The following is a 72,089-nucleotide window of genomic DNA, read 5'->3' as shown; positions in this document are numbered from 1 at the left end:
ACTAACCATAAGATTAGCAAATATCAAGTTCAGTGTTCAAAGTCTTAAGTTCAGAGTAAATGTAGCGGAAGCATAAACAAACAATTTTAAGTAATGTTCATAAAGCAAGCATAATAAATGCCCAACACACGGGCAGACGACCACTACACATCCCAAGTAGCTGCTCCAGTCACTGGCCACCTGCAAAGCATGCAGTAAAGGGGTCAACAATAATGCTGAGTGAGTTCACTAATTGTCCAGTTTTAATTACCAAAAACTTGTTTCACCAGTTAATTTATCCGTTTATACATGCCATGGGGAGCTACCCCAAAAGTTAGCGACTAAACTGTTTTTCCAATACCGAACACTAGGTAACCGTTTGCGTTTCCGCAGGATGCCCCGATGTCAATGTTCTATCATCATTGACGGATGCCTGAGTACATTAGTTCACGACCGATCCCATACCATGGCACGGTGTGAGGCTGGTAAGACCTAAATAGCGCTATCAACTAATAACCCGTTCGCCTGGCACCGGCGACTAATCGGTATTATGTAGTAGGGACTTGAGTGATAGAGTTGCGTTTAGTGCCGTTAGTTGCATTCCGTATAAACAGTAATTAACTAAAAAGGGTTTCCCAATACAAGGGAAGATAAAGTAAGTTTGTTTCCCACTAACTAGGGAAGGAATGTAGACGGTATCCCCTTTACAAGGGGATAGGGTTGTTTTAGTCTCGTGTCCCAAACCACCGGGACGCATGCTTTTAAGTTGTGAACTCACCTTGGGTTGCTCGGTATGATACGTTACTTGGTTAAGTATGTTGGTCACCACGTCCTAGCATGGTTACCAAGTATGGGTCAAGTTGGGTACAAGTAAACACGTATAAGACACACTTAACATAAATGCAAATAACCACAGTAGCAGGTATAAACGCAGCCCAGTCAACAGAAGGTCCAACACACAACAGTGGGGTTATTGGGCCTAAACAGTTACACAAGCAATCCAGTTAGCAGACAATCCAACAAGTACATTGGCCCAATAACAGCCCAGTCGAGACGGGGGTGACTCGCAACCAAGGTTGCGACTCGCAACCGAGGTCTCGGTTCATCATGCTTTGGTTACGACTCGTAACCGGAGATTGCGACTTAGCAGGTGTGGTTGCGACTCGCAACCAGGTTTGATGGTGCTGATTGCGACTCGCAACTGGGAGGTTTCGACTGGTCATGCGTGGTTTCGAGTAGCAACCAAGGGTTGCGACTCGCAATCGTGATAACGTGCATGGCAATCCCTTCTAGAACCTGCAGTGTACGACCCAATGGAATTGCTATTTCATGTAAATGTTGTACTATGCCACTAAACATGTTTCTTGGTCGGTTTTGTGCACATTTTAGATCAAAATCAGCAGATTCAAAACTTTTTAGCAACATTCAAGCTGTTCATCATATATTCATCAGCCATAATCAAATTTCATTCATAAACAACCCAAAATCCTGTTTAAAACTCCTACTTATTTCTCGGACAAAACAATAACAAGATTAAACCCAAACATGCATTTTAATAGCCACAATCATGAACATTAACTAACAATCAAGCATAAATCTCTTAACATCATCGGATAGCAAAACCCATCAACTTAAACAATATAATACTTCCTATCATGGTCCGAAACGTTTAGCCAAAACCATAACAAACCACAAACCGGATATCATAACAACAAACATCATAAACATTCACAACAAACATCATCAAGTAGCCACCTTCCTTAGCATATTTATGAACATACAAGCCTAATATTCATACTAAAACCTCTAATCACATCAACAAGCATAAAACCATAGCAATCATCAACAATCATGAACATACAAAACACTAACCGGTTACTCGGGGTTGAGAGAAAAGGGGTGTTCGGGTGGTCTCTTGGTTCGGCCGATCTTCCTTGTTGATAGCTCACTTGATCCGAGAGATATGAAGGAATGGGGAGATGATTTTGGTTGCTAGAAATTTAGGGTTTTAGGGTTTAGTGAAGAAGATGAGAGGAGAGTGTGAGAAGAGAGTGTGTAAAATGGTTAAGGGAGGTGGGGTTGGGTTTATATAATGTACCGAGTTGGGCTAGGAGGGGGTTTCCGGGTTGGGTTTTTCGGCTACAAGGCCTTAACCGGCCCAATTGCTATTGTTCACTCGAGACCATTCCGGGTCTCGAGTCGAGTCGAGGTTTCGGTTCACATATATAACACTTATATATATATACATACACATAAGTAAATCGGCATATAACACCTAATGACAAATAGTTTTTCATACATTTTTACTGTTAGTCGATTACGTACACGTTTGTTACATCGAAAGGTTATCCGGAAAGATCTGAGGTGTCACAAGAATCAAGACAAGGATAATTTTAAAATCTTTTATGCTTTTTAGCTTTGCACCTTGAAGAATTTTTTCAATGTTCTTTGTGAACGTTTCTATCATTTTTTCTTCATTTTCAGATTCTTCCTTATCACTCGATGTTAAAGCCTGCATAACATTAAACAAATTAACATATTATTGCATTTTATGAAGGTAATAAAGAATACAATTGCGTTTTATAAAACTTCATTCAAACAAAGTATACATTGCGTTTTATGAAAGAAATAAAACTGGCAATTGCGTTTTATATAAGTTTATTCAATCAAACTTCAAAAAACTTCATTAAACATATATTATTTCTATATAACAGACAAATTGCGTTTTATAGATCTTACCAGCATTCGAATAGTACAAAAAAATCTTGGAGTTTTGTTGTCTTTTGATCTTCTTTTTTTTCTTCTTCATTCAAAATATATGCCCAACAATTGATTACTTCTCCGGTGATTTCCAATCCTGACCTTATTGTTTTTGCACCATATCTCGACAGAAATACATGATTTCTAATTTCAAAGAGAGTGTCCCTGCAAAAAAAAAAAAATTAAATTATAATATTTTGATTTTTGTTTTGTGTTAGTCTATGTAAATGATTTTTTACATTATTTCTCCTTCTGCATGGAAAGCATATCCCGATATGTTGTTTTCGTGTGCCGTTCTTGCTTCATTCATTGCTATTTGTCTTTGATAGTATGGTGAACAAAATACTTCTGGTACATTTTTCTGTCGATCTGGTTGTACCATCTTTGTGATTATTTGTTTTGTTTTGGTTATATCACTTGTTGGTTGTTCTTGCTGAACTGATTTTGCAGGTGTTTTATACGGATCTTCTTGTGGGTTGAGGAATGATGTGTTTTGAATTAGATCACTGATTTCCTTTTCAGTTTTCTGTTCTTCAATTCTATCAAACATTGTTTGTATTCCAGTAATTTGAACTTCTTTTTCGATTGTTTTATTTTCAGATTCCGTTTGAATTTCGGTTTGTGCAGCGTGGCGAGTAGTATCATCTTCCACTTCATTTTCATCCACATTTGAAGACAATTGAGAAATTTTCAAATCAAAGGATTCATCATTTTGATTTTTTTTATTTGATTTTTTTTTCTTCTTCATCTGTCTTTTTGACAATCTCCAACATTAATGATGGAGTTTCTTCGCTAAATGATGATTGTACCAATGAAGGGTTTTCAATGTGTGTTTGCAGACTCAATGTAGGTTGATTCTCAATGATTTTTTTTTTGGATTGGAGGACTGGACTACAGCTGTGTTATCTTCATTGCGTTTTGTAGCATCATCATTACGTTTTACAATCAATGGAGTTGAAATGATTTGATTTTCGGTGTCTTCATTTTGGCTCAAATTTAGAAATCTTGATGGTGTTTCGATCAGAGTTGAATCAATATTAACTTTCTTGTGCTTTTTAGCTTGATCGTTGAATTTTTCAATCAATGACGCCCATTCTTTTACTTTGTTATGAACAATTTCACTGTTTGGATATTCTTCAATGATCTCATCTATGCGTGATTGGATGCTTTCGAAAACATCTTCAAATCCTTTAAAATGATGATCCAAGGCAGTCACATCATATTCTTCATTTGATTTTTTACCTTCAATGTTCTTCATATTTTCATCGCCACTTTTTGTTGAATGAATGTCAGAAAGACCTTCACTTTGAATTTATAATGGCAAGAAATTACGCAATCGGCATTGACTGTCTACCCACAATTTATCTTTATTTCCTTCTGATGGTTTTATGAAGAATTCCCCCCATGATCCTCCACTTTCTGTTTGTGTTTTCTCAGTTTCATTGGTTTTAAGTTGGCTGTTTTGAACATCCTCTTGATTCTCTTGTTCAATCCAGTCTGTTGCAGCTTTAAGTAAGGTGTTTCCATCTTCTATCTCTTCTGAGTTGATATTGATGTTTGGTTGTTCTTCAGCATCGTCTTCATCTTTTTCTTCAGATTCATCTTGAAAAATTTCTTCGTTTTCATTCTATCATTCAGATGGATAAACATAAAATTCATCCTCCCCATCTTTCTTTTTTTGTTTATTCTTTCTGACATTTTTCTCTTTTTTCTTTTTATCCATTACAAGACCTCTCCCCTCATTTAGCGCAACAATTTCCAATTCATCTTCAAATTCTTGTAATGTTGTAGAGTCAATTTTATCTAGAGAGAACTCTTCAGTGTTTTCAGCATCGTCAAGTCCTTGTTTTTTATAAGCATATAGAATCTGTACGAATCATTGCGTTTTAAAAAAAAATACTCAATACTAATTTTGTTGCATTTTATAATATAAATCATTGTAAACAACTTACATAACTATTTTTTTGTAACTTTAAATACATTGCGTTTTACACAAACATTGCGTTTTAATAAAGCATAGTTTGAAAAAAAGCATATAAACAAGTTATTGCGTTTTGCACCTTTATAAACGTTGCGTTTTAAAGAAACAAACAAATAATATAAACAAATCATTGCGTTTTGTAACTTTATATACATTGCGTTTTAATCAAACATATTTTAAAAAAGAATATAAACAAGCAGGCTAAACAAGCATTCATCATAATATGTAGCAATAATGAAAGATCCGATTTCATACCGCTAACAATCCAATAGGTCCATTGAAGAGCTTGTCATTTCCAGGTCATTGTCTTCTTGTACGCCTTAAAACATTCAGAATATATTCACACCAATTAAAATCCTGGGTTTTTTTGTCACTTTTCATCGATGGCAAGAATCTTTGATTAACGTTACTACTTTGCATTGCCTCTGCCATGACCGTAAAAAATATAACCAGGAAGTTTAGTTTGAACAGTCTTCCAAGCTCATTTCTTGATTTTAAATACTTAATCAAGTTGGCAACATACATTCTCTTCAAAATATCTTTGCTGAATTGACCGCACCAGAATTTAATTATAAGATTAGTTTCTTTTGGTCTCAATTTTTCCTCAATCTCTGTTTTTCCATTTGGTATTTGAAATACCTTTTGGATCAATTCAGCTATGATCTTAATCTTTTCAACTCCAGTATTTATCTCATCATTTTCAGCATCAAAGTTTTTTACCAGCCAATATCCGAATTTGCGTGGAACTGAATGCAGCTTGAATGATGGTATGCTGCCAAACCCTATTTCTCTAACAACTTTCTTTTGCTCTTTCGACAAATTTTCAATATAATCTTTTAGATTATTGACTGCACATCTTATGTTGATTTTTTTTTCCGTCGTAATCATAATATGGTTGTTGTTCTGGTTGTTCTTCTGTTTTATCTTTCCTCAATGATCTCTTTGGTTTTGATTCTGGCTTTTCCTTCTTTTGATATTTTGTCTGTTTCACTCTTGGTGGTGGATCAACAAAATCATCATCTGATACATTGAAGTGTGTTAGAAACATATATTTTTTTCATGAAATTTGTTTAATGCGTTTTATGTTACCTGAATTTACTTGTTGTTGTTCAGAACTATGCAGAACTACAGCTCCCCTAGTATTTTCATCTGTATCTTCTGAAGATTCAATCACCACTTTCTTTATTTTCTTTTTTTGTTTTTCCTCTTGTTTTTTTATCTTTAAACAGAATAATGAAACAATGTCAATTAACAAATTTAAGATAAAAGCATTAGCTAACACTATAAAGATAAAAAAGAAGTAATTCACAGTTTTAAGATAAAACGCAATACTTTACATCATATTAAATTAACACAGCAAATTAACATTACATAATCTCATTTTGTTTTTTATGATATTTTAAAATAAAACGCAATAGTTAACAACACATGTATCTCATCTAATTCAAAGATAAGATAAAACGCAATACTTTTCATCATATTAATTAACACAGCAAATTAACATTACATAATCTCATTTTGTTTTTTATGATATTTTAAAATAAAACGCATTAGTCATGATAAAAAAAACATTTGATACAGTATTATGATAAAACACAATAGTTAACAACACATGTATCACAGCAAATTCAAATATAAGATAAAACACAATGTTTTAAAATTCGATTACAATTATCATAATAACAATCTCTTTGTTTTAGCAAATTTATTAAGATAAAACGCATTAGTTCACAATATATAAATCCCATAAAAAACATTAGCACCCCAAGTCATAGTTTTAACATAAAACGCAATGGAGTCTCTAACAAACCCTAATTAAGCAATTCAATGATAAGATAGGGATAAGATATCACTCATTAACAATTTTTGGGAAGGGATATGATATATTAGGTCTATGGCACTTCATAAAACGTAACTTGAATACAGTTAAAAAGCAAAAATATACCATTATCAGAAGTCTCTTTGCGTTTTCTACTAGTTTGTTGTTTCATTGTTGATTTTCAGCTAATATTTGCTTGTTGATCGATGTTTTCTTCAACTGATGATGTTTTTGGCTTCTTTGATGATTTAGGGTTTTGAGATACAGATTTCTTTTCAGAAAGTCGAAGGTAAACCTTCAAATTATCTCTCGATGATGCCATGAACTTCAATGGAGTTTGATTTTCTCAAATATCTGTATGTGTCTGTTCGTTCATTGGAAGTGTAAAACGTAATGAACTTGTTTTCGAACCGTCTCTGTGTATAATGAACAGCGGTTATATTTGGAATTTGACGATAATACCCTTGAAAGCCCGGAGAGCGTGTTTAAATGACAGTTTTTAATTTGATTTTAATCTAGACCGTTGATTGTGCAATTGGACGATCATTATTGCTTCCTATGCTTCCTAGCGAAATAAACTTCCTATTGTATCTCCACCCTTAAAATGAATAGTGATTTTAATATTATAATAATATATAGTTTTCTAATACTTTTATTATTATAATATTATAATAATACTTACTATATATTAATAAAGGAATTGAAATGAATAGTGATTTTAATATTATAATCATATATAATTTTTTAATACTTTTATTATTTTAATATTATAATAATAGTTATTTTCTTTACTTTTTATCTTTAATCATTTTTTTAATATCACAGGTTGGGATAAGCTGGGTGTCAACCGGTATCAAACCAGTACTGGTATCAAAAATACCGGTACGGTTCTTTTCGGTATCAGTACATGAAGGTAAAAACCGGCATTAATACAGAAAACCCCAAAAGTTGGTGCCAAATTGATGTTGGAAATCTTTTGGTTCGGGAAATTCAGTGCTGCTACCCGGTACCATTTGCTCATCCCTGATCACGGTTACCGTACGAACAACGGTATCGTACAACTTTTTTTTTGTTGATTTTCTTCAACTTTTATTCTTTTCTTTTTTTTAGTTTCAGGGTTAGGGATGCGCTCGGTGCCAACCGATACAGAATCGGTACTGATACCGAAAATACCGGTTACGGTACCGGTATATGAAGGTAAAAAACGGTAGTGAACCGGTACCAGGAACGCCAAAAGTCGGTACCGAATTGGTACTTAAGATCTTTCGGTTCGGCAAATTTGGTACCGGTACCCAGAATAATTTGCTCATCTCTGACAACGGGTTTCATACGAACAACATCGTTACCATACAACTTTTTTGGTTGATTTTCTTTCGGTTATCTTTTAGTGTTTTTTTCTACATTTTTTTATTCTTGTCAGCAGTTCCGTTCGAAACACGCTCATAGTGATTTCAAAACACATGTAAACACAGACTAAATAACAAATGAAATTCGCCGCAACACGGCGAACTTTTTTAAACCTAGTTATAAATTAAAGTCAAAGTGGACCAAATAAATATTAACTACTGTTTACAATCGGTTTTGTTTGTATATAGAATATGTTTGAAGAAACCATTCTATTAAAATTTGAGTTAAAATGGTTTTGTTCATGTGAAAACACTTGATTCATTAAACAAACACAAATGACAAATATGTATCCATATCTAATACATGTTAAGAAATTAAGAAAGACTCAGATTAAATGAAATGACATACAAACCAAACCCAACTAGTGATTTAGCCACACGTATCCATGGTGATGATGATGGAGGGGGGGGGGGGGGGGATTTGCAACAGATTTTATGTAAGAACATTTTGTCATTAAAATTTTATTATCTTCCTTCTTCTGAGCTTCTCTTGTGTTTGAACGTCTCATTTTTCTCAAATATTCTTTTTGAATGTCTAAAAGTGTACATAATTGTCCAAAAGTGTTGGAGGGGCGTATAATACATCAGATAGCTTTGAAATGTTATACACCCACTTTTTCTGTTTGCGCCTCGCCATACACAATTTTTGTGTTTTGAGGCAATGCATAATACACTAATCATCCTATTATAGATTGAGGATCTCTTTTGGTCTCTTCCTTGCTTTAATTTGTTTGGCCCAACTACATTTACATGTCTTATCTCGTGTGCTATGATCATGAATCTTAGCAAAAACTCCCAACACCATCATGTGTTATAACATACCAACGTGACCGGTTTCGAGACACTAAGTATTGATAAAAAACATGTATTAACGGGCAATTCATGCAATCTAAAATCCAAGCATCACCCACCCCACCTGGTTTATTCTTCACAAACCAAGTCCACTACCTCCACTCTAAGGGTGTTCATCGGATCATATAACAACTTATTTGATTTAATTAAATAAGATTGTTTGGATTTGAAAATTTTAGAATCATTTCTGAAACCCTACCCAACCCGAATCTATTGGAATTCAATTCGGACCGTATTCAGATAAATCTGAATAATCCAAACTGAACCAAATAACAGTTTTTCCCAATTTTTGGTTTCTGATTATTTAACTTTGGTTCTTAACATTTTAGTAGTTTAGAATCACAACAAACGAAAATGATAAAAAAAAAACATACAACAATTAAGTGTAAAAGAAATTGATGAGAATATCTTCAATCGATATTGTAATTAATCGATAACAAAAGGGTGAATGAGAAACATCAAAATTAATTGACAAGGATACCTTCTTGGAGTCTTGAATCACTGGAATCGTTGAGGAAACTCAACAAATTATCCGAATAATCATATTGATCGATAGTTTGATGATGATACCTTTTTGGAGTCTTTAATCATTGTAAAAAATCAACAAATATTGGAATTAATCGATAAAAAAGGGAAAAGTAAAAAACCTGCTATAATGTCGGAGTGTCGAACGACGCTGGTTGTGTCAAGGTGTAATGGCACTGCTAGGAATGAGTAGCGAGCAGTTGAACGTTTAGACTTTAGACGTTTAGTGAATTAAGTTAATATACTGGGCTAGTCGACCATTCTTGTACTAGCAATTAAAACAAACATGTAAAAGCTCATTCGGATTGTTGAGTTGTAATTTTAATAAAGTAATTTGTGATAGTATAAAATATGTTATATGATGATTGCTTGTTCTCATACCCCTCATGAGATTAGTGTTGTTTATTACAAACTATTATATATTATAAAATCAACAAAAATATTTGTTGATATATATTTACTATTGTTCACATTTACCTTCACTCGTTGTAATTGTTATAATAGATAAATATATTAAGTTTTACATATTGTCTCTTTAAACTTGGTTATCATAAATTATGTTTATTTAAGCATTAAAAATGTACACTAGATGATTGAAAATTGGTAGTAAATTTTAATAAATAGAATGCAATTTAACTACATGACATGTAGCTTAATTAGAATAATGTAGCTTAAATTAAAATAGATAGAGAGATGAATCTATAGATAGTATATAATGTTCAGACGTTAATACAAACAATTAGTCCCCATGACCCCAACTCAAATCCTCATAATTAAACTTCATAACTTAGTAAAAAGTAGAGTTAATTACATAGTTAGTCCCTGTGGTTTAATTAAAGTAACAATCTAAGGTACTAATAGTTTAAAATCACGTTTCAGGGTATTAACTTTTGATTTTTTAACAATCTAAGGTATTAACGTTAATGGTCTGTTAAAAACTAACTTTGACACCCTCATGTGCAAAAAATGTGAGGGTATTTTCATCATTCACTATTAAATAAATAACTTAAATTAAATAGAGAGAAATAAAAACATTGAAGCAAGGAAAGACAGACTAACATTTGACCTCCCTTTGAGCACCCATAAAACATCAGACAAAATGTGCCTGGAACACAAGCCTTCATAAATTTCCATATAGTTTAAGTACCAATAACATTGAATCAGGATGCCCAATGTTCCATTTAGATCAAAAGAATCACCACCCATGTTCATCTCTTTCGCCACCAAGAACAAAAGAACCACCAGGTTCTTCATTTTGACATTAATCAATCAAGGATTAAATAATAATTCAAATATCCTAGAGAAATTATCAAAGATGTTAATGTTCTTCACTTATGTCAAAAATCAATTTTTTGACTTAATAACCAGATATCTACTATGTAAAAGATCGAATAACAATTCAATATTCAATAACATAACTATACTCGACTTGCCTCTGTTTCTAGCGGCATAATAGACAGCAGGGGATTGTGTCTCACAGCCGATTTCGATCTTGTCAAGCACCCAAGACCCTTAATTTGAACTGTACTTGACTTACCACTTAATTTGATGTTGGGGGTTGTTGACAACGCGAATTTCGAATACAAATCAGAACCCGAACCTTCACCATGGCCTGCCTCTTCATCTTCTATATCAATACTTTTCTTATTTCCACCAAAATCAGACACAAGATGGTCTGATTTACTTGATTAGAGGTCGTATTCAAGGTTTCTTGCACCAGATTTGATTTGAGGGGAGAGACGAAGGAACAATCAGAACCCATTATTCTATCTTGTATTTGCCCAACTTCCTTGCATACATGATCCAAAATGCCTAAAAATCCCTTACAATCATAAAAACTCTCAAAGGCTACACACCCTCTTTCACTGTATCGCCATGAAAATACCTTGTTACATCTTTAACCGATGACAACGCCTTCTGTTCATCCATCTTGATCCTTTGAAGCTCTGTTTCAGTTTCCTTAACGAACAATCTCATCGACCCCTAAAAGTTTCCTCGTGTACTTTCCGTATCGTGTAATTCATCACCTTCGGATCGGATTTTCTGCAACCCGAGTTCAAATTTCGACACGTAACCACGAAGAACATATGCATCCATCCCTGCTGACTTAATTCCCGACTTAGCTGAACCAAACAAACCATCGTTGCACCCACTTAAGTCTTGGTTAGGGTTAGGGTTTGAATTGGGGATCTTGAAAAGGTTTGAAAGATGATGAAGAGGGGAATGAAGTCTGATCCACTGTATTATTATTTAAACAAATGGACTAAATGACGAAAATACCCTCACATATTTTGCACATGAGGGTGTCAGAGTTAGTTTTTAACAGACCATTAACGTTAATACCTTAGATTGTTAAAAAATCAAAAGTTAATACCCTGAAACGTGATTTTAAACTATTAGTACCTTAGATTGTTACTTTAAGTAAACCACAGGGACTAACTATGTAATTAACTCTAAAAAGTATAAAACGTACATTTTCCATTATAATCAACAAAAACACAATGTACAACAATGTTATAAATTGGTTAGACCATCTTATGAATTTTAATCAATATCATAACATTGGGTAAAAACCAAAACATATCTTATGAATATTCATCAACATCATAATATATTGGATAAAAACCAAACCAAAACATATGATCAACCTAACTAGTAACCGAGAAAGAGAAATTATCATCATCCATAGCTCTTGAAGAGTAACCATCTCCTTCACTTGCATAAGATGAAAACTCTTCATCATCTTCTCTTTCCTTCAACCCTTGTATCTTTTCAACAACCTCTCTTATATCATACCTCCTCGCGACATCCCATTCGCAACAACCCATCCCGATCTTCAACAGTTTCAACATCTCACCCTCACCATTCTTTGTCCCTTTCATCTCCTTATCAAACACCTCACCCGTCCACTCTTCGCGCACTACAGAGTTAACCCATGTCCCCAAATCCGGTTTCCCACCCTTACCTTGTTCTAGATAGTTTGCTGGATACTTACCGGTTAGCATTTCTAGTATCAAGATCCCAAGGCACCAAACGTCTGTCTTTTTTGTCGTGTGTCTGTGTTGTGTGAATTCTGGTGACTTGTAGGCCACCATGAGGTGTTGTGCATGATCCTTGTTTATCACGGGGACTAGAGCATAGTCTGAAAGAAGGGGGTTGAAATCCTCATCAAGAAGCACATTTGATGACTTCAAGTGACCATGAGGTAATGATAGACGAGGAAACTCTTCGTAAAGATGATCAAGCCCGCGGGCTACACCCTTGATTATCTTTAACCGCGTTGCCCAATCCAATCCTGGCTCGTCGGGTTTCCGTTTACCTATATACATAACAAGATAATTTAGAGAAATTTTGTAGCCCTTAGGAGTGTGAATGTATAGTGTAGTATAGTATAGTATGACACAAAAATAATACGAAATTCATTTTATTTTATACCCCGTTTATTTTATTTTATTTTTATAATTTTTATAAGTGTGCTTTTATGTCACTACTTAAACAGTTTTGGTATTTTATGTGGAAACTTAAAAATTAAAAAAGAATCAAATAAATTTTTATAATTTAAACATAATAATGGTTATAAATGCATTATATGCATTTGTATTCTACTTTTTTTAATCAACTTATAACTTAAAGTATTAACAAGGAAAAAAATAGGGGAAAACGAGTCATGTTCATGTCAATCTACGAATATTCATTTCATGTTTGTGTTTACCGTTTACGTGTTTGACACGATTTTCGAGTTCGTATCGTGTTCAGGTTTAGGTTTGTCTCGGTTTGACCCGTCAACCCACATACACAAAGACCCTATCAATGGGTGTAGCTACATTGACATATGGTGTTTAGTTCAATCCATTGATATTATCAAAATAAACTTATTTAATTACATTTATTTGAACCACTTGAATATTTTCTTTCATTTAAAGTAAGTATATAATTTCTGAATATGAAACAACTTACCATGAAGATGGCTAGCCAAGCTACCATTAGCAGCAAAATCAGTGACCAACAGTTTCTCATCTTTCTTGTAATAAAAAGCCACAAGAGGTAGTAAATTTGGGTGTGACAAGCCTCCTAGCAATCTCATATGAGCATGGAATTCTTCTTTTCCCACATTGCCCATCTCCTTGAACCTCTTGACCACCATTGGATTTCGTCCCGCAAGCATCGCCTTATACGAAGACCCGAAGCTCCCACTTCCCAACACATCAGCCGAGGCTCGTAGAAGGTCTTCCAACTCGAACCTTTCCCTATCAGTCCTCACGAAGTGTAGCTTTCCGCCATTGTCAGATCTTTTGTATGTCTGATCTTGTTTAGTGTGCATTTGAACCTGATTGTTTGCATTCGCCTTGTAAGTAGTCGTTCTGTCCATCTTTGTTATTTGATGGTTTTTGTACTCGTTTTTTCGCTTACTTTGGGTTCGAAAAATTTTTAAGACCAATATGATGGCAGTTAAGACTGCTAAACTGGACACAACAGCGATGATGATAATCATTTTTTTGTTTAGTGTCTCCTTACAATCCTTAAGAGGTTTACCACATAAGTTGTTTCCTGCATGGCCCAAATGACAAATTTCCTTGTTAAATGCGTTCTATAATTTTTTGATTAATAATCCAACTTGATGTAAAGCAATATGTCAAGTTACAATATTTTTGTATTATTTTATAACAAAAAAATTACATTATACTACTTGCCATACAATTGTAAGGATTTAAAGGTATCTTAGTTAAAGGATCAAATAGTTTATATAGATCAAATAGTAATATGTTTCAAGGTTCATCGTTGATATTTCTTCTTTATTCGATGTCACCTTCACTACAGAAAATTTTTATGTATTATATATTATATTTTTCTTTTTAAAATCGAGCCAAACCAAGCCGAGCCGAGCCAGCTCGGTTTAAAACCAAGCCGGGCCCGAGCTTAGATTTTCAAATTGGTTTCAAATCCGAGCCGAGCCGAGCCAGCTCGGTTTATAATCGAGCGGAGCCTGAGCTTACCCTGGCTCAGCTCGGCTCATGAACAACCCTATATGTATCCGATATTTAGATGAAGTTTTATAAAAGTTACACCATGAAGTTTTATAAAAGTTACACCCTCCAACCGTGGTGGTTTGTGTTGACTTGAAAAATTATTTTGCTTTAATTGCTAAAATCATAGGATTGGGATTAATGGTAAATATTTCCTTCAAGAGTAATATTTTGTAAATAGATTTTTTTTTTCTTTTGGTGTAGAAAAGTAAATTACTAATCCTTCATTCCAAAATATGCCATACTAACTAAGTTTATATAAAGAAATGATATGTAAAATAATAATGATAAGAATAAAAGGGATGCAACATGTTACATGCATGCATATATATATATATATATATTCAGGAGGGTTACCTGCAAATGAGCTTGGAGCCTGGTTTCTAAGCCCCTTAGGTATGTGCCCATCAAGTTTATTATTTGCAAAGTTCACTTTCAAATCCTTCTGCTCAAAATCCGGTATCTTACCCTCAAACCCGTTGTTTTGAAGCTGCAAATCTACAAGAATCGGCAACTGCGAAAGAGATATGGGAATCTTACCCACAAAATTATTATTTCCCAGTTCAACTTTCCTAAGTGAACCCATCCCTTTAAACGCATCACCACCTATCCCCCCAGAAAACTTGTTATTCGACAGAAAAATCCCATGCAAAGACCCGATTTTCGACACGTTAGGCATCAAGCCCTCGAAGTTGTTGTTCATGAAACTTAACGTTCGAATACTCGCTATTTCAGCCAATGTGTCCATATCTATTGTCCCACTTAAACCCATGTTCTCGAGTTGTAACCCGTACACATTTCCATCTTTGTTGCACATTATTCCCTTCCAGTTTGGTACTTCACCATCACATGGTGGCTTGTCATCTGGGTTCCAATTGCTTAGCGCCTCGGCGTTGTTGAGAGAGGCTCTGAACGTTCTTAGTCTCGCAGGGTCCTGTTCATCGGATAGAACCGGTGAAGTTGTTGTTAGTAAAATGTGGATTATTAGGAGGGGGAGCCAATATGGTGGCGAAAAACGAGTCATGTTAGGTTAGGTTATGGTCGATGTGAAATGCGGTGAAGGTTGTAGCAAAACAGGCTGTTTTAAGCAGTTTTTGGTGGCGATACAACTTAGATACTGTCGATGTCAAGGAAACAAATGGAGTGAATTTTAAGGGCTGAATTAATGAGGTTTTAAGGGGAGAAAAAGACAATTGTATAATGTGGTGAAATTTACAATGTCATGGGATGATTGTGATTAGGCTGTCTTCTTAAGGCCGGCTGAGATATACTTGCCATATGGATTAATTATTTGATCTATATACCTTAGCTTACCTGGTTGGTGTGTGTGTGTGGGGGGGGGGGGGGGTTTCCAACATGATTTTAGGCGTTGCCCCTTTGGGGCGAGTTTCTCACGGGTATGGGGCTCGGGCTCTTTGATCGTGTATTGACCGAGCAATTTGTGGTGAGTTTTCAAATAATAGTCGATGAAAAAAGATTTAATAATAAACATAAAACGCCCCCACCACCCCATGGTTTTGGGGTTTTGGAGAGCAAAGCTCCCTTTGCCTGCGTGGTATGCATGTGTTGGAAAACGTCCTCTTGCGCTTGCCCACCACACTGAGTAGCTGTAGACTAATGTTATTCTAGATGGTTTAAATTTACTTTACCGGAAAGATTATGTAGCGGATTTCCTGTCTGACCGGCTGCTCCAATTCTCAGATTCACCATACCGAGCGTGAGTTTACTAGGTTAGTTAATTGGTTCGAGTTTAAGTGTTTTTTTTTGTATGTAAGATAAGGTAATTAATTACCTATCGATTAATAAGATATCATTCATGTCCATAATCGTATCTTAAACATTTTGTAGTCTATTATTTCATGATATACACATATTTGGTGTTCGAATTAAAGACCATGTTATTATTTGATTTTGTCGTTTGATGTTTGTGTTAGTTGGTCTCATCGCCATAAAGTGATTTTAGTTTCTAGGGTATGTATTTGTAACTTAAAAAACAAGAAAGTTGGTTTGGAAGATACTTGTTGTCTTGTTGACCTAGTGTTGTGTATGTTTTTGTTTGACACAATGTTTAAACCAATGTTTTAAAAACCGGTAAATACCGGCCGGTTATACCGGTATTACCGTTTTTGGATTTAAATGCGGTCCGAAACACCCCGGTAAGTAGGAGAAACGGCATCGACTTTGTATCGCCGGTAAAATCCGGTATACCGGTTTGAACCATTATACCGATACCGGCTCAGGTCTGTTTTTGGGTTAGGATTTTACTTTTTATCGGCTCATCTTCATGTTTACTCTCAACTTTAACATAACGACTTTTATTATTTTATCTCTATCGATAAAAATTCAAAACTTGCTTCATTAATCCATCATTCATTCGTGACTTGTTCCAGACTTCCATCACTCCATCATTCGTTCCAGATTTACATCTACATCTAATTTTGAATTATTTTTTGAGTTGATGTTGTAACTTATGGAATTATACAGTTAACTAGTCAACCCGATTGAACCGCCCGATACAACCCGGTTCAACCGGTTAAACCGTTTTTATGCCTAATCCGGTATGATTAAAAAACCGGATTTTAAAACATTGGTTTAAACTGTTGCTAGTTATCAGCAATATTCTATGGAATATTTGTCTTTCCAACTATCTATTTACTATAAGCCGGAGTTTACATACTCTGATTCGATGAATTCAATAAAATGAAACATAATGTACTTTTAACAACATAATATTTTATTGGGAAGGCTAAGAGAAGTGTCCCACTTATATTAAACTAAATAAGTACCCAAAATTGAAACATTAAGAAGAGTTAATAAACTCGTATGTAGAATAACTGCCTATAGGTTAAAAGACTAAAACCGAAACTGTCACGGCCCCTGACCCGGTTTTACCCGTTTCAGGAGCCGCAGGACAGAAATCCCGTGATATTTATTTATGTGATTTTAGCAGCGGAATTTTAACATCAGAATCGTTTTAAAGCTAAAAACTTTTCCCGATTATTTTATTTTACAATTCGGGATAAAATCCCGATAATTTACAATAATAAGATTTTTCTGATAAATCTTTATTTCAAAACATATTTCTTTATTTTATACTGAGCCACTATCGTAAGCTTGAAATGCTCTCCGGCACTTTTCCTGAATTACAGTAGATCACCTGAAACATGTTTGAAAAAGGTTTTGTCAGCGGGGAAATACTGAGTGAATCATTCTATTTACTAAAAAAAATGACACATTTGTTATAATTCACAGTATTAAGATCTTTTACATGTGTTTCTGATATCAACCAACTACCCACAGTATTTGTCACTCGACCGAATCTGTGACAGTGGTCATATCACCATTGGCTGCCCCAATGAATGACGTATCACTAAATTTTAGGTTCGCCCACCTAAAGTGATAAAAACAGTAGTAATGTGCACAATACCCCACATACTGGCTGTAATTTGGTGATTACATCAACTTAATCACTGTAATTATAATTCTGAAAATAATTTGGAGTATTGTAAAACATTTTGATAAAAAGAGAATGACTCACATTGCAGATTTAACACGGACAGAATATGATTTAGCCTTGTTAACCTAATTTCAATAATAATGCACACAAAACCGGGTTAGTGATCAATACAGCAGTCACGATAACTCACGAAATCAAATTCTCACAATGAACGACAAAGTGCAATACTTAAACATTCATCGATTTAACGACGAACGACAAAGTATAACCCAATGTGGGCGGCACTTAAACATTCTTTGGATATATTGATCTCGGAAAATGAATCGTAATAGCGATCGAATGATTACCCTGTTTTGCGGCAGCAATTCGAAAGCAGTGTGTGTTTTATTGTAGTATAACGACTGTAACTCAACGTACAGACAGCAACTTTACGTTGTTTTCATTTCCAATTTCAAGTCCCAAGATCGGCTATTTATAGTGAATTTTGGGACTCCCTTACGGACCGTATGGCTTTTATAGTGAATTTTGGGACTCCCTTACGGACCGTATGGCTTTTCCCTTTACGGTCCGTAAAGGGTGCAGTCTATATACCTAAGCTAGCTGAGTTCGGGACTAGCTTTGCTGATTCATTAAAAATTTGAATTTCAATCTGTACAGCAAACTTTAGGGATAATTATCACTAGGGTTTAACCCCCCCCCCCCCCCTTGAGTTTTAGGGGCCCTGATCCTGATTCCGATTGTTTCAAAAATTTTAGGTTTAGTGCGGAATTACTTGGGTGTCTCAATTAGGGTTTCCTTATTGACTAATTATCATTCTAATTATTGATTTTAATGAGAGTTGTTACATCCTCCCCACCTTAAGAAAAATCTCGTCCTCGAGATTCATTGAAATAGATGAGGGTATTTTCGCTTCATTTCTGACTCCAGTTCCCAAGTATATTCTGGTCCTCTCTTTGAATTCCATTTGATTTTCACCAGTACTAGTCGCTTGTGTTTGAGAAACTTGATTTTCTTATCTTCTATTTGTAAGGGTTTCTCTATGAATTTCAGCTTTTCATTTACCTCTATGTCTTGAAGAGGTACTACCAGGGATTCGTCTGATAGACATTTCTTAAGATTGGATACATGAAATACATCATGTACTCCAACTAATTCTTCTGGTAGTTGTAAGCGATAAGCAACTGGTCCGATTCGTTGAATCACTAGGAATGGTCCAACATATCTTGGACTCAGTTTTCCTTTCTTACCAAATCGTGCTACTCCTTTCCAAGGAGATACTTTCAAAAGTACTTTGTCTCCTATCTGGAATTCGAGTGGCTTGCGGCGATTGTCTGCATAGCTCTTCTGGCGATCTCGAGCCGTCTTTAGTCTTTCCTTGATTTGTGTTATCTTGTCAGTGGTTTCTTGCACGATTTCTGGACCTGATAATTGACTTTCTCCTATTTCCGCCCAACATACGGGAGTTCTGCACTTGCGTCCATACAGTGCTTCGAATGGAGCAGTTTCAAAGCTTGAATGATAACTATTATTATAGGAGAATTCGATTAATGGTAAATGGTTATCCCAATTACCACCAAAGTCAATTACACATGCTCGGAGCATGTCTTCTAGAGTTTGGATCGTCCTTTCACTTTGTCCGTCTGTTTGTGGATGATATGCAGTACTTAGATTGAGTCGGGTTCCCATTGCTTCTTGGAAACTGGTCCAGAAACGGGAAGTGAAACGACTATCTCTATCTGATACAATGGAGAGTGGAACTCCATGTAAGGATACTATTTCATCTACGTACAACTTGGCTAATCTTTCCATGTTAAAGGTTTCCTTTATTGGTAGAAAATGAGCGGATTTGGTTAATCGGTCTACGATCACCCAAATGGCATCATTACCTTTTCTGGTTTTAGGTAACTTAGTAACAAAGTCCATTGTTATGAGTTCCCATTTCCATACAGGCATTTCTAGCTGTTGTAGTAGACCTGAAGGTTTCTGATGTTCGGCTTTAACTTGTGAACAGGTTAAACACTTAGATACGTATTCGGCTATATCCTTCTTCATTCCTATCCACCAGAAATTCTTTCTTAAATCTTGGTACATCTTATTGTTTCCTGGATGTACAGTATACCTAGATTTATGAGCTTCTTCTAAAATCTTTGATCTTAAATTTCCCTGTTTTGGTACCCAAATTCTGCTTTTGTGGAATTTCCAAATTCCATCATTTCCTTGTTCCAATTCTTTTAAGTAACCTTTCATTCCTTCGGCATCGTCCTTGATTGTCGTTTCCTGAATTTCTTTCAATTGTTCCATTAAATCTACTTGTAGATTTATTCTAAGAGCACGGACTCGCCTTTGCTTCTCATGATACTTACGACTTAAGGCGTCTGCGACCACGTTTGCCTTTCCTTCGTGATATTGAATATCACAGTCGTAATCACTCAGGATTTCCATCCATCTTCTTTGCCTCATGTTTAACTCTTTTTGCCCAAATATATACCTTAAACTCTTATGATCTGTATAAACAGTAAACTTACTTCCATACAGATAATGTCTCCATATCTTAAGGGCAAAAACTATAGCTCCTAATTCTAAATCATGAGTCATATAGTTTTCTTCGTGCTTTTTCAATTGTCTGGAAGCATACGCAATTACCTTCTTGCGTTGCATCAACACACATCCGTATCCTAATTTTGAAGCATCACAATATATCTCAAAATCTTCTGTTCCTTCTGGTAAGGCTAAGATTGGAGCATTGGTTAATTTCTGCTTTAAGATTCTGAAGGCTTCTTCTTGTTTAGATCCCCACTCAAACTTAGTGGCTTTACAGGTTAGCTTAGTTAATGGTACAGCTATCTTAGAAAAATCCTTAATAAACCGTGTATAATATCCAGCTAATCCTATAAAACTTCTAATTTCCATTGCAGTTTGCGGAACCTTCCAATTGGTAATTGCTTCTATCTTAGCAGGATCTACGTGAATACCTTCGTGATTCACCATGTGTCCTAAAAATTGCACTTCTTGTAGCCAAAATTCACACTTCGAGAATTTAGCGTACAACTTTTCTTTTCTTAACAAAGTTAAGAGTGCATGCAAGTGCTGACAATGTTCGACCTGACTTTTTGAATAAATAAGTATGTCGTCTATGAAAACAATTACAAATTTATCCAAATATGGTTTACATATCCTGTTCATCATGTCCATAAATGCTGCAGGTGCATTAGTTAACCCAAAGGGCATGACTGTAAACTCATAATGTCCATACCTAGCTCTAAAAGCAGTTTTAGGTATGTCTTCTTCTTGAACCTTTAATTGATGATACCCGGAGCGCAAGTCTATCTTAGAAAAGAATTTAGCGCCTTGTAATTGATCAAAAAGATCATCAATTCTTGGTAATGGGTATCGATTCTTAATTGTAACCTTATTCAGCTCTCTATAATCGATACACATTCTCATTGATCCATCTTTCTTTTTCACAAACAATACTGGTGCACCCCAAGGGGATGAACTAGGTTGTATAAATCCTTTGCTTAGTAATTCATCTAATTGCTTCTTTAATTCTAGCATTTCGGTAGGAGCTAATCGATAGGGTGCCTTGGCTATCGGTGTAGTTCCTGGAATTAGATGAATCCTAAATTCTACCTCCCTATCTGGTGGTAACCCAGGTAAATCTTCCGGAAATACATTTGGGTATTCTGAGACTACAGGAATTTCCTTAAGTTCTTTTCCTTTAGTACAAATGATTACTGAAATCATATATACTATTCCTTGTTTCCGTTCATAATTAGCAACTTTCATTACTGATATGAACTTCAGCGGCTTTCGAGGTTTATCTCCTGTAATCATGATTACTTTCCCAGTAGGTGATTGAATTTTTATAGAGTTTCTATCACAAATGATTTGAGCATGGTTGGCTATTAACCAATCCATTCCTAACACAACATCAAATTCAGCTAATTTCATAGGCAATAGGTTTGCAGCAAATTTATGACCTGAGAGTTCTATTTCTACTTTTTGCAAAACCTGCTTGATTTTTACTGAATTCCCATCTGCAGTTTCGACTGTAAAAATCTGCCTAACGGTAGTTAAGGGTAACTTAAGAGCTTGACAGAATGAAGTATTTATAAAACTTTGGTTTGCACCAGAGTCAAATAATACTTTTGCATAAACGTTGTGAACTAAAAACGTACCGGCTATCACATCCGGAATGAGCTCTGCTTCTTGCGTAGTTAGCTGGAATGCTCTGGCATTCTTCTTAGTAGCTCCTTCGGTCGCTTTGGGTTTATTGTCTACTGGGTTGGCTAACTTAGGACATTCTGTTTTGAAGTGTCCGGCTTCTCCACAATTGTAACAAATTATGGATTTCTTCCTGCAGTTTTCTTCACGATGTCCTATCGTTTTGCAAAAATTGCAAAGTTTATTACATCTTCCAAAATGATTCTTTTTGCAAAATGGCAAAGTTGAGGATTGCCCTGTTCCTCTTTTCTTGAAATTTCTACTATTACCCACCCTAAATCCTTGGGTAATTTTCTGAGCTAGTTCCTTCTTCCTATCTTCATCTCTTGTGCGTATCAGTTCATCAGTTAGGGTGTTAGCTAATTCTACTGCATCGTCAATAGTGCGAGGTCTCGCAGCCTTAACGATATTTCGAATTTCGCTAATTAATCCCCAAATATAGCGAGAAATGAGTACCGGTTCTGGCGAAGCCAGGTTAGGTACTACTCTAGCATATTCAAAGAATGTCGAAGTGTAACCACGACAATCCACACCTAACATCCGATGAGTTAAGAACTTATTTGCCATTTGTTCCTTTTCATACTCAGGACAGAATTTTCTTTCTACCAGACTCTTAAATTCTTCCCAAGTCATAGCATAAGCCCTATCTCTTCCTTTAGCTTGTAACACAGTGTTCCACCATTCAAGTGCTCCTTCTTTAAACAGATTTGATGCGTACATGACCTGATCATCTTTGGCACACTTACTTATTGCAATTACTGCTTCGGTTTTCTCTAACCAACGCAGTGATGCAGTTGCCCCTTCATTGCCTGCAGATTCAGTGGGTTTACAAGCAAGGAATTCTTTGAAAGTGCAACCAGGTGTTGCAGCCTTCCGTTTCTTAGGGAGCGGCGTGTGCTGGGATTCATTATCATGATTAACATGATTATGGCCATCGTTTATACTATTACTGAAGTTATCTTCAGTAGTACGTTTACTAGGAATGATATGTTGCGGTTCGATTGGACTTTTTACAGCAGCAACAAATGCTGGAATAGCATTGGCTATCCCTTGAGCAACAATATTTTCAATATCTTGTCTAGTCATATATTGATCCCCTGGATGTTGCTCCGACTGATTAACCTCATTTACTGGTTCATTACCACTATTTGCCATCTGATAATATATAATAATTTTTATTAGTATTTGATAAATAGTATAAACAATCAGACAATTTATAATACATGTATAGTCAAAACTATCGATTTCTCGATTCCATTTCATATCTGTTATAGTATGCATCACTACACACAGATATTTTACAAGGTTTTATTCGGGGTTATGTTACAGACTGATTTCACTATTTACTATACTATTACACAACTATAGTTTTACCACCTTCCTATCCCTCCCCATTTGTTGTTCTAAAAACGCATTTCCCTTTCATCATATTTCCAGGCAATCTGTCCCCCTATCTCCCTGATTCTATTCCCTGCATCCATCAACTCTTCACCGAAATGGCGAAGTTCAGCCATATTCTCAGTGCTCATTGGTGGATTAGGTAGGGGTTCTGGATCGAATTGCGGAAGGAAGGAATAAGGGTCGTTGACAATATTTTGAAATTGCCAATCATTCGTCCACCATTCTTCCATTTCTACAGGTTGAGCGTGGACTATTGGTTCTGGGATTGCTGGTGCAAAATTCATAGGGATTGGATTTTCGATAGGATAGGTAAAAATATTCGTATTGACAGGCTGAATAGTTTCACAGTTTGCCAATAGAAAATCTGTTTCATCCTGAAAAGTTATTCCCTGGCTTTGATTGGAACTCTTTCCAATTTCTACCCGAGTTGGTCTAGAACCTTGCCCTACTTCCATTTCTATTTCTTGAGAATATTCCTCAAACTGTATCTCCATTTGCCTAGAATCTTTCTTAACTTCAATTTCCATCTCCGGCTGTTTACCAGTTTCTTTTGCTATTTCTAAAGGATTATTTATTTTAGGAAGTTTTGGAGCTGGCTTTTTCCTACGTATACGATGTCCCCACACGTAATTCTTCTTTTTCTTTCGTTTTGGCTTTGTCAAAGGTGGAGCATGGAATTCTACAGGTTGGTCCACATCAGCAAAGTATCCAGTAAACTCTTGGGAAACTTCTATATTCACCGGGTAAAGATTGAGGTTCTGAAAAGCTTCAGATATCTCGCTCATGCTGTGTAGCATATATGCAAAATGCACAAAAATGCTAAGTTAAAACTTTGGAACAAAGTTTAACAAATAAACATCAAAGTTTTATTGAACACTATTTGTACAAAATAACAGGAAAGAACACACTCAGATTTATTTATTTATTTATTTACTGAGAAGTGCTATTCCTAAACTTAGGGTATTTAAAGATTTGCATGTTCTGCTACTGTAGCTAGCATATACAAATTTGCCCATTTCTCATCTAACTTATCTTCCCAAGGTGATTTATTGATTAACTCCTGGGTTTCCTTTTTAATCCTCTTTTCTCGGATTTGCTCTTTACTTTTCTTAATAATCATACTCCTTTTTCTAGGAGAAAGCGGATTCTCATATTGTGCTTTTCGCACAAATATTCCTTCTTCAGGAATTGTAGGGAGCTTTGAAAATTTAGTTTTGGATGAACTTCCCTCTTCGTAGACTGACCTATCTAATTTAAGATAGATATCTTGCAACTTTTGCTTACCCATACTGTAACTAACAAATAGTCAATTTAATAAAACACATAATCACATAATAGTAATCAGGAAAAATTAAGTATCTTTTAAATACTTAATTAGCTTAACTCAGTGGCTCTGATACCACCTTATTTCTGTCACGGCCCCCGACCCGGTTATACCCGTTTCAGGAGCCGCGGGACAGAAATCCCGTGATATTTATTTATGTGATTTTAGCAGCGGAATTTTAACATCAAGATCGTTTTAAAGCTAAAAACTTTTCCCGATTATTTTATTTCACAATTCGGGATAAAATCCCGATAATTTACAATAATAAGATTTTTCTGATAAATCTTTATTTCAAAACATATTTCTTTATTTTATACTGAGCCACTATCGTAAGCTTGAAATGCTCTCCGGCACTTTTCCTGAATTACAGTAGATCACCTGAAACATGTTTGAAAAAGGTTTTGTCAGCGGGGAAATACTGAGTGAATCATTCTATTTACTAAAAAAAATGACACATTTGTTATAATTCACAGTATTAAGATCTTTTACATATGTTTCTGATATCAACCAACTACCCACAGTATTTGTCACTCGACCGGATCTGTGACAGTGGTCATATCACCATTGGCTGCCCCAATGAATGACGTATCACTAAATTTTAGATTCGCCCACCTAAAGTGATAAAAACAGTAGTAATGTGCACAATACCCCACATACTGGCTGTAATTTGGTGATTACATCAACTTAATCACTGTAATTATAATTCTGAAAATAATTTGGAGTATTGTAAAACATTTTGATAAAAAGAGAATGACTCACATTGCAGATTTAACACGGACAGAATATGATTTAGCCTTGTTAACCTAATTTCAATAATAATGCACACAAAACCGGGTTAGTGATCAATACAGCAGTCACGATAACTCACGAAATCAAATTCTCACAATGAACGACAAAGTGCAATACTTAAACATTCATCGATTTAACGACGAACGACAAAGTATAACCCAATGTGGGCGGCACTTAAACATTCTTTGGATATATTGATCTCGGAAAATGAATCGTAATAGCGATCGAATGATTACCCTGTTTTGCGGCAGCAATTCGAAAGCAGTGTGTGTTTTATTGTAGTATAACGACTGTAACTCAACGTACAGACAGCAACTTTACGTCGTTTTCATTTCCAATTTCAAGTCCCAAGGTCGGCTATTTATAGTGAATTTTGGGACTCCCTTACGGACCGTATGGCTTTTCCCTTTACGGTCCGTAAAGGGTGCAGTCTATATACCTAAGCTAGCTGAGTTCGGGACTAGCTTTGCTGATTCATTAAAAATTTGAATTTCAATCTGTACAGCAAACTTTAGGGATAATTATCACTAGGGTTTAACCCCCCCCCCTGAGTTTTAGGGGTCCTGATCCTGATTCCGATTGTTTCAAAAATTTTAGGTTTAGTGCGGAATTACTTGGGTGTCTCAATTAGGGTTTCTTTATTGACTAATTATCATTCTAATTATTGATTTTAATGAGAGTTGTTACAGAAACCAAATCAAAACCGCTTAATCCTATGAACTTATGAGGGGGGGGGGGGGGGTATTCCACGGTCCTCCCAACCGCCGAGGTGATCCCACCTCGCAGACCGCCACCCAGCAAGCCTGAGTCTGGGAGTAAATCCGCTACCGTAGGGGCATTGGGAACGAGCAAGACTCGAACCCGCCACCTCCGGGTTAGAATGCGGGCTGGTGGCCATTGGGCTGACATGGTTATGAACTTATGAGGCTCATACTTAGTTTTGATTTTTAATGTCCGTTAATCTATGGATGTAAACGACATTCGAACTTAAACTCCATTATCTGGAGTCTCAGTTTTGATTTTGAATGTCCCTTAATTATTCCATATTTATGTGATTTCGTTTTTAGCTGTAAAATACATAAATTGTGGTTTTTATTAATTCACACAACAACCATATAATCACAAATATAACCCCTAATTATAATTATTCATTTAAAACAATTAATTCACACAACAACCATATAATCACGAACATAACCCGTAGTTGTAATCTATATATATTCTAAAGTTTAGTTATATGTTCTATTTTAAAACCAAAATTTATGGTTGTTTTAAATGCATCATCCTATAAAAATCCTATTAATTGCATTTAATTTATATTAAATAAATAAGAGATAAGATAAAAAATAATATAAAATAATTATATATCAATAATCATTAAAATTAATATCATCAATAACACATTATACTAAATAATATATTATAGATAAAGGTAGATTAGTTTAAAGTTAACTTTGATCTTAATTTGTTTTAATAATTGGTTTAAAGATAATTATTCCAAACTTATGATTATTCTATAAAATGATCTTTGACAAGGTAACCATAAATTTAAATTTCGAAGTAACTAATATATTAAAAGTAGCTCAAATATAATTCGTAATAAAAACACAACAATATATTTTCAAAGAAAACATATAATAAAAAAATAGGTAAAAGGATCCAAATGATATCAAATATTAAGAACTTATCCATGATATTAGTATCAGAATTTAATAGATTAAGATAAAATTTAAACCGAAAGATCATAAGTATCATAAAAATATCATTAAATTAAAGTTAAAAAGTAAAGAAAAGAATTATTATTATAATATTAAAATAATAAAAATATATAAAAAACTATATATATTATTAAAATATTAAAATTACTATTTGTACCGATACCAAACAAGACCGTACCGGTATTTTCGATACCAGTACCGGTTGACACCAAGCTTATCCCACCCCGTGATACTAAAAAATCATTAAATTAAAGTTAAACAGTAAAAAAAAAGGAATTATTATTATAATATTAAAATAATAAAAGTATTAAAATACTATATATATATATATATATATATATATATATATATATATAGAGTAAGGTTAACATACAAAAAGCCTTATCATACATCACGTAGGAGACAATGGTAACCGTTGGATCGGGGGTATAATCACGCATGGGACCACATAATCACCCATGGGACCACATAATCACGCATGGGACCACATAATCACGCATGAGACTATAATCACGCACGTTCTATGATAATAATGCACGTTATATTTTTTGTCATGTATGTTAATGTAGGTTAAGCCTTGAAGTACATTATACTTTCTATATATATATATATATTCTAATATATTATTAACAAGATTTTGGCTAAATTAATTAGATTATTATAAATAATAATAATAATAATTTACAAATAAAACAACACAATTTGCAACAAAGCAATGCATGAAACACCATATTAACATATAGTACAGTACATTAATGCTAGAACCTAATCTATACTATATTATAAAGCATTTCATAAGGATACCAACCAAATTTAAGTAATTACAATCTTTTATACTTATGGTACAACAACTTAATGATGTTAGTAAGGGGTGAAATGGTCTTTCTACATTAATATTAAAAAATAAAAAAAATAATTATCTATATCTATATCTATATCTATCTATCTATACTATATTATAAAGCATTTCATAAGGATACCAACCAAATTTAAGTAATTACAATCTTTTATACTTATGGTACAACAACTTAATGATGTTAGTAAGGGGTGAAATGGTCTTTCTACATTAATATTAAAAAATAAAAAAAATAATTAAATGAGAATATAATCACAATTAATTATAATAATACAATAATAAGTTCGGTTCTTAAATGCAATTAATAAACGAAACCTATTGGGATAAACCGCAAAAGCACTCCAAAGGTCCAATTTCAATCAATATGTAATAAATTTGACCGATTAAGGAATCTCCTATCATTGCTATAAATTCACCATTTCACTCAACATCAACTCCTTTGTCTACTATTGTGCGAGTTAGAGTCGAAAAGAAAGAGATAAGAAAGAGATAAGTTGATATGAAATTTATTTATCTTGGTGGAAAGGTGTGTTCTTTTATACCCATTTCAACATTTATTCGAAAAAACTTTGGTTTGTTTCTTAAAATATTCAAATGGGATAACAGTTTTCTTTTACATAATCTATGAGTTTATATTGATGTTTTATTATGTTTTTGGTGATTTAGTGGTTTTTTTTTCAAATTATGATTTTATATTACATATAAAGTATACACACAGGTTATTAGATACAAAAAGACAGACACTTCATACTTCATCAAGGTACCCTTGCATGACTATAGTATCTGGAACCATTTACCAATGTATTGTTTAATTGTTCATAAATTTATAGTCTTTTTCCTTTTTGCAGCTTCATGTATATGGAGGTGTAAAAGGGTGGGTACGAGAAAAGTTATTCATTTGGAGATAGACATTTATTTGGCCTATTGGTATTTCCTTTTTTAATTTCTACTTTACTATTTTTTTAAACATATGATGCTTTTGTGTGATTTAATTGATACTATATATAGGCAATATAGATGCAGAGGAAATATTTGAGAAGGTATTGTTTGACAGGATTGGGCAGCAAACTTTAAGGGCTCGGATGTTTTCAACCTGCGCAAAAGATTTAAATTGATTGCGTTTATCTATACTATCGTATAAAGCATTTCACAAGGGTTCCAACCAAATTTAAATAATTGCAACATATTATGCTTATAGTACAACAACTCAATGAAGTTAGTAAAGGGAATTAGTCTTTCTACATGAGTATAAATTGATAAATACAATTAAATTGATAACTTTATAAATTAAGTATTGTTAAATACTTGATAAAGAATTAAATCATTTGACTTAGTTGAACATCATCACCTTCCTCATATTTACATTGCTTTTCCATTTCAAGTTCTCCGTAACCGATTACTTGATTGGATTTTATAATTAAGTCACTATTATTTGGTTTAGTAATTGCTAAACATCATACAAATAAGGTTACAACCTTTTTTGCAATTTTATCAGATAGTTGATGAACATCATATGAAATAAAAATAAAAATAAATAATAATAATAATAATAATAATAATAATAATTAAATATAAAAAAACTTAATCAACGTTATTATGAATTTAATTATAACTATAAATGGTTTTAAAACTTAAAAGATGCTAACCAATTAGAAACGAAAATTACTAAAAGGTAATTTCATGGGGTATTATTATCTATAATACCTAATAATTGCAACAATAATAATTAAATAATGAACTTAATTACAGATGGTTTAAAACTCAAAAGAATGCTCTTTGCATCTTACCTCAAGTCTCATGGAATAAGGTTCAAATGATAACCATTGTATAATTAGGAACCACTTTTTAGCCCTTGGATCGTATTTTGATGGTTGAGACCTTTAAGTGCAATATCTATATCTCTAAGATGAAGATAATGTATGGTAATGAAGATTTGGAGCAGCAAGAGGTAAAAACAGCCCGAATTTTTCCTTTTACAAATTCGATTCGATTCGTGAGTGTTAGTGTGTGTGTTTATATTGATTAGGGTTTCATCAAATGCAATGTGAGGGTTTCCAATCGGTGTTTATACAAATAATATAGAACCCAATTTTTATGTATGTGTATGTAGTGTGTAGTATGGGGTCTTGCTTACCTCATTCAAGGAATAACAATGAAAGACAGGGGTCATTGATTTCGAAAAACTCCGCCCCTTTGTTCGCCTTCTTCCTGATTTTAAGTTACGGTGAGTCAATTTCCTTTTTTCTGATTCTAATCGATTAAGAACTATACGTGATTAACCAACGAATTGTGGTAGATTTTATGTTTCTATTGCAGTATTTGGATTGAATTGACTGTTGCAATTTAATAATCGTCAGTTATAGTTCGTTTTTTGAATATAGAGAAACACTGACTTATTTAAGGTGCTTGATTTGGGTGAATAGTAGCAATATAAACTGCTATTGTAATTTGGTGTGATATTCAATTCAATATCAGCAACCTAATCAAATTGTTCCCTAAACATAGAGTAAATGTGTTCACCAGCAAGGTAATAATATGTACTAATTTTCAATTATAAGAGACTTCTAATAAGGAAATATAGCTATTAGGTTATGTCAAGGTAAGCATAGTTTATAAAGAATATGTTGCAGAATAAAGTTAATACAACATTTTAGTAATAAATAATAAACTGCTTTCTTATCTATAAAAGGGAACAAAACCTGCAATTTGACTTTTAGATGTCAAAACTGAATTTATATGTATATGTGTATGTAGTATAATATATATATTTAACATCTATTTTACACCATCTAAAACAATGAAAAAGAAAAAATAAAAATAAAAAAATTTGAAAACTGTGACGTCTTTTGAAGAGGGTTGAGAAAGCACACGTCCATAGAATTGAAGTTTTGTGAGACCACATGTGGTGGGGCGCAAACCTCTCTCAAAGCATCTTAAAAACGCGGGGGAACACTGTACCCTCAGGCGTTTTGGGCCTTTTTTTGACTGGTAGTGCTACCACAAAGCGCCGAACGAGGAGTGGACTTTGGTCAAAATAACCATGGTCAAACGGCTAACTTTAAAAAAAACCGGTTTTTGTTTTAAAAATCTATACTATATTCGCACTTTCGTACCGTGTCACGCACTATCTATATTAGTCGTCGTTCCAGGAAAAAACAATAACTATTATGCATGTCGTGTATCGCACGGGTGTTCCCCCTAGTTATTCATTAAAAACATAAGGGTCTATCACCTTAAAATGATGGACAATTTAGATAAAAAGATGGTTATATTACTCTAAAAGGGTGTGTGATGGTATTTTCAAAGCTTAGGGTACCTAGGACGTTCACTCGGGTTCACGGGAAACACGGTTTAATTTAGATGAAAGTTTTCTTGTTGCAAATTAAACCAACTGTACAAGGTAACGAAAGACAACATTTATTGTGTTTGACTCTCTTTTGTGTCTCGAACCTTTCTGTCGAATTCTTATTTAATCAAAATAATTCAATTTCTTGTACCTCTTGAAGATTCAACATTCTCCTATAAAGGTTGTAGGTTTAACATCTTATGTATGTTTCAGTTCCATGTCCTTGGTGGGTTATTTCGAAAATGGTTGCACGTTTATGCTTCTCTTGTCGATTTTTTATGTCTCGTATCCAGATATTTAAAATTTATTATTATATTAAGATAGATAAAATATATATATATACAATATGAAAAACAATGGAGATGCGGGGGATCGAACCCCGTGCCTCTCGCATGCAAAGCGAGCGCTCTACCATTTGAGCTACATCCCCATCTGTCACTTGATACATCTTTCATTTACATAACCCTTCATCGTCACTTGAATACGCACGTCAATTTAACCCACTCTTTCACAATCACCATAACCAACCAACGATGGATGACGACGGCGTGGGAACCCTACGCACCCGCTCCAAGGTAGCCCCAGACTGGACCGTAGAAGAATCACTAATTCTAGTCAACGAGGTCTCCGCCGTTGAATCCGACTGCGGCGACACTCTCGCGTCCTTCCAGAAATGGAAAATCATCGTCGAAAACTGCAACGCCTTGGGCGTCAACCGCAACCTCAACCAGTGCCGGAGAAAGTGGGACACCTTACTCTCCGATTACAAGAAAATCAAACAGTCAGCTTCAAAGAAAGCGACCTTCAATTCCGAATTGTTCAATGTCATTGAACGCTATGTTGGGGATTACGAAGGTGGATGTGGTACGGATCCGGATTCTGAATCGGAGCCTGTGCTTGCTTCTTTTTTGCAATCTGGTATGCGACTTTATATAATGTTGATAATTATAATCTGAAAACTTAATATCAGTTCTAGAATTAGGAAACCCTAGGTTTGTTTGAGATGAGAATAGAATTTTCAGGGGTTTTAGGCATGCTCTAGGCTTCTTTAGGGCTATTTTAGGTTGATTCGAGGCTTGTTTAGGCCTTAGGGTTGTTATAATTGTTTCAGACCTGTATAGGCAATTTTTACCGGAATTTCATCGGAAGTTGGCTTGAAAAAATGCGCCTAAGGGCCTGAAAGTGTGGCGTTTGAAGCGAAGCGAGAAGGCTGCGCTAGGCCTGAAAAGTGTGCTTTTGGCGCGCATGCATAGGTGAAGACTTTTCTAGCTTTCCATCCTAGATGACCATCACATTTTTAGCTTTATGATCAAGCTTAACTAGGAATCGGGCATGCATTTAGTTGGCTTTGAATGTTCTATAGTTTTTGATTTCCTTTTCTTTTTCTGTTACTTAGCGACATTCTAGTGTTCAGCATAATTTCCAAAATCAATGCTTTGAATGTACTAATCGGCCTTTTTGCCGAGAGTTATGCGCCTTATGTCCAAGGCTTGATGCAAAACTATTGTGGAGCCAGGGGTCTCATTGGAAGCAACCTCTCTATTCTTATGGGGTAGAGGTAAGGCTGTCTACATCTTACCCTTCTCAGACCCTACCTTAGCTTTGCTATTGGTGGGATTTACTGAGTATGATGATGATGATGAATGCTTTGAATGTACAGAAGTACTTGTTTTACTTTTGATTATGACGATGATGAAGTGGTGAACTAGATGGAAGTAATATCTAATAAGGAAATTCTGGCCTTTACTTAGCTTTAACGACATAATTGATGATCCTGAATCTACTAGATTTTTTATTTGACTTTAGAGTAGGGATCGCCCTGGCTTGCCACCTTTTGTCCTGTCCAGCTAACGCTTTACCTGGTCCCACTTGTTAGCAGTGTATTGACGGGGCTCGTGAGTTTTCCCTGGATGGTTACTTAAAAAAGAAAGAAAAAAACATTAGTTGTTCTCTCTCTCTCTCTTTCTATAATAGTGGCTAAAAATCTATTTCGGTACTGAAGTAAGCATTACAATTAGGAGATTGACAATCGTCTTGCTAGTTTTTTGAATCCATTTCTCTCTGCAGGCACACAATAATAGATAAATTTGGCATCTAGTTATGACATTAGATTCGTCTCTTTGAATGTTCCCTCAAAAACTACCTTTTGTTGACATATAGTTTTCTGAAGAATGAAGACTGTCTACGTTGTGATTTTTGAATTTTGATCTAGAGAATCCAATTGTTGAATTGTTTTGGTTGTTACTTAATTATTTATACTTCTCTTTGTAAACCGTTGCGCTTTCTTTTCTTAAAGTAACATCAGATTCAAAGAAGCAAAGATCAAAGATGATACCTCAGAAACGCAGCATAGAAGACACCCGGAAGCGAAAAATAGACGTTAAAACTGAAGAAGTTAAAGTTGGGGAATGCAGTTCAGAACCAAAAAACAACATTTCAAATGAAATCGCAAGGCCTGAAATCAGTGAAGAAGAGCAAGAAGAGATGATGGCTGAGAAACTTAGAGAAAATGCAGAACTAATTGAAGCGATTGTGAAAGAGGATTCAGTTAATGGTGGGTCTAGTGACGAATTAACTAGACTTAATGGTGATAAGCTTATCGTCTGTCTCGGCAATCTTGTAGTAGCTCTTGATCAGCTTTCTAAATTTGTTCAATGATCTTGAGTAATGATCTTTTTTTGTGTTGGAAGTGAATTATGACATCTACTTATGTTACTTTAGGATTTCAGGTTGTACAACCATATTGAGCAATATAAAGGTTGCAACTTTAGGCCAAGAAATTGGATTTATAATTTATTACATAGATGTGTTTATACTCATCCAGATGCATTCATTTTACATAGATTTCAAGATGAACCAATTTTGGTAATTGACTTTGTAAGTTATATTTAGACGGTGATGATATCGACTCATGAATAGATCATTTGGTTTTGGTTAAACCCAAAGAAAATGTGCAGTGCATTGAGCACATTGTTAGTTCATATATTTTTTTGCCAGCCTCATCACAAGGTGTGGTTAAAAGAAAATAGAGAATTAAGGGATGATCAAGAGGGGATAGGGGGTAAAGCAAAATGTAGATACAGTTCATGTTAAAATAATGCGCAACAACACATTTGTGACAGTGACTGGTTCTAAAGGGAACAAGAAACTGGGAGCATCTACTGGTGGGGTACTTTGTTTTAACAGCCAGTAACTAACTTAATCACTACTTAGGTTAGCAATGATAATACAATTTGTTAGATATTAAACTTAGAATATACATACACATTTCAATAAAGTGGTGGGAGTTAAATGCAGGCATTATAAGAGTATCCCAAAAAAAATAATGATAGTAGGATAACAAAACAGATAATAATAGGGTCCAAATCGAAACATAAAGGACACCGGAAAACATGATATTCGAATCAGACTTCTTCGCCAATCTTGTCATACTGCTGACATAATAATAATAATCCAGGTCCATTTACTCTTTTCTTGTGTTTTAGGCACTGATGACTTCTTGAGCGATATGTTGGCTTCCTCTTCTTATGAAGCTCGTCATTATCTGTGGATGACTAAATAGGCCCGGCCCTTAGTCATCCACATATGACTTGGGTCTTGGGCTTTAAAAGATATTTTGTTTCTTCAAACAAAACGGAAAATAACATAAATATTTTGTTCCCGAGCTATTCTGTAGTTATTCATCAAAAGCGGCGTCTTAACCTACTCTTCGTGTATTGTCTTTCCACTACTTCATGAGGTGAAGATACTAATAAATATATTTTGTACTGGTTTGTGAATCAAACGTTAGAATAATACTACTTTTCTTGGCAAAAACCACCTGAACTAGAGCTTGTACATCCCAATGTTTTTGATAAATACATATTTGAGGTTTATTCTGGAAATTCATCCAACCTATGGTGAATCTAAAGAACCATTTGTTTTAATTTTACAAGTAAAAAGGTAACTTAAATAATTAATAAACTCGAGCTAAGATCAAATAACTCGATAAAACCCCCCTACAAATGTGGGTCACCGAACATTTTACACAAGTTTAACAACATTAGCTTTAGAGTACAAGATTGTTACAAAATGAAAACACATAATCTAAGGATGCAATTTTTTTTTTAAACTCAAACCTCAAATGTGATCAAAATCAAACCGGAATCAACTCTATTTTTTGCAACTCCCCCCTCCCCACGGGTTTATTTGGTTATTTTTTAATATCTAACTCACGTACTCTCTAATCATACTCATAAATCTACACTTATGTCCATCATAAGATTGTAACACTCATCCACATTAAGAATAACATCTTTCTAACTAGGGCTGTTCACGAGCCGAGTCGAACCAAGCGGACCTTTGCTCGTGTTTGGCTCGTTTTCAAACCGAACCGAACGGGGCGGCTCATTTAAAACCGAGCATCAAATCAAGCGAGCATTTTTCGAGCAGTAAAAATTCCGAGCGAGCGTCGAGCGAAGTTCGAGCGATTTGGACAACCGTGTCGCCCAATTTAAATTTACTGAGAGAGATAGTGACAATGTTGGGTCTCAAGTTTTTATGTCTTTAAGAACATGCACATTTAAATGGCATAATTTTTTTCTTATGAATAACAATGTTGTGGCTGACGAGGCGATGATCATATTGCACGAACACTTACGTTGAGAGCAGGAGGCAATCAACTTAGGGTAACGACATGAAACATTCAGGCGATGAACAGGCTGTCGTTTATATGTTTAGGGTTTAACTTTTAGTTTTGATTTTAATTTTTTATTGGCGTGGTTGGGCTAGTACGTATAGATATAGTTGTAAATTTGTAAATAATTGACCAAAATCTAATTGATTGGTACATATAAAACTATAGGTGTATGTATAATGTGTGTAAGTGTGTGTGTATATATCGGTGTATGTGTGTATATATATGTATAATTTATATTTTTGTATATATATGTGTATATACATGTTTATATATGTATGTGTATATGTATATGTATATATATACTAATTAAAATAATAATTCGAGCCGAACCGAGCTGAGCGGACCTTTGCTCATGCTTGGCTCGTTTACAAACCGAACCGAGCAGAGCGGCTCGTTTACAACCGAGCGTCAATTCGAATGAGCATTTTCGAGAAATTTCCGAACGAGCGACGAGCAGCGAGCGATTTGAACAGCCCTATTTCTAACACATCTTAATACCGTTATACAACTAGGTAGAAGTGAACAGTACCAGGTTTTATTAATACCCGGGTCTGAGTACGGGTATGGTTTTTTCGGGTATTGGCAATAACTAGGTCCGGTATCGGGTATTGGCCTGAAAAACCATACCCAGTTCCAGGTAGGGTTCGGATAAGGGTACCGAATATTCGGGTATCCAAATACCCTATTTTCGGGTATAACTGGGTATTTTTCAGGTATAGATCAGTTTATTTAAGCAGCTGCACATTTTTTGTTCTTCATTTTCTTTTGCATAAAAACTTCAAAATCAAAATGGTAAATATAAATAAATAAAGCATGTATATTAGATTTATATACACAAAAAAATTAAAAAAAAATGAAAACGTAGATTTATATATTGGGTATTGAAAATACATGGAATGATTCACTAAAAAGTGAATTTTGCCTAAGTAGACTAAGAAGGATTGTGATGATGACATGTGACACTCCTTAAAAGTAGGAATGAAGGACATTTTGGTCCTTATAAATAGGAGTGTGGAAATGACATGTGACACTCCTTTTGTTCTCTAAAAAATACAACAAAAAAATCCAGTACAAAAAAATATAACATAAAAAAATATAACACGAAAAAATCCAGCACAAAAAAATCTAGTACAAAAAATCCAACACAAAAAATTTAGCACAAAAATATTGTACAAAAATCTAGCACAAAAAATGTTATATAACATAGAAATACAACACATTTTTGTGAGGTTTTTTAGTCATCATATTTTATATAGCAATATAGTACTAAAATTAAAGATAAAAAGACGCTCAATTTTATGGTAAAGTTTTTATGAAAAAATAATATCGTATAAAAAGTTATGAACGTATAAAAAGTCAATAAATAGAATTTTCCAAGATACCCATATACAATTTTTATCCCTGCATTTTTATCTTAACCATTCATTAAATGAATCATCGTACTTAAGCAAAATAGACTTTTTATTTGATTTTACCCCTTAAAAATACCTAGTTCGGGTATGGAACCGGAACTGGTTTTTGGGTATCCGGGTCAGGTACGGTTACCCAATAAATAACCCGGTTATCGGGTTTGGGTAACTAGTGCTAGGTTTTAGTGATACACGTAGGCGGTACGGCCCACAATTGTTTTTGTGAACCAAGAATATTACATGGGCTCACTAGTTATTCCAGCCCATACCCATATAACAGAGAACAAATCTGAGCCGTTAGATCTAGGTCACAATCATCTTCCCCTACCTTAAACACTCCAAACCCTAGGTTACTCACGATTCCTCCGCATCTTCAACTCTGCAGGCCAAGGTTTCCCCCTCTTCATCAGGTATACTAACCTTCAAATTTCAACCAAATACTGCAACAATTTCAATTTTTAATGTTTGAAATGTCGATGTAGATGCTGTTTGTGCCCCAAAAGTTTTGATTTTTAAACCATTTTGGATTCATAGATGCTATAGTTAGCCTATACAATTCACACTTGTTGTAAAGTTGTGATCTTTATATTCCCATTGTCAATTGTAAAGAATCTGAGATAAAGATTGTGTGAATTTGTTGATATATATGTTTTTAGGAACATGGATTGGTAGTATTTTATAAATTGTTAAAATGGGTATTTGCAAATCTTTGTTTCTGGTGTGGATTATCATGGTGTGAAACACAACTATATAGTTAATAAAGCAGTATGATGGTTTTTACAGGTAAGTCATGGTTAAGCATAACAATGTTATCCCCAATGGGCACTTCAAGAAGCATTGGCAAAACTATGTGAAGACATGGTTTAACCAACCTGCCCGCAAAACTCGCAGACGCAACGGTACGCTGTGATGTTTTAGTTTAGTTAGTTTGGTAGTTTTGTTTCATTTGAGTTAATCTTAATGTTTAACTGTTGATGTATGTACAGCTAGACAAGCAAAGGCTGTCAAAGTTTTCCCGAGGCCTGCGGGTAAGCTCCGTCCCCAGGTTCATGGTCAAACCTTGAAATACAACATGAAACTTAGGGAGGGCAGGGGATTTTCTCTTGAAGAGTTGAAGGTGAGACGTGTCGGTTTTAAATTAAGTCATCAAAATGGTATTTTTTGTAAGTTTGTTTGTAGAAAAGTAGAATTTGAAGTCAATCGCTACCATGTGACTAGATTAAAAGATATATATGCTGTTTATCACAATTAACCTTTTTGTGAAAACAGGCTGCGGGTATTCCAAAGAAGCTTGCTCCAACCATTGGTATCGCTGTGGACCATAGGCGCAGGAACCGCTCTTTGGAAGGTTTACAAGCGAACGTTCAGAGGCTAAAAACCTTCAAGGCTAAGTTAGTTGTCTTCCCAAGACGCGCAAGAAAGACCAAGGTAAAAGTTTACGGCTGTACTCATATAGGGTTGTGTTTGATTAATGTGTGGTTAACCTTTGTGTGATTATCAGGCGGGTGACTCTACGCCAGAAGAGCTTGCAACCGCTACTCAGGTCCAAGGCCCGGTATTGCCCATTTTGAGGGAGAAACCAGCTGTTGAACTTGTGAAGGTTACCGAAGAGATGAAGTCATTTAATGCTTATGCTAAATTACGTCTTGAGAGGACAAACAAACGCCATATGGGTGCAAGGCTCAAGAGGGCTGCCGAGGCTGAGAAGGAAGAAAAGAAATAGGTAAACGAGTCTTAGTTGCTTGGTTTGATAAACTTATGTCGTAAACTGCTTTGATTGTTATTTTGGAGTTAGATGGTTTGTCTTTGTTCGCCAAACTTTGTTTTTGATATGGGAAACAATGGTATGATTAGTACCAAATTCAATCATGTGGTGGTGAAAAAGGTTTGATAGAGTGCAGTATTGGCGGTTGTGGATAAAATTTAACCTAGTTATTTTCACACTAACTGTGTTGTAGTGTAAATTCTTAGGTTATGGCCATTCAGATAATGGTAACCCTCCCAAGTACACGGATACAAATCCCCATTTGAAGTTCAGCTTCTTTAAACAGTTTCATTTTTTCGAAGACTCAACAGTTTTCCGTTAAGAAATCATCCCATACATAGCACGTATAATCATCTATGAAGGTTACCATGTATCTATTTTCACTGTTCGATACTTGCTTAATTTGTCTAATAATATCAGAATGTAAGAGTTCAAGCAGTTCATTGGTCTTGTATAGTAGGGATTTGAAGGAAAATTCGGTACTGAAATTTGTCAAAAACTGGGTACTGCTACCGAAATATTCGGTACTGTACCGGTATTTTATCGGTACTGTACCTAACCGGTATCGATATCGAAAATGTCAAAAAGTGGGTACTGGTACCGAAAAAATTCGGTACGTGAAATTCGGTACCGGTATCCAGTACCAAATGCTCATCCCTACCATGAATAGTAGTGATTTGCCATATGGGCAACTAACACAGCACTTCTTTGGTAATCCCAAAACTCGGTAGCCCTCGAATAAGTTTGTTTTTCATTAGTTTCAAATGGCTGTTTGGTTCAGTTTCGCCAACAAAACGTAAACTCTTATTGCTTCTTTTTGTTGGGAGTATAGGGGAATTGATGGGGTCTCAAAACTTTTCAAAAATCTTAACATCATTTGGACCAAACAAGACATGTTTTACCCGTTGAGGTTGCTTGAAAAACTGAGAAAAGTTTTTTCTTCGTATTCGACATGTGAAACACTTGATTAGCTGGTAAGAAGAGTATTGTCTGCAATTACTATCACATGGTTTGTTGGATATCATTTCACATTGCTTAGCCGTTTCTTCTCTCTGGTCAAATGGTTCAAACAACCGGAGTCTATCATCTAATCTCCTAAGTCGTCCATCTTGAGCTCTATTGTTTCGGTTAAAGCTACAACTTCTACTTGTGCTACAATAGCCAAACTCCTGAATGTGATCGAGGATCTCATCTTCCACAGTGGTTTTATTGATAAACATGACATGCCCGGCTTTTTTACATTTCACTTGGTGATAGCTCCGCTAATATCATTTGTGTGGGAGCCTGGGTTACCGTGCCATTAACGACGTTCCACAAATCTTGCCCTTGGAAGTAAGATTTTATTCAACCCGTCCATGATTTGTAGTTGTGGATTAACTTTCTGATTTCACGGATCACTTGAAACTGTGCCATCGTTTCCGTTCTATTCCTTCTCTATTTTGGATTGTGATTCTAGAAGTTGCAGCAACTGGATCAGATTCTAATACCATTAGTAGAATTACAAAGTGGAATCACACCCTTGTTTGATCACTAAACTTGTATACGAGAACACGACCAATAAACAAAAAAGGAGATACACGATCGTTAAATACTAAACAAACTTGACCCACAACTCCACAAGTAACTAATTTGAAAACAATTGAAGTTCTAATAGATATAGATCATCTAAACAAACTAGATAATTACTAATAACATCAATGACTCGATTTTAGTCATTTTACTAAACAACCCTTAAGACTTTTGCTGATCTCCTCCTTTCACTCCTTGAGTTTCAATCTGTTGATGTTGACATAGAGAACCAGGGCCGCATACTTTATTCACCTGCAGGACGTTTAAAATAAATGATTATCAGCAATGAGCCCATTATTCATGCCCTGTACCACCCCCTCATTAAATCAGGGTGGTTAGCGTGGATTAAACCACGGCAACCACCTTCTTTTTCCATTATACACGTAAACCCCAACCCTAACGGCCAACATCAACAAGAACGGCAGCAGCAGATGATGATTTCTTTTCCTTGTTCGTGATAGTCAAGATGCACAAGAGAAGATTATCATATTTTTTGTTGTATCCTAACAATCATTCTCGTTCCCAGTTCCCAGGTACTTGTTTTCAATTATTTATTATGCTTTTGATCATTCTTCTTTATTCCAACACCAACAAGAACGGCAGCAGCAAATCATTCTTCTTTATTCCATTCAAGCTTTTGATCATAATTATTACGACACTTCAAATAAAATAAAAGAATTATCAACATATGGGGTCAGGGCCGTCTCCGAAAATGATAGAAAACTTTTGGGCCTCGTGCGAGACAAAAAGATTGGGCCCCCTCTCTATAATATAAATTCATCAATCATATATCAAAATGTCACAATACGACGATAATTGTTATAAAATAAACAAAAGTATTGTAACAAAAATAACAGTAATATGTGTAAACATATCCAAATTAGTTTGGTAACACGAATCTTTCCATACAAATAAAAAAAAATAGAACTAGATATCGAGTTCGTTTAAGTTTATATTGTAAATGGTTTAATCAAATAAAATAAACAGAACTAGATATTGAGTTCTTTTAAGTTTATATTGTAAATGTTTAAATGAGAAATAAAAACCTACAAAATTAAACAAGAAAACATGTAAAGTGTGTTATCTAAATGGTTAAATGAGAAAGAAAAATGAAAGAACTTGCAAATTTATGAAGACCCAAATTTAGATGTGAAAAAACAAAATTAAAACTAAAAAATAAGTGTGTAAAGTTGCTATTGGTGTGAGCATATAGAACATTTCCCCTGTTAATAAAACAAACTGAAATCAGCCCCTTGAGGCTTGAACAAAAACAAAAGATGGAGAAGCCAAATTAAATAAATACTTGAGGCCAAAACAAAAACAAAAGATGGAGAAGCCAGATTAAATAATTAAATTCAAGCTGACAGGGGGCTTCGAACAAGTAACGGCCGGGTATCAGATGAATTGCCGCAGCCCGCATCCATTGAGGCAAAGCTAAATTTGTGTTATTTTTTTCTACAATAATTTTATATATGAAATATATATTATTTTTTAAAACAATTTGGGCCCTTAGATACTTTGGGTCTTGTGCGGTGGCACCTCCCGCACAGGCCCAAAGCCGGCCATGTATGGGGTAGGTTCTATGCAGAACACTAAATATTCCGAGAACACGCAGAACAAAATGAATAACCCATTTTTTCAATCCTAAAAACCTAACAAGTAAATGAAAATGTTAAAAATGTAAGATTTATTGTTACTCACGCTAGAATTCAAAACAAAATATGGAAAATTTTCAGTTTTATATAACTTACACATATGTAGCTTATGTGTAGGTTAAATTACCTACATGTATGTAGACTATGTGTACGTAAAAATACATGGGATTTTTATGTATATAAATACATATATGGTTGTAAGAAACAAAAAAAAAAAATTAAAAATATGAACCTTAAATCCCAAAATTTAGTCATTTAGAGTTGTTCCTTTTGTTCTCGCAATAATTAGTGTTCTGTAATGATCCTCATCCATCAACATATTACCAGTGTTTTAAAAACCGGTAAATACCGGCCGATTATACCAGTATTACCGGTTCCTAGAATATGTACCACATCCTAGAATATGTACCATGATATAAATACGGTATCACAAATTAAATATGCATCAGTACTTAGGGCATGTTTGGCTAAGCTTATTTAAGTTAAAAAGGACTTTTGGGAAAATGACTTATTGACTTATGACTTTTTGAAAAGGAGTTTTTAAAAAAAGTGTTTGGATTAGCTTATGGGGTGGGAAAAACTAATAAGTCAATAAGTTGTTTTTTAAAAAGTGTTTGGCTTAGCTTATTGATGTAAAATGACTAAAAGCTAATAAGTCAATAAGTTAGTTCAAAAAGTCACAACATTCTAACTTTTCAAAAATGATTTTTTGATGATTTTTTCTCCTTCTCAAAAAGTCATTTTGAAAAGGACTTTTGCATTTGCCAAACACTAAAACTCCTTATTGGCTTTTTGATTAAGTCAATAAGTCAATAAGTTGGTTGGAAAAGCTTAGCCAAACATGCCCTTAATAAGCCACTGAATCAAATCCACTTTAAGAGTAACTAGCTTAAATTAATAATTAGGTTTCTTTCACCATTTTATTTTTATTTTTTTAGGGGGTGTTTGGGATTGCGTTTTCAACCTGATTATTTGATTATTGTGTTTTGAAATCGTAAAAAATCTATTTTGAGTGTTTGGTAAAAAATAAATAAAAAGTGATTTTTTACGTTTTGTAGAGTTCAAAACGTGATAATCCATAAGTAGGTCACCCCTTGCTGCAGGAAAACGTGATAATCCAAAAACTGATTTTTTACGTTTTCACTTATTTATTTTTTTGAAATATATATACTTGCCAAACACTCAAATAGTTGATTATCTGATTATTGTGATATCAAACAACATAATCAAATCCAAACAATGTTGATTATCTGATTATTGTGATATCAAACAACATAATCAAATCCAAACACTGTCTTTCTGCAGCACGTTTTGTTACATCTAATTATCTGATTCTGATTATTCAAAACGCATAATCTATTTTCAAAACTCAACCCCAAACACCCCTTTAGTATTACTAAAATAAAGAAGATAAAAGTGTAAGACGTTATTGCACAAGACTAGAAAATTAGGTAGCGAAGAAATACAATATTATATTCATATCATGTTTAAAGAAATACAGGTTCCGGATGCCATGATATTAATACGGTATCACAAATATAACCTTTTAGTAATATGATATTACTAAAAGGTTATACTTGAAGTTCTTTGACGGAATAAAATTAAAAGCCATTAATTTAAAGGTTATATCACGACCTTATAAAATCAAAACTAATATCAAATTTTAAATCGAACTTTTTTTTAATCATAATTATCATATAATTATGTTGTTTCTAAGAAGGATCAATATAATATTGCAAAGTTTTATTTTTTACATTATAGCCTTATCTAACCAAAACCTAAAGTTTCAAAACAAATTATTATTTTAATTATAACAGAAAATTATATTCATCATTTTAGTGAAATCAAATATCTATACTATATAATAAAAGAAACCTGTTTTGGGACACTTGTCATTATCTCATTTACTTGATTAAAATTATTAATAATACTAATTGTAATATACATACCTATATAAAATTCATTAATAATAGAAAAAACAAATCTTTATGTTTTACATATCATGTCTTTTGTTACGTAAATGGAAAAAAATGATATAGATATATAGATAACAAAGCATGGTTCAAGAAATTTTTTCAAATTCTTCACACATCCAAATTGCGCCAAACAGTTCCCTTATCTCTTTGGCTTTTTTTTTCCTTAGAAATGCTTGATCCTAAACTAATCTGCCGAAGAATTAGGATGCGATTGATACAATCATTCCTTAACAAACCCATTCAAAATCACTTTTAAAGTTGATCTATTGTTCTGCACCACTGCCGCACACCTTAGTTCGGTTCGGGACACTTGTCATCAAATTAGACCATTTGTTATATATAATTACTAGGTTAGAAACCCGTGTATTACACGGGTTGAATAAATGTAATTTTATATACTAAATAGAAAAATAATATATTTTTAAAAATCTTATTTATTACACGTGTTGAGTAAGTACAATTTTATATATTAAATAATGAAAAAGTTATATTTAAGAACCTCGTTTATTGTGCGGTTTGAATAAATGTAATCTTATATACCAAACAATAAAAAAGTTCTATTTAAAAAAAAAAAAACTGTATATTCACGGGTGGAAGAAATGTAATTTTATATACTAAATAATAAAAAAAATTATATTTAAAAAAAACTCCGTGTATTATACGGGTTGAATAAATCTAAAACAATAAATAATATGCATGTTTATCTATGTTAAGTGAAACAATGCTTTTTAGTTTAGATAAGACTTTATGATTTGAAGTTAAGTTTATGCCAATAATTTAGATAAGACCTCATCTTGTACCCCGTGTATAAATATTAATAATATTTTTTTATCAACACATGTATATATGTAATTATTTGTAATATAATTATATTTAATAAAAATAAAAAAAAATTAATATACTTATAATAAGATGTATCTTGTAGGTGATTCATTGTTTCTTTTATAAATGAGTTAATTACATAGTTAGTCCATGTGGTTTGCACAAAATAACATACTTATGTACTAATAGTTTAAAATCACCTTCTAGGGTATTAACTTTCCATTTTGTAACATTTGGAGGTATTAACTTCTAGGGTATTAACATAGGTAGTCCATGTGATTTGCACAAAATAACATATTTAGGTACTAATAGAATATGATTTTAAACCTAAAAATAACGCTAATACCTCCAAACGTTACAAAATGAAAAGTTAATACCCTAGAATGTGATTTTAAACTATTAGTACCTAAGTATGTTACATTATACAAACCACGGGAACTAACTATGTAATTAATTCTTTATAAATTGAATAATACAAATATTATTTATGTATAGTTAATTAAATATTGTTATAATATAATTTTATTAGGATAATAAAACTGTTAATATAACTTAATGTACGTGATTCATTGATTATAACCTAATAAAAAATATAAAAATTACACTTATGTAAATTAGGTTACGTAAATTATTTAATGGATTAGTATATAATTTAATGTATTGGTTTTTACACTAATGTAAACATGGAATACATTAGTGATATGAAAAGTCACGGGTTATATCTTATTTCATTAGGGATAACATAGAGCCATTTCTTTTTTTAATATAACGTGGATTAAATTGATTAAATGGTTACTAATTTTATGGGTTTTTGTTTAATAATTTCAAATCAAAATTAAATCCATAAATTATAGATTAGATTTAAAACACATTTTAGACTTTAGATTTACAATCAAAATAAAATTCTAATATAATATTTAAATCTTTTTAATTTAAAATTTAAAATTTATCAATAAATTATTGATATCCTCAATGAATGACACGTGTTCAAAACTTGTTTTCTTTTATTATATAGTATAGATTATTTTAGTTTAATCTCTTCTAATTAATTATAGATAACCTTCTTACTAAATATTATTTAATTTAATATTTTATATTATAGATAACCCTCCTACTAAATATTATTAGTTTAATATCTTATGGATAATTATTATTTAGTTTAATCTCCTTCTCATTTATAATATTATTTATTTTAATTAATTATATTTGAACGTTTTGTTTAGTTTGGTATCAAATAGATTTTACGAAACTTAAAATAAAATTAACTAATATTGTTTATAATTTATACATTTACGGGGTTTTGAATAAAGGGTTAAATTTATTGAGACTTCGTTAACAAATTTTGCAACAACAGAATAATCTATTTTTATCACGAAAATTAAACTTTGAATTAATATATTAAATATTTATATTTTCACTATACAAAATTACATTTACTCGATCCATGTAATACATCATGTTTTTTAAGATATAACTTTTTATTATTTGATATATAAAATTATATTTATTCAATTCGTACAATAGACGGGGGTTTTTAAGGATATATATTTTTTATTATTTAGTACAGAAAATTACATCTATTCAAACCCCGTAATGCGCATATTTTTAAAGATGTAATGCTTTTATTATTTGGTATATAAAATTACATTTATTCAATCCCTGTAATAAATGAGGTTTTTTAAAGATGTATTATTTTATTATTTGGTAAACAATATTTCATTTATTCAACCCGTGTAAATTTAGGGCTGTAAACGAACCGAACGAACACGAACAAGGTCATGTTCGTGTTCTTTCGTTAAGGAAATTAACATGTTCGCGAACTGTTCATGAACGCATACCGAACATAAGTTTATGTTCGTGTTCGTTCGTTAAGGATATTCAGTTTTTCACGAACAGTTTGTGAACACTGGTCTCGAACACAAACGAACACAAGCAAATAAAAACGAACAAAAACGAACATTTAACTTGAAATAAAAAATAAAAACATTGATATCCTTAAACATTATATAAGTAGTTAAACACAACCATCAAATGATAAATCAAAACACAAGAAGTCCACTACACTACCAAACAATGAAACAAGTTTAACTAACATAGACATAATTATCCCAAAAAATGGTTTAGAATGTCCAAATTTTAGCTAATATAGAAAAAATAGGGTTTCAAGTTTTCAATAGATAAAAGGTTTATTATTTATTTTTTTTAATATAATCAAACGAACACGAACGAATATGAACGAACATATACGAAACGTTCACGAACGCAGTCGAACGAACGGGGCCTATGTTCGTGTTCGTTCGCTAAGCTAACCGAACGAAATTTTTTGTTCGTGTTCGTTCGTTAAGCTAATCGAACGAACGAACATAAACGAACTTCCTGCCGAACGGTTTACGAACTGTTCGCTGAACGTTCGGTTCGTTTATAGCCCTACGTGTAATACATTTGGTTTTAAAGATATAACTTTTTTTTATTTGGTATATAAAATTGCATTTATTCAACCCGTACAATATGGTTCTTATAGATATAATTTTTTATTATTTAATATATAAAATTATATTTATTCAACCCGTACATTAAATGAGGTTTTTAAGATATATTGTTTTATTATTTAGTATATAAAATTTATTTATTCAAACCCCGTGTAATGCACGGGGTTATAACCTAGTTCTATTATATAAATGTTTGGTAAATTTTTAATTACTAAATTTTAAAAACTTGGTGCACAAGTTATAAAGTTGGGAAACTAAACCCATCATCATCACGTGCACCCTCTTTCGCCGGCGTTGCTTTTGTTTGCTACGGAGACTTGCCAGTTGCCACCTCTTTTTGTACAAGTTCGTCTTCTGTCTTTTATTTTTGAAACCTCTGTGTTTAGCTACTTTGCATGATCTCAATTCTATGAATAATTAGGCTGCACGGTATGGCATCCCGTCCTTCACCGGCGCCGGCGTCGGTCCCATCCCGCCCCGCCCCCCGGTCCTCCATCCCGTCCCGTCTTCAACGTCCAATTTCAGACGGTGGCGACGTCCTCCAATGGTGGCCCCCTTTGTTGTTTGTTTGTTTGTGTTAGGGACTTGTACATTAGGCTTCAATACTTGTACATAGGGCATAGAAATTAAAAAAAATAATAATAAAAGTGGTGGGGTAGGATCATCCTCCCATATCCTCTAGTGACCATCCTTGGGAGGACTATGACGTGGCGCCTACGTGGCGGATGGTCCTCCAAGGATGGGATGTCACCATACCCTCTGGCCTTAGGAGACTTCGGGTATGTTTGGCATGGAGCTTTTAGAAGCTTTTAGGAGCTTCAAGCTTTAAGCTTTTAAGAAAAAACTCATACTTAATAAAAAGTCTTGTTTGGTTGAAGGAGCTTTAAGCTTTTAGGTTAGGAGCTTGAAGCTTTTGGTTGAACGCTACTACTAGTAGCGTTTAGAAGGAGCTACAAGCTTTTAGGGAAAAATGACTATTTTAACCTCTCAAAATAAGAAACTTTTTAATGCACTAACTTTCTAAATTTTTAGTTATGTCTATTTTGGTAATTTTATACATTTTATTAAAAGCTTCAGCTACTCTACCAAACACCAAATATATCTAAAAAGCTACAACTACTAGCTACCAGATACAGCTACCAGCTTCCAGCCACCAGCTACCAGCTTCCAGCTTTCAGCTACCAGCTGCTTTTGCCAAACATACCCTTCATGGTTCGGTTTGAAATCGACGACCGGTTTGTTTTAAATCGTGAAACTTCCAAACCAGTAATCAATTCTTTTTAAGAATTCCAGACATGTAGAAATTTACAAACCGTACAGAATGTTTTGTTTTATGGTTTATATTCGAAAGCGGTCCAAAAAAATTGGATTTTGATGTATGTAACTTTTGTATTTTCCAGCTTCTTTACAAAGAATTTCGGACATGTAGAAATTTTCAAACCTTACAAAATGTTTTAATTTATGGTTTATATTCGAAACCGGTCTGAAAAATATAGATTTTGGTGTATGTAACTTTTATATAATCCACCTTTTTAAATGAATTTCGGACATGTAGAAATTTTCAAACCTTACAGAATGTTTTGGTTTATGGTTTATATTCGAAACCAGTCCGAAAAATATAGATTTTGGTGTATGTAACTTTTATATTTTCCAGTTCTTTTACAAAGAATTTCAGACATAGAGAAATTTTCAAACCTTACAGAATGTTTTGGTTTATGGTTTAAGGTTTATGTAACTTTTTATATATGGCCTCGGCCTATACACATGATTGGGCTTTGCTTAGTAGACCGTCTTCTAAGCTTAAAAAGTGTTGAAACATTAATGGTGAAACAAAACCAAAGCCCCAAATGTAGTAATGGTTTGGTTTGGTTTACAATACTCAAAAACCATCTGGAAATATTTATAAAGAAAATCTTAATTTGATGCTAAATAAATTAACATTGTTGGTTCATTAACATCTGGATATAAGTGCAGAAAAATATTTATAACATGAGCCTGTCACAGAAAAGAAAAAGACCAGAATCTAACCCAGCCAGTGGTCTAGCTGAATCTGACCAGCAAGTGGTACTCAATTTTATCAAAAGCAAAGGCGAAGACGCGACCACGAAAGGTAACATAAATAAAGAAACAAAGGTGCCAACCCAAATTGTTACCAAGTGCATCGACAACCTCCTAGCTTTGTCACTGATCAAAAAAATACCACATGCCCATTTCAAAGGGGACTACTACATTGCAACGGAATTCAAGCCTTCAAACGCTGTCAGCGGTGGTGAATGGTATCTCGATGGTAAACTTGATACACAATTCATCAATGAACTCAAAAATGCATGTTTACATATTGTTAAAAGCCTGAAAGTGGCAACAGCTGAGGGAGTTCATGAAGTTTTCGAGAAACGTAGGCTGACGAATGTAGAGTGCACAAGCCAGCAAATAAGTGAGATATTAGGTAGTATGGTTCTTGAAAATTTGATTATTGAGGTTAAGAGCAGTGGGCATGGGGAGTATCATTCGATCCCGGTTGGAAACGTGTGTTATAGGTGTCCTGTAGGAAATCTTAAGCGGGGTCCGGACAGAGGGGCGATGGCTTCGATTCCTTGTGGCGTTTGCCCCCGGATCAGAGAGTGCACACCTGATGGGCTTATATCTCCAACTACTTGTGTTTACTACACTAAATGGTTGGATTTTTGATATAAACTATGCTCTCAGTTATCATTTATATTACTGTTTTTTACATTCTTAGGAATTTGACCTTTATTAATGAGGAGCATGGATGGCTTTTAACCATAACAGAAAGTTATTTGCGCGTGTGTTATCAAATGATATTGTAATTGTTTTTTTTTCTCGTGCCTAGTAGATTGCTAGCAGTTGTTTATATTTAATTCCAGATGTTAAAATTTTGAAACTCACATGTGCATCACTAACGACTGACTATCGGTGCAAATGAGCTTGTTTGTAAGTTTTCACTGAGCAATAGCGCAACGTAATCCTCAGGAGTAAGTTACTACTGGCCTTGGTAAAAATGTTTTAGTGGTAAGTTTCTACTACGCAGCGGCAATTAAGTTGTTAATATCAGTTCAGGGGGGTGGTTCACTAGTGATAGAATTTATCACTCACAAGCACCAATCAAGTTCCGCCATGTCATCGACCATTTTTCCATCACTCACAACCTTTTTTAGTGGGGGTGGTCATCACTCATCACCACACCCAACAATTTCCCCCAACCAACAATTCCACTCACAAAACCAAACCATCACGCGTTGAAAATATAACGAAAATGGATTTTCGTTAATATATAACGCGTTATCTAAATGAGGCGGGGTGGGAAAAATAAACTTCCACGCGTTATAAGCTACCGCCCCGTGTCCCCTTAGTACTAACTTAGAGCAGTAGCAACTCTAATGATATTTCTACTTAGGTTTTCCCTGATACAACTACAACTGAGCAAAGTTATAACCGTCAACTGCTGTACTATTTCACGAAAACTTGCAACGTCTCAACCCAATCATAGTGTTGGTTAGACCACGGATTCATTTTGTTTGTTTAACAGAGGAATTTACCACTTTCTTTTGACCAAGGATACATTCTCGTTCTTTAGATGTTTATAAATACGAGAAATATAACTGTCATTACCAATATCAAACAGAATCTCATGTCACGGCTCAATCTTAGTTACTCAAGTTCTTTGGATTCAAAGGTCATCTCTCTCCTTAAAGTCATAGATAACCAAAAGTTTTTAAGGGGCCTCGTGAAGAATATCTAATCGATCATAGCCTTAGTCAGCTGAGAGATGAACTCGATGACGATTCACTGTCTAGCCAGATTGGTAGACAATGCTAAAGAATTTCTGCGTAAACACCCAAAGACGAATCTCATGGAAATAGAGGCAGGTACAACACCCTGCCAATCGAAAAACATCAACGCCATTAATAAACTCACATATTGATTCAATTCATATATCTTTAAAAGTTGTAACATAAAGGTTTCTGTAATTAGCACTGAAACGAACCCAAAACCAACATAAAACCTTTACAAGGTAATCATAGAACCATCACTTTTACCATAGACAAAAACCAACTTTATTACGCATAAAAGACTGATTTTCTTCTTCAGTGATATCCGATTGGAGCCGGAGAATCCTTAAGCTCGAGTCCTTGGTAATGTATGTCCTGCAACATATTCAATACACAAAGGTCATAAAATGGCATATATAAAATCAAATTTGGCATAAAAGAGCACATTAAAAACTGAAAGTGTAACAAGTACCGAAGCAAAGTGATTAACATCACGATGATGGGCCTCATCTGCTCTCACAACCATAACAACATCACGAAGCGTCGAATCAGCTGGAAGACGCCAATAGTCAATAGCAATGGCTGGCGCCTTAACATTTTCTATGTTGCCTTTGTCAAGCTCCTTCAAGAACTCAGTGTACGAGTGGATTGCTTCTTCCTCAAGGTACCCAGTGATCCGGTGAGCCAGCTTAGGCGAAGCAAGGTACGCAAGAAAGTAGGCATTGAAGAATATGCCCTGAACAGTGAACACAAGAGCGCGCTCATACCATTTCGGCTTAGCAACCTCCATGAAAGTCATTAAGTGCATTCTCTCATTCTCAGCCTCTTCTAACAGCGCTTTGATCCACCCACCACTGTGCTCGAACCGCCTTAGTGATTTACAGTGAAGAAGCATCCCTCCAACCATTCCAGGAACCGCAGCCACGGTTTCAAGCATCATTGCACGACAACCGTATCGCCTCTGTTATATAATCAAATCAGTTTTAGCACAACTATTAACCATTGAAAAAATATGGTATCAAATTAAGACGTTTTTAGACTAGAAGGTATGGGGGCCGGCTGAGGCCCGGCTAGGCCCGGCGCCGGTCCCCCACACCGCCCCTGGGGCTCGGCCCATCACACCCAGCGACCCACAGCCGGGTCCGCCAATCCACTAGTTTGAAAACTAGCCGTTATTCAACGGCAATATTTAATAAAAAAAAAAAATTTCCTTTTTCTATAAAATCACCTATTTTCACCATAATTTCCCCACTTTCAACCCAAAACCCTCTCACTTTTATACCATTTTCTCCCCACTTTTTTTCATCCACAATGGCTTCTAATCCTTGGTGGCCCTCGTCTTCGGATGACGAAGAGGAGATGTTTTTCGCAAACGCTGTGCTACGGGCGGGACAGATTCTAATTGAAGAGGAAGAGGAAGAGGAAGACTTCTCGTCTGAAAATGTTATTACCAGACGAATACGGATTAACAGAGACCGCCAAGGTTTTTCATTACAAAATTTCATTATCCTTATTTTTTTAACTCGTATTTATATATTTTATACGACAGGAGCGCCCGAGAAATTGATGAACGATTATTTTTCGGATGAACCACTTTACAACGCCGACATTTTCAGGCGCAGGTTCCGAATGAGTCGCCGCTTATTCACACGGATTGCTAATGATTTGGCGGGGCTAGACCCGTTTTTCACGCAACGACCTGATGCTCGAAATTATGAAGGGTTCACCACGTTACAAAAGTGTACTGCGGCCATTCGCCAACTGGCGTACGGGACAGTGGCCGACGCTTTGGACGAGTACTTACAGATGTCGGCAAGAACTACGCGGGAATGTTTGTATCGGTTTTGCGATAATGTGGTGAAACTGTATAGCAAAAAATATTTGCGGAAACCAAACGCGTATGATGTTCAACAGTTGTACCAAGCTCATGAAGCAAGGCACGGGTTTCCGGGAATGCTTGGTAGCATTGATTGTATGCATTGGGGGTGGCATAATTGCCCGACTGCGTGGCGCGGCCAATATACGCGAGGTGATCACGGCTATCCAACCGTGATACTTGAAGCCGTGGCATCACAAGATTTGTGGATATGGCATTCTTTCTTTGGTCTCCCTGGTTCACTCAATGACCTCAACGTGTTATACCAATCGGCGATCTTTACCGATGTCGTTAATGGAACCGGTCCGGACACACGTTTTACAGTTTCTGGGGTTGAGTATAGACGTGGGTATTATCTTGCTGACGGGATATATCCATCTTGGTCTACAATTGTAAAGACTATTCCATATCCCGAGGACGAAAAAAGGAAAAAATTCGCCAAGCGTCAAGAAGCTGCAAGAAAAGACATCGAACGTGCTTTTGGTGTCTTACAAAAAAAATGGGCCATCCTTGCACAACCGGCACGTGCGTTCACACCGAAAAGGTTGCGTCTTTGTATGTACGCTTGCATTTTGCTCCATAACATGATTATTGAAGACGAAGGTCGGGCGATTTGTGAGTATGATGAGAATGCATCTTACCGGAACACTGTCCCGGTTGATCCGCCACAACAGGATTTAAACTCGTTCTCGCTAACAAACGACATCACGCATGCAAACCTTCAACAAGATTTGGTAGAACATATTTGGAATAACGTTAACATCGGGGACGGTGACGGAGACGAAGACGAGTAGTGTAATTGTTTTAAATTTTTAAATCTAGTCTTTTTTTTACAAATTTTAGGTAGCGTAATTTTTTTTTAGGTTATGTAATTTTTGTTTATGTTATGTAATGAATTTTATTATCTTCCTTTATGTCTTATTTTTATTTAAATGTTGAATAGTTTTTATAAAGTTAAACAAATAAAAAATAAACAATAAAAGTTAAACAAATAAAATGAATTAAACAATAAAAAAATATGTGGTGGGGCCCCATCCTCCATCCCCCTCCATCCTTCATGGAGGCTCATCCCCCACTAGCCGCATACGTGGCGTCTACGTGGAGGCTCATCCCGTGGGGATGAGCCGAACCATACCTTCTAGTCTTAGTGGTTCAGGATTTGTGGTTTTTTGGGTTTGTAGATTTCGAAGGTGATTTGCTTGTTGGGAAAGTAGCAAAGTCAAAAGGTTATTCTTATTATTTTTTCTAACAATTCATTTAACACGTAATTTATTTTTTCTTGAGTAACTTTTAATATTTAATCAAAAAAATCTACATATACACTTTTGTTTTTAACTTTTTTTTTTCCGATATTCCCACATAAATTTTATAAAAAAAAGGTTATGATAAAACTAATTTATTTCATCAAAAAATAATTTATTTGAATCAACTTGATTTTAATCAAATATACCAGAATGTTGAAAAAAAATGTATATAATTTTTTTAAAAACTTAAAAATTACTAGAGAAACAACTACAAACCTAAAAACACTTTGTATAATCATGAGTTAATTACATAGTTAGTCTCTGTGGTTTGCATAAAATAACATACTTAGGTACTAATAGTTTAAAATCACCTTCTAGGGTATTAGCTTTTCATTTTGTAACGTTTGGAGGTATTAACTTCTAGGGTATTAACATAGTCCTTGTGGTTTGCACAAAATAACATACTTAGGTACTAATAGAAGGTGATTTTAAACCTACAAATAACGTTAATACCTCCAAACGTTAGAAAATGAAAAGTTAATACCCTAGAATGTGATTTTAAACTATTAGTACCTAAGTATGTTATTTTATGCAAACCACAGGGACTAACCATGTAATTAACTCTATTAACCACCTAAACATATATTTTTTTTCACCAAACTAACATATCAATTGCATACCAACATGTAACCTTATCATTACTATACATTTCATACCAAAATATCTATAACCATTTAGAGAAGAGAGTAAGTTGTTGACCTGAAAGAAAATATCGGTAGGCAACCGGAGCGACTTAACAGTCCAGTACGCAAACTTATCCAAAAACGTCTTCGGAACATGATGCTTCTTCAAATCAATCGACATATTCGCTTGATACGTCTCCCATGGCTACAATTAATTAACACTCAAATCAGATCAGACAGGGCCGGCCAACCCGTGCCGACGCCCGAGGCCCAAATTTTCAAAGGGCCCGAAAAGCCTTTACAAACTTTTATATATTTATTATTAAATTATATATTTAGTATATTCAACTGTTTATTATATAAAAAAATGTTGATAGTGTAGTGGATAAAAACCATCTCAAGATGATATACACGTCTCAAGTTCAAGTCATTGCTCCACCACTAAAGTTTAATTTTTTAATCCATTTCCCCTTAACTACGATTTTGGGCCCAATTGGGGGCCTAAATATTTTCGAGAGTTTTCAGGTCAAGTTCAAGTATTTACTCGACCACTAAAGTTTTATTTTTTAATTCATTTCCCCTTAACTACGATTTTGGGTCCAATTAGAGGTTAAAATTTTTTCGAGAGGACAGCTCTAAGATCATCAGATAACTGTCTAGTATATTATTATGAATTAATGATCAATAAACCCTAAAAAACTTCATATATCATTAACAAACTAGAAACATACCCTAAAACAATTCCACTTCCACTCAGTACCATCTTCTTTCGTAACTTTCGACGGTTGCACTCCCCAATAACTCACCACCTCTTTCTCTTTCTCACCGCCGGCCACCGTCTCCTTATTATCCGGCTGTTCTTTCTCCCCCAACATCATCGTACTCGCATTGCGACCACCAGCCACTGAATACGACCTAATCCACCACGTCGCCACCGCCTTTTCAGATAACCGTGCGGATCGGACGACAGTTGTTGTTCCGCGACTCATCATCTCAGTTGATAAGACTATGGAAAATGTGAATTGCAAGAAAATTGGAAATGCAGAATTTGTATGAAGGGTTTTTTTTTTGACTGTTGTTGTTACTGAGAAGAAGGGTTTAAGGGTTTTAGGCTGGTTTTATATGGTATGTCATGTATGGTGGTCGAGTGATACGACTGTGTTTAATGTCGTATTGTTTAAATTTAACTGTAACGTAATTGCATACGTTTTTCCTAATTTAGCCTTTACTTTAAGACAACAAGACGAGAAGTGTGTCAACACACGCTTTTTAATATGGGGAATTAGCCTGTAATAATCCCACCTAGACCTTATTAGCCATTAATAATCCCACTTCAGAATATTCCCCCACTAGTCCAACCTTTCACCGATTTTTCCTACAATGGTCCCCCGTTAAAAAAACTTAACGGAGTTAAGCTTTTTTCCAAATTGCAAACAGATTTTTTGGGGCTTTTGATCAGAACGATGATACGAGTCTATTGATGTAAAACTTACTTCGAAATGGTGCTCCAAGTGACTTGATTTTGGTTAATTGGAAATTTAAACACCCGAATTGAAGCGCCGTTTTCATCGTTTGGAGCATCGTTTTGAGGCAAATTTTACATCAATGGACTCGTATCGTCGTTCTAATCAAAAGCCCTAAAAATCTGTTTGTAATTTGGAAAAAAGCTTAACTCCGTTAAGTTTTTTTAACAGGGGACCATTGTAGGAAAAATATGTGAAAGGTGGGACTGGTGGGGGGAATATTCTGAGGTGGAATTATTAATGGCCAATAAGATCTAGGTGAGATTATTACAGGCCAATTTCCCTTTTAATATTAGTATTATTTTAATAAAACCTACTAGTTGTTTTATTATTTTAAAAAGCTCTTGTTGTTAATTATTTTAATCGAAAGAGGGAAGATGCCAAACGGAAACCCTTCTTGGGCTCCAAGTTTGTCCCACTAGTGAGTTAAAAATTGCCAACAAGGCAACTAACTGATTTTTTTTTTTTTTTTTAAAAAAAACAAGGCAACTACCTCTCGATAACCTAATTTGAAATTTCTTTCACTAGTAAAACACCGTGCGGTGTGCTAGAAGTCTAGAAGGTGTGCGGAAGGTAAAGTGGGCCGGTCTAGTGAGTTTGGCCGTTTCAACATCGACCCGAGAGTCGGGCCGGGACACTACTACAAAACAGAGCATTAGACGGGGTGATATGGGTTTTAAGACGGTGTTTTCAACACCGTCTTAAACTACACCGGTTTAAAATCGAGTCTTATTAGACGGTGTTCAATTTGAACACCGTCTTAAACTTGATGAACACCGTCTTTTAATATAAAAACATTTTCAAATATTTATTAAAATAAATATTTTTTAACACCGTCTTATAAACATTTGCTGAAAAAAAAAAACATTTACAGTAAAAAAGGCTTTCCAGAAATACACATCAAGCTAATATACACCAATGGAACATTTTCAAATCAAAACAAACCAATACACATTCAATTCGAAAATAAACCCGTAGACATCCAATTCAAATTACAATCATTTGTTGAATGCATAACAAACTACGTTAAACTGTATAAGTAAACTACATATAATCTATATATAAAACTAAACTAACGAAATACCTAACTCGCTAAAAAAGTTCCGTTGAGAAGCACATAAGTTATTCCAGACGATCAGAAACATAGATTTTTGATGCAAAAAATAGACCTTTGACTCTGTAATATCTCCATAACTTGCATGCTCTTTTACTACTAAAACTAATTGAGAGAGCTAATACGCGTCTTCAACCGTGGTAGCAGCACTGTGTTGATAAGTTGAACTAAAATCTGCAAAAAAAAAAAAAAAAAAATACGTATTTTAGAGATCGATCATTATATAATTCTGCACATTTATGCCAATACGCAAACAAACATCCGAATGAAATTGCACATCATGAAAAAGAATCTAACGTGCTCTTACCTGGTTTAATTTTTTGCCAGTTGTGGCACACCATAATAATCTGCAAGGTCATTATATGCCTACATATTATGAAAATAAGTTATTCCAGCCAGATAAAGATGTTCAATACAATTGTCAAAGGTATGACCAAACCACTATCCTAAGGGTGTGGTATAGCAATCCATTAATGGTCCTACGTGACATTGATGACCAAACCCATGTTCCCTACACCCTTAAACCTAATATTCCACTAACTCATAAAAACCCCTAACAAACATATTAGCCACCACTTATATTATTAAAACTACATTTTCTTAATTTAATTTAGCATTCCTTTATCCTATCTTAAAATAATAACCAAAATCCCAAATTTTGGAATATCAAACCAATGTAGCATACATTTGTTACCATTTTTTAGAATGGCTTTGGAATTTATTTCACACCCAAACTAAAAATACAACACCATCTAGTAAATAACTAGACTGTAAAATACACACCAAGTTCGTGTCCCAGCAATTTTAAACTACCCACTTTTGTACCCCATAATTTATTTTACAAATCAAACTACCTAATCCGGGAAATACCCAAATCCTAATTTATGTGTGTTTACATATAGATTCCGGTCAAAGAGGAAAACAAAACAAAATTCAGTTGAATCTAATATGTGCAGAGTTCCAAACATCAGTTTAAATTAGGGTTTAAACAAATCACCAAAAAGAAAGGATGCAAGCACAAGGATTCAGTTATCTTCCTGTTGTAAAGAAGCCGCAAACCACCTACACGACGGAAAAAGCTTCACGCCGGAACTCTGGAGGGGGGAGATTTAGGGCTAGAAAGAGAGCGACGAGTGGGAATTTAGGGCTGGAAAGAGAGACAATTGGATTTGGGGGGGGGGGGGAGAAAAGTAATTTCGTGAAGGTGGGAAATTTTCCAGCAGATGTTAAAAAAACCCTAGCCATTGATGTTTATAAGACGGTGTTAAAAAACAACACCGTCTAAAGGTTGCATAAACTAGTATAAGACGGTCTTTAATCATTAGACGGGGTTCTTTTGAATTTTCTTGAATATTTTAATCAAAACAACCCAATGATCATATAGGTATTGATTTTTAGACGGTGTTATTGCTTTAACCCCGTCTAAAATAAATATTCAACACCGTCTAATACTCCATTTTGTAGTAGTGGGATCCGGATCCGAACGGTTGGGTCGGCGGTTTTTGAGGAGATGGTCGGGCCGGATCTTCTTTTTTTTTTTTAAACTAGTGGGGAACCCGTGCGTTGCTGCGAGAGCGTCAATTTGCTTATTTTTTGTTGAAATGATAGACAATTCCGCTACTTACTACTAGTGTGAGACTTACATAAAACTAATAAGAAGTAAAAAAATCATGAAAACTTTCAAAAAGATCAATATATTCTAACAAATTTGTTGTTGTGACATGCGTGATAACATAATCTCAATTGATGCATCATCTGTGGCAGAGACACATGGAAACTGAGCTCTTCAACTATATTCTTCTAACTATCATGTTTTTTTTCTTCATAAAACTCCAACAATTCGATGTCTTCATAGGTTTTACCCTTTTCAAACAAAACAAATGGAATTAAAAGAGGGTGCAATTCGGATCCTTACCTTTTAGGATTTGGCCAATTTTATTTTTCAAGACAAGAAACGAAAAATTGATTTTAAAGTTTAAAAGTCTTAAAAATCAAACTCCAAAGTCATTTTTAGTTTGCTGTTTGCTTTTTGAGCAAATTCTAATCTAGTTTATGTAAACTAAAGAATTAGAAGTTTCCATTTTACCTAAACCCAACCCGAATCCAAAGCAACCTAAACCCGACCAACTCGAACCTTATATGGGTCAGTTTTGGATCATTTTTCCCGGCCAAAACCCCAAACAACCTGCCCCGAATAACCCAAAACACGAAAAAACCCCAAACTTTTATTGTTTTTATAGATGTGAGATTTGATTATACCATTCGATAGTAGACGAGATTCATTAAGATGACCCAACACCATCTCCTTCTACTGCAACTCATTAAAAAAGGTTCCCAGCATTCAATGTTCAAAGTATTTGGAATGCACAATCCATATTATGACAGAAAAAATTGCAAAGCCAGATTCCACAAATCTACAAAAACAACAAGATAAGTTACTACAGGAAACAAATTTCTAAAACACTTAGGCCTACCGATGGCGTTTCAGAGTTGCATTGCATGACATTTGCTCGCAAAAACCCTTCAATTATTCTTCATAGTTTTTATCCAAAACTCATTTTTATTTGTACTTAATTCCTCAAGAAATTCATAATCTTTATTTGTATTTAGTCCAACTATTTTACTTTTCAATGACTTAAAGAGTAATGGTATCGCAAGAGCAACCAAAAAACAAATAATTAACTCAATTCAATTACAGATCGAAAAGAATGACAAACCTCATAATCTTGGGTGTAAACTTTGAGACTGTTTCTTTCCCAACTGGTAGCATAACTGGTTGCAAAAACTCTTGATTTCCTACTTTCCTCTTGATATTAGGTTGCAAAACCTCATAGGTTCCAACTTTGGCTGCAACATAATCAAACAATTTATATTCCATAGAGATTTCTAACATTAGTTATTGTGATGGTGATCTTGAAATTTTCCGGATGTATATAGATGAGTGGAAGGATAGACCTTTCAAATTACCGTCGTTAATTTCACAATCTATTTAATTAATTTTTCTTCTTCAATTTAATTATTATATAGAAAGACCACTTTACCCTCAACTAACCTCATTTAGTATTTGTACTGTAGGCATAAAAATTTGTAATTTTGTAGTCATTCTTGATTCTTGTGAAATGTATTATAGTGAAATGAAGTGTATTATAATATAGTATAGATATTATAGTCCATATAAATCTATTTATTATATTTATACATACTATTAAATCATGAAAATCCCAAAGGTTGCATGTCTAACCTTTAATTTAATCAATTAATTTCCTTTAATTTAATCAATTAGTGAATTCAATTAAATGCATTATTTACAAGAACTTAAAAGTTCCTTATAATTAATTTATGAAGATAACTAGTGTCATTGTTAAAACTTTTATTTAATTTCTTAATTTAATTCAATTAGTGGAAAACATAAGTAGGCATGAATTCCATGGACCAAATGTCTAGATTGCCCTCAAAGTGTCTTAAAACTTTGGACGATGTCCAAGTTTACCCCTGTAACACCTCGTAAAATCACGACCAATATAATGAGGACACGTGTCATGGACTTTAAACATGTAAGGAATTGTTTCCGAGGGACTAAAATTGTCAAACAATGTAAATATGTAAGTAAAAGGATCCAAAGTGTCAACATGCCATTCTTGTGCCTCTGATTGACCTCATACGACGCTCGTATTCTTGAATGAATAAATTAACGAACATAGAAAGTCGTTTGTGTTAAAATTAGGACTTTACGAATCATAGGAGTTAAAAGTGTCAACATGTTAAAAGTAACCTCTGAGTGACCTTTTAACGATCCCAAAAACATTGTAATAATTATATATTTTGCTCAAGAATATTGGAGATTAATTTTATGGAGTTTCGAAGTAAACAAGAATTTTCGGGTGATCGTACAACTAACTGGGAGCTTAACGGAGTTAGATAATGACATAAGGTCCTTAATAGTTAATTATGGGGGTCCTAAATGCAATAAATGAAACTCAAAAAGTGTCGGTTAATTGTATTTACTAGTGTAAACTGACGTATTTTCCAAAAAGGATAAGTGCAGGTACTAAGCAAAATGGGCTGGCTACTCCTAGTATCAAATAAAGAGTCTTGCAAGCTTTTGATGCTTAAATCTGTTGAACAATATTTCTTTTATTTTAGATCCGCCTGTGGATCTTTTTACAACCCGTTGTGTAATACTTCATGTTACTTTCGAATTGGTTCGTAATATTATTACTTTTAAACTTCCGCTGTGCATTGAACTGTGATTAAATTGACTATGATGATATCAACTACGTCACGATACTCCCCACCGGTAATACGTGGAAATATCGGGGTGTGACAGGTTGGTATCAGAGCCAACATTGAGTGAATTAAACACTAGCCTTTTGCGTTTAATCTCAATGACACAGTTGCACATTCCTTGACTTCCGAGTCTAGGCAAAGGACTTAGGACTAATTACAATCTTTTTTATTTTGTCTTTTATTGTTTTCCTTGTTGTTTCCTTTGTTTGTTTTGACAGGAACAAGAAAATGCCTCCGCGTATCAGAGGAAGAGGAAGAGGCGGAAAAGCCCCAGTTTTCACAAGTCATGACCACAAGGCCGGACCATCACACCGGCGAACTCCTTCAGCAACTATGAGCTCTAGTCCTCAAGAAGACTGGAGAACGTATTTGGAACCCGCGAGGCGTTCTGTCTCGCTAAGCTCTTCGCCCTCGTATCACCACTCCTTTGGGCCACAATCAGAAGACGAGCCCAATGATTCTCACCACTCCTACCTTCCACTGCGGCGGTCGAGTTCACACCGGGCTTTTCAAGACCCGACCCCATACTTTCGGAGCCGGTTCAACCCGGCAACCATGAGTGAAGAACCAACGGGCCATAACCCGTTGGGACCAGAAGACCACTTCCCTGGAGCCGATATGGATACGGACGAGGATCTAGATCCAGAGCCTGCCGAGCCACCGACTGGGACGCCAACGCATCCCATAGAGATTTCAGACGGATCATCTTTCCATGGTTCGCCTTATAGAGGTCCCGATCCATTTGCTCAATGGTGGAGCAATTATCACTGGGAGTATACACCCTCCCACCACTCCTCACCTCACCAGCAGGTCCCCTCTGCGGACCCACATTTTGAGGCGGTCACGCCACCGTCACCGCCAGTACAGCAACCGCCTCCAGAACCACCGAGGCGAAGAAGATCAGGTGCACGGATGTCCGTGCGAGGGGGATTCCACTTCAGCTCCCCCCAACACAGCAGCAACAGCCACTACCCGCCACTGTATGAAGACCCACAGATGGGTGGGCCTTCAAACCCAGTTTCAGAGGTCGACTCTCCGCCAGTCGCACCACCACCGCCACACGTGGGTTTTGATAACCCAATACCTTCTTACGCCGGTGCAGCGGCGTATAACCCTTTTGAGCAGCCATCCTATTCTGGCTACAACTACCACAATGCCCCTGATGTTGACCCGTATTTAGTGGCGGCAAACTACAATGCTCTTCATCCTGAAGGACCCTTTCTGGCTACGTATCCAACTGGATACCCAGTATATGGGTATCAATACCCACCACCTCCTCAACCTTTACAGCAGTAGCAGCCGAAACCACCACAGATCCAACCACCGCAGCAACAGGAGACCCTTCAGAGGTTGAACCAGGTGGAACGTGATGTTCACGTGGAGCGTAGAAGCCGTCGGGGTCTACTTAAGGGTTTGGCTGATTTGATCAAGGGGAAGAACAGAAGGGATTATTGAAATTCCTTATTTATTTGTTTTGTATTTTTTTTAATTTTCAATTAAGTCCCTGTGTGGACATTTGTTTATGTACTTAGTCCCTGCAAGGACTTGTATTTTCAGTTTAGCCCCTGCGTGGGCAAGTTATTTATGTAAAAGTCCCGTTTAGGGCACCTATGTACTTCTTTTAAATTTAGTGGAATGTTTTAATTTTAAATTTTCATTGTCATTATATGTATGAATATATTATATGAAATTAATCAAAATAACATTTCATTTTATAATTGTTCTGCCAATAAACGTTGAAAGAGAATCTTAAAGGCAAAACCTAGCCCATGTGTTATTCTAAGACAGGGCCATGTTGGTAGTTCCTTTTTAAGATTCAAATCCTTGTTAACATCTGAAAACATGTTAACACTCCTGGCAACTGTGATTCGATAAAATCACACAAGTCATCCTTAAATTGGATACTTCCAATTCTTTTCTTTGTTATTTAAACATCCATTTGTGATGAAGTGCCTACGGGCCATGTTTATTATCCTCTATTGTCCTCTGAGACAAAAGACAGTTGTAGTCTACGACTCACTGTCAAGAAAAGGTGATGGACTATGTTCAAGCCTTAATGTCGTGATCCTATAAAATCATGGCTTATAATTTATAACTGTCCTTGTGACTAGGCCTTTTGTGCCACTCTAATATTTTAATGAATTATAACTGAGGAATTAATTATAATGAAAATCCTGAATAAGTATGACTAACAAAATTGACCATTATGGTTTATTGATACCATGGTTAATGAATCATCGAGAATGACAATTATGTTATACACTTCTGAATAAATCATTGTCATCATTTTTATGTAGCAATCAAGCTACATGGCAGAATCAGAAGAAGTCAACAGTCACCCGAGGGAAAATCATGATACTACCAGAATCAATGTAACTGGTGCGGATCTTCAAACATTAATTGACAATGCTGTTACTAAAGCCATGGACCGGCAATTTAAGGAATCTAGTGGTACACGCTCTAAGACTCAATCTGTGGCTCTTAGTAAGCCCCCTTCTAAAACTCACGAGTCAAAGAAGGACGATGCTCGTTACTCATCAAATCAGCATAGTATCCCGTCTAAGAAGATTGTATTCGATCAAGGGCCACGTGCTAAAACCTGTTCATATAAGTATTTTGTCTCCTGCAAGCCTAGAGACTTCACAGGGGAGAAAGGAGCCATCGATTGTATGACTTGGCTTGACGAAATAGATACAGTGGTTGATATTAGTGGATGTGCAGAGCAAGATATTGTGAAGTTTGTCTCACAATCTTTTGAAGGAGAAGCTCTAGTTTGGTAGAGGTCCCTAATCCAAGCTACAAGGAAGATCCCATTGTATAATCTGACGTGGGATCAGTTTATTGTTCTAATCAAAGAAAATTTTTGTCCTCAACATGAAGTTGAGAAGATTGAGACTGACTTCTTGACCTTGGTCATGAAGAACTTTGTCACACACCGATATTTCCACGTATTACCGGTGGGCCCGGTGGGGAGTATCGTGACGTAGTTGATATCATCATAGTCAAATAATCACAGTTCAATGCACAGCGGAAGTCAAAAGTGAATATATTACAAACTGATTTAAAAGTAACTTCAATGTTACAAACAAATTATAAGGTGGATCCACAGGCGGATCATAAAACAGAAAGATAAACACTGTTCAACAGACTTTAGGCATCTAGAACATGCAAGGTTCCCTATTAACGCCCTGAGCTCCCAGCCAATTACGTACAGTCACTTAACCTTTTTGGAAAATACGTCAATTTACACTGGTAAATACAATTAACCGACTCATTTTGAAAACGTTTATGAAAATTGATTTGAATGTGCAAGGCACACAAATTCTTTTATGACTTGGGACAATTATATTAATAACAATCTTGTATCAGATTTACATGTTTGTCCAACATTTAGGGCCGGTGATTATACAAACCGATCAAGATTAATCGACACGCCACAAATATAATCTCACAAGAAGTTACCCTTACAAGTGAGTATATCTTTTACATACGCAACAGGAGGTGTTATGCCTACACCTTGTGCTTAAGTTGTGGCCATTCACTTTTTAAATGAGCCAAGGATATCCGGGACACGGTCATTAACCCCTATTGTTATTTGTTATCAAGCAATACTGATTAAAACGGGATTATGCAATTTAATCATCTCCGATTAAAAGGTTTCTACACCCGACCAAGCGGTATTTTTATAATACCGTATCCCAAGCCCGTATAAGGGAAAATAAGTTAAAAGTATTTACCTGAGCTTAAAATGCAATTTATACTCAGCCGTATATCCTAATTAGCAAGCACAAGTACCTTTACTAGGGCTCTTAATCTGGAACGAAGGTTTTATTAACCTATTATTTTCCTAACGGGTCTTATTTAAGTCGTAACTTAGACCGGTTAGTTTTAAGGAAAGATATACGGTTCAAAACGCATGATTAAGCGAAGACCGGATTAGAATGTGATTTAGACCCGACAATTATGGAGACTTGTATAATATGGGTAAACTAAACACATTCTGGATTTTGAGATAAAAATGATATGGTTTGATCCGTTTCGGTTAATTTATGCAAACTAGTTACATAAACCGTACCGAGCGCGAAGAATGCATAACGGGTAACCATAAGAGTCATATACAGGTTTCCTAAGTTAATATGCCTTAAATATGTTGTGATATCAGTAGGATACCTTCCATTATGCCCAAAACGAATTTAAACTCAACTTATGCCCCGTAGGGGTATTTTGGTCATTTTAAAGCTTATAAAAGAGATTAAATATTAATCTGAGATTCAGGTCTGATATAAACAGTAAAAATAATCAATTCAATAAGTTATATCAGTAGGGTATTGCATATATGTGAAATTTATCTTTTATAACCAAATTATCCACAGTAGGGGCATTTTGGTAATTTCACATAAGCTTTAAAGGTCAAAATTACAATTCTGAGTTTAAAACTTTCGCTTAGTGTTTAATTATAAAAATTTACTTAAAATATCAGTAGGTATTAAGTTTCATATACCGAAAATAGTTTTAACTCATACTATGCGCTTAAAACGCGTAAAAGCCAGTTTTAAGCGATTTCCGGGTTAAAATAGGAAATCTGAGTTTTTGATTTGTTTTGTAAAGTTCAAAATATTTTATTTATTATATAAAATCAGTAGCAAAAAGTTTGGTATCAAAAAGTTATGTAAAACTCATTTTATAGGCCAAAAGGGCAAAACCGACGATTACCGAATCAAAGCTGTAACCCTATGTTATGCTCAGCCTAAAAATAAATAAAAATCTTCAAAAATCCCAAAATATTATTTTACATCAGTAGATAAAAAGTTTGGTATCAAAAATTGGGTTTAGATAGGATTTATGCTAATTACGCCGTTGAATTAATAAAAAGCTTCTTAATTACGATATTGAGCATAACTCCTAATCTAGACCTCAAACTGATGTGAAAACTTAAGGACATGTTTATAATTCAATAACCAAGGTTATTGTCTTTTCAAATTTTCAAAATTCTCGTTTTAAGGTCAAAAGGGCATAATGGTCAACATTTAGGCATATAAAGGAAACATGCAATGAACTAGGATTACTCTGGAACCAAGTTGTATAACCTAAGAGGGTTATACTAACCTATAACATGGTCCTAAAGGAATCCTAAGGCATATCTAAACTAAGCTAAATCAGGTCAGAACTAAAAGTCAAAGCAAAAGTCTACTTTTGCGACTTTCGGTTCCGAACCGAGCCTAATACTTAGAATTGTCGGGTTGAACATGCTTAAACATGTTCTTATATTAATTACCAAGTTATTTAAGTGTTAAAACATGTTCCATAACCTCTGTATTATTAGTTATGAATTTATTGGTAAAAACTGACTCGTTTGACTTTTTATTAAGAAGTTTGACCCGACAATTGACTAAATAAACGTGGTAATTAGGAGGTGCCCTTTTGAGGGTTTAACACCTACCTAATTACGGACACGTAGCCATGTTCGCTGCGAACAATGGCTCAACCGTTTAAAAGTCAAAACGTGTATCGAAAATGCTTGACTTTTCGGCTATAAATGCTAAATAAAATAAATTAGTCACGAAAGGACACTTACAAAGGTCCAATGGACTGAAGGAGGTTCTCAAGAAGCTCAAGATCCTCTCAAAATTCAGAGAACAAGAAGATTGAAGGAATTGGTGTGAAGGAACAAGTGCAAACCCACTTCTATTTATAGTTTTCGGGATTGCACAAGATCGTGACAAGTGTCGGGAGGGATAACCAGATTAAAACAAGTGTTAAGTGGTTTTATTATACAATGGGCAAGCCCATAGATTGAAAAATGAGAGTATGGAACCTAGTTTCAACACAAACCAGCAACAAAACCAGTTTTTCTGCAGCTATACAGACTACGCGGCCCGCGTAGGAAACCCAGGCAGCTTACGCGGCCCGCCTAACAGTCCAAACCAGCAAACACATTTCTAGAAATTATAGGAATGGCCCCTGTGACTATATAAGGTCCTATTTGGCATGTTTAAGGCTCGTTAAGCCATTTACAAGGCTCTACAATGATGCCTAAACATAGGAGACACAGAACATGCCCAAAAATATGTCGGATGTCGGTTCGTTTGGCCGTAGGGTTACGTTGTTCGACTAATTACGACGAAATACGAACGGACGCGAAAAACGATCCAAAATACGCGACGAATGGAATTTTATCATGCCAATCATTAAAATAAAATATTTTAATGCTTACATAAACTTTTGGATGTCCGGATATATCCAGAACGTAAGATATGCGCGAAAATGCAAACTTGTGCACTTTTTGACACTTTTAGTCCCTGCATGACTTAAAAGTTTATTTTTGCGCACCAAACACCTCTATGCCTATATCTAAGCTATACAAAGGATGTTTAGGACATGTTTAACTTATGATCATATTCCGGAAGGTTCGATATCCTACGAATAGGTATACTTTTGCAGTTTGACGCAAATAGCCCTTTAATCGCACAAAGTAGTGCGAAATGTCGTTTAATGATATCCAAGACTTCCAAGGCCCATAATGGGTATTACCAAGCATGCGATTAAATATTTCTATGCTCTCGTTTGCTTAAATGGTCACCAAAAGGCGTAGATTCAAAAATTGACGCATTTTGTCCCTCTAATGCGCAAACTTGCGTATATCATCGATTAATAGCATCGAAGCTTTATCTAATCCATATTAGGCATTCATGGAAGTATTATTAACCATCACGATGCTTCGGATTCGCTAAAAGGTCATTCAGAGGTGTAATTAAACATATTGACACTTTTAGTCCTTCTAACTTGTAAAGTTACGCGTAACGTCACTTAAAGGCATAAAAATCTTAGATGGCCATTAATTGGAATTCCGGAGAGTATAATCAAATATCATGAAGCTCCCGGTTTGTTAAAAGGTTACCCAGAGGTAAGAATTAACATATTGACGCTTTTAACCCTTTATTGCGCAAACTTTCAATTAATTACGCAAACGGCTACACTCGATCAACAAGTGGCTCATTTGTGAATATAAATACCGTGAGAGGTTATTCAGAAACTTATTTTAGGTATGTTAATGCTTCCAGTCCTTTCATAATCAAAGTTTTCGATTTTTTCGAAAAATTAGTCCCTTAAATTCAATGTTTGACTTCATTAGGGTTTATTACACGTGTCAATACATCATTGGATGTGTTTTTACGAGGTGTTACAAACTTAAACTGTCAGGCATATCTTACGAGCTTCAACACTATGTCACGATTGGTTCCATACTTGGTCACACCGGAACCGAAACGTATAGCTCGTTTTATTGGAGGTTTAGCTCCGGAAATTAAAGCAAGTGTGAAAGCATCAAGACCTACTACCTTTAGGTCAGTGGCTGATTTGTCATTATCTCTTACTCTTGATGCGGTCAGGCAGAGATCACTTAAAAATTCCGATGAAAGGGAAGTGGAAACATGTGGAGGAGAACTTATGCCGTTCTGATAAGAAACATAAGGGGAATTCGGATCAAAAGAAGAATTCCGGATTCAAAAATGATAACCATCAGTCGGGTGAAATACCCAAATGCAAGACCTGTCAGAAGCACCACTTTGGAAAGTGTAGGTTGGAATCAAAGTCGCAGTCGCAAACGAAGATTTTTGGATGTGGGGTCTGCAAGTCCAAGGAACATAAGACCTTGGATTGCAAGAAGTTGAAAGATGCAACCTGTTATGGTTGCAACGAGAAGGGGCATATCAAGACTAACTGCCCAAAGTTTGCAAAGAAACCTGAAGAAGGTAAAAAGACCAATGCTCGGGTCTTTCAAATGAATGCTCAAGAAGCGGTTCAGAACGACAATGTGATAACATGTACCTTTCTTATCAATGATGTTTATGCAAGGGTATTGTTTGATTCGGGTGCTGATAAGTCGTTTTTAGACACTAAATTTTGTTAAATTATTAAATCTGCCTGTTAAAACCCTAAGCATAAAATATGAGGTAGAATTGGCCGATGGTACCATAGAGACTGCTTCAACCATATTAGATGGATGTTCTATATCCATTAGGAACCACTCTTTTCCACTGTCTTTGCTTCCATTGAAATTGGCAGGATTCGACATAGTAATAGGCATGGATTGGTTGTCTTCTAATCAAGCTCAGATTGTTTGTGATAAGAAACAAGTGGTTATTAAGACTCCGTATGGTGAGCCGTTAACAATTCAAGGAGATACTCAGTATAGGTTGCCTAAGCAAGTGTCTATGCTTAAGGCGTCGAAGTGTTTGAAGAAGGGTTATGTCATCTATATGGCACAAATGATTATTGATGAACCAAAGCCCAAGATCGAAGACATCCCTGTTATTTCTGAATATCCACACGTATCCCCTGAAGAACTACCTAGTTTACCTCAAGATAGGCAAGTGGAGTTTAGGATTGATATTATTCCTGGAGCAGCACCAGTTGCAAGAACACCTTACCGATTGGCACCAACTAAGATGAAAGAGTTAAGGACTCAGTTGGATGATTTGTTAGCAAAAGGTTTTATTCGACCTAGCTCGTCCCCCTGGGGAGCACCGATTCTGTTTGTGAAGAAAAAGGATGGATCAATGCGTTTGTGCATCAATTATCGCGTGCTAAACAAGGTTACAATCAAGAACAGGTATCTGTTACCCAGGATCGATGATCTATTCGATCAGCTTCAAGGAGCAAGTTACTTCTCCAAGATTGATTTAAGGTCAGGTTACCATCACCTGAGGGTCAGAGATGAAGATGTGCATAAGACCACATTCAGAACTCGTAATGGTCACTACGAGTTCTTGGTGATGCCATTCGGGCTCACTAATGCACCGGCAGCGTTCATGGATCTCATGAATCGCGTTTGCAAACCATATTTGGACAAGTTTGTCATTGTTTTTATTGATGACATACTTATATACTCAAAGAATCAGACTGATCATGAAAAGCACCTTCGATGTATCCTTAAACTTCTTCAGCAAGAAAAGCTCTACTCCTAGTTTTCAAAATATGAATTTTGGCTTCGTGAAGTCCAATTTCTTGGACATATGGTTAGCGAGCGTGGTATCCAGGTGGATCCTGCTAAGATTGAAGCAATCATGAATTGGCAAGAGCCTAAGACTCCTACAGAGATTCACAGCTTTTTGGTTCTAGCAGGTTATTATAGACGTTTCATTGAGAACATTTCAAGAATTGCTGCACCTCTAACATCGCTAACTCGCAAAAATGTCAAGTTTGACTGGGGTCCCAAGCAGCAAGAATCCTTTGATATTCTTAAATGGAAATTAAGCAATGCACATGTGTTGACATTGCCAGAAGGAATTGAAGAATTTGTAGTTTATTGTGACGCATCACACACTGGAATGGGTTGTGTACTCATGCAGAAAGGCAAGGTCATTGCCTATGCCTCTCGTCAATTAAAGGTGCACGAAAAGAATTACACCACACATGATTTGGAATTGGGTGCCGTTGTGTTTGCACTAAAGCTTTGGAGGCACTACTTATATGGTACCAAATGTGTGATCTATTCTGATCACAAGAGCATTCAACATCTGTTTAATCAGAAGGATCTTAACATGAGACAACGCTGATGGATGGAAATATTAAATGACTACGATTGTGAAATCTGATATCATCCAGGCAAAGCGAATGTAGTCGCTGATGCTTTGAGCAGGAAGGAAAGGGTTAAGCCCATTAGAATCAATGCCAAGAGCATTGAATTGAAGAACAACTTGAATGAAAGGTTGTTAGCCACTCAAAAGGAAGCTGTATTAGAAGCTA

At 35.0% G+C, this 72,089-nt stretch overlaps 5 protein-coding genes, 1 long non-coding RNA gene and 1 other non-coding gene across 9 annotated transcripts; 4 read left to right on the top strand and 3 right to left on the bottom strand.

Annotated features, from left to right (window-relative positions):
• Positions 1-11,834: 11,834 nt before the first annotated feature.
• Positions 11,835-15,433, bottom strand: LOC110932237 (pollen receptor-like kinase 4). The gene is made up of 3 exons (XM_022175589.2): positions 14,704-15,433; positions 13,280-13,870; positions 11,835-12,641 (listed from the first exon to the last, which is right to left on the bottom strand). Exons 1-3 carry the CDS (start codon positions 15,368-15,370, stop codon positions 11,971-11,973), a joined length of 1,929 nt encoding a protein of 642 aa, XP_022031281.1. The 5' UTR covers positions 15,371-15,433; the 3' UTR covers positions 11,835-11,970.
• Positions 15,434-28,811: 13,378 nt separating this feature from the next.
• LOC110928100 lies at positions 28,812-29,156 on the top strand. Its single transcript, XR_002586132.2, has 3 exons — positions 28,812-28,875; positions 28,964-29,042; positions 29,124-29,156. It is a non-coding gene; the product is annotated as an uncharacterized LOC110928100 (long non-coding RNA).
• Positions 29,157-31,818: 2,662 nt separating this feature from the next.
• Positions 31,819-31,891, bottom strand: TRNAA-UGC. The gene has a single exon. It is a non-coding gene; the product is annotated as a tRNA-Ala (tRNA).
• Positions 31,892-31,962: 71 nt separating this feature from the next.
• Positions 31,963-34,280, top strand: LOC110930056 (trihelix transcription factor ASR3). The gene is made up of 2 exons (XM_022173278.2): positions 31,963-32,379; positions 33,758-34,280. The coding sequence occupies exons 1-2, from the start codon at positions 31,995-31,997 to the stop codon at positions 34,117-34,119; spliced, it is 747 nt and encodes a 248-aa protein (XP_022028970.1). The 5' UTR covers positions 31,963-31,994; the 3' UTR covers positions 34,120-34,280.
• Positions 34,281-37,802: 3,522 nt separating this feature from the next.
• Positions 37,803-39,441, top strand: LOC110930057 (60S ribosomal protein L13-1). Its single transcript, XM_022173279.2, has 5 exons — positions 37,803-37,958; positions 38,332-38,447; positions 38,535-38,665; positions 38,818-38,976; positions 39,050-39,441. The coding sequence occupies exons 2-5, from the start codon at positions 38,339-38,341 to the stop codon at positions 39,269-39,271; spliced, it is 621 nt and encodes a 206-aa protein (XP_022028971.1). The 5' UTR covers positions 37,803-37,958; positions 38,332-38,338; the 3' UTR covers positions 39,272-39,441.
• An 8,611-nt stretch (positions 39,442-48,052) lies between these two features.
• On the top strand, positions 48,053-50,663 carry LOC110928101 (DNA-directed RNA polymerase III subunit RPC6). The gene is made up of 2 exons (XM_022171307.2): positions 48,053-48,169; positions 49,799-50,663. Exon 2 carries the CDS (start codon positions 49,814-49,816, stop codon positions 50,510-50,512), a length of 699 nt encoding a protein of 232 aa, XP_022026999.1. The 5' UTR covers positions 48,053-48,169; positions 49,799-49,813; the 3' UTR covers positions 50,513-50,663.
• A 759-nt stretch (positions 50,664-51,422) lies between these two features.
• LOC110930058 (ubiquinol oxidase 2, mitochondrial) lies at positions 51,423-56,482 on the bottom strand. Of its 3 annotated transcripts, none has more exons than XM_035987576.1 (5): positions 56,150-56,482; positions 55,495-55,623; positions 52,088-52,576; positions 51,883-51,990; positions 51,423-51,721 (listed from the first exon to the last, which is right to left on the bottom strand). In XM_035987576.1, the coding sequence occupies exons 1-4, from the start codon at positions 56,408-56,410 to the stop codon at positions 51,931-51,933; spliced, it is 939 nt and encodes a 312-aa protein (XP_035843469.1). In that variant the 5' UTR covers positions 56,411-56,482; the 3' UTR covers positions 51,423-51,721; positions 51,883-51,930. The 3 variants fall into 3 exon arrangements, with proteins under 3 accessions (XP_035843469.1, XP_035843470.1, XP_022028972.1); XM_035987577.1 differs by having other exon boundaries at positions 51,900-51,990; XM_022173280.2 differs by lacking the exon at positions 51,423-51,721 and having other exon boundaries at positions 51,748-51,990.
• Between the last annotated feature and the right edge of the window lie 15,607 nt (positions 56,483-72,089).

The sequence above is a fragment of the Helianthus annuus genome, chromosome 3 (assembly GCF_002127325.2).
Source record: "Helianthus annuus cultivar XRQ/B chromosome 3, HanXRQr2.0-SUNRISE, whole genome shotgun sequence".
Classification (NCBI taxonomy): domain Eukaryota; kingdom Viridiplantae; phylum Streptophyta; class Magnoliopsida; order Asterales; family Asteraceae; genus Helianthus; species Helianthus annuus.
Note: the sequence above shows the minus strand (reverse complement) of the source record. Positions and strands in the feature narration are given on the sequence as shown.

Excerpts from the sequence above, each read along its gene's own strand:
- LOC110932237 (XM_022175589.2), bottom strand. The coding sequence starts at position 15,370 with ATGACTCGTTTTTCGCCACCATATTGGCTCCCCCTCCTAATAATCCAC. Across the intron at positions 13,871-14,703 it reads GGCTCCAAGCTCATTTGCAG|GAAACAACTTATGTGGTAAA; the intron begins GTAACCCTCCTG and ends TGGGCCATGCAG. Across the intron at positions 12,642-13,279 it reads CTTGGCTAGCCATCTTCATG|GTAAACGGAAACCCGACGAG; the intron begins GTAAGTTGTTTC and ends TTATGTATATAG.
- LOC110930056 (XM_022173278.2), top strand. The coding sequence starts at position 31,995 with ATGGATGACGACGGCGTGGGAACCCTACGCACCCGCTCCAAGGTAGCC. Across the intron at positions 32,380-33,757 it reads TGCTTCTTTTTTGCAATCTG|TAACATCAGATTCAAAGAAG; the intron begins GTATGCGACTTT and ends CTTTTCTTAAAG.
- LOC110930057 (XM_022173279.2), top strand. The coding sequence starts at position 38,339 with ATGGTTAAGCATAACAATGTTATCCCCAATGGGCACTTCAAGAAGCAT. Across the intron at positions 38,448-38,534 it reads CAAAACTCGCAGACGCAACG|CTAGACAAGCAAAGGCTGTC; the intron begins GTACGCTGTGAT and ends ATGTATGTACAG. Across the intron at positions 38,666-38,817 it reads TTTCTCTTGAAGAGTTGAAG|GCTGCGGGTATTCCAAAGAA; the intron begins GTGAGACGTGTC and ends TTGTGAAAACAG.
- LOC110928101 (XM_022171307.2), top strand. The coding sequence starts at position 49,814 with ATGAGCCTGTCACAGAAAAGAAAAAGACCAGAATCTAACCCAGCCAGT.
- LOC110930058 (XM_035987576.1), bottom strand. The coding sequence starts at position 56,410 with ATGATGAGTCGCGGAACAACAACTGTCGTCCGATCCGCACGGTTATCT. Across the intron at positions 55,624-56,149 it reads GGAAGTGGAATTGTTTTAGG|CCATGGGAGACGTATCAAGC; the intron begins GTATGTTTCTAG and ends AATTAATTGTAG. Across the intron at positions 52,577-55,494 it reads CTACCGATATTTTCTTTCAG|AGGCGATACGGTTGTCGTGC; the intron begins GTCAACAACTTA and ends ATTATATAACAG.